Source organism: Acinonyx jubatus, chromosome A3, assembly GCF_027475565.1.
Source record: "Acinonyx jubatus isolate Ajub_Pintada_27869175 chromosome A3, VMU_Ajub_asm_v1.0, whole genome shotgun sequence".
In the NCBI taxonomy this organism is placed as follows: domain Eukaryota; kingdom Metazoa; phylum Chordata; class Mammalia; order Carnivora; family Felidae; genus Acinonyx; species Acinonyx jubatus.
The window spans coordinates 8,163,481-8,235,569 of NC_069388.1; positions in this window are offsets into that span (position 1 = coordinate 8,163,481).

Below are 72,089 nucleotides of genomic sequence, written 5' to 3' on the forward strand. Positions count from 1 at the left end.
AGATTCTGTGTCTCCCTCTCTCTCTCTGCCCCCCCCCTCACTCTCTGTCTCCCTCTCTTTCTCTCTGCCCCTCCCAAGCTTGTGCGTGTTCTCTTTCTCTCTCTCTCTCTCTCTCTCTCAAAAATAAATAAATAAACTTTAAAAAAAGGATGCCTCTGTAAGGCCTTAGCGAGAAGGCAACATTTGCGTACAGATGCAAAGTGAAGGAACCAGAAAGCCAAGAAGATATTTGAAGGGCAAAAACCATGTGAAGCCAAAGAAGGAGTAACGCAAAGGCCCTAAGCAGATACAGGACAGAGGTCAGCACATATTTTTCTGCAAAAGGCCACCTAGTAAATAATTCTGGATTTGTGGGCTACACAGTCTCTGTTACAACTACTCAACCTCTGCTACAGCCGCACAAAAGCAGCAGTGAATGGTTATGGCTGTGTTCAAATAAACCTTTATGTACAGACACTAAAATGTGTTCGAATAAACCTTTACATATAGATGCGAAAATTTTAATTTCACATAATTTCCAGATGACACAAAATATTATTCATTTTTTTGCAACCGTTCAAAAAACGTAAAAAGCATTTTTCAGCTCACTGGCTATGCAAACATAGGCAGCGGGCTAGCTCCGGCTCCCCGGTAGTGGCTAGCCAAACCTTACCTTCAGGGCTTGTGGCTTTCACTCTAAGATGGGAAGGAACAGCAGGCTGGAACAGAAGAGCAGCACAACCTGACTTGGACCAGGGCAGAGGGGCTCGGTCTTGCGTTGAGAGCAGGTGAGAAGGGGACAAGGTGGAAAGAAGAGACGGAAAGACAGAAACTTGTTGAGAGGGGTCGCACAGGAAGGTATTAACTATGCTTTAATGAAGGGTGTTGTGGTTGGAAATTCCCATTCGTGGTTCCAAACGTGTGTTTGCAATTTCCACTAATGGACAATGAGCCCTCATGCTTTCAACCCATTATTACAGTGTTTAAAATAAACACGTGCTATCAAGAAATCTATCTATAGATCACGCGAGCCACAGGGCAAAAATCCCATTTGTATTTCTGTTTCGCAGCATTGAGGAGGCGTTATCATTGAGAAAGGGAGCTTATCTCTTATTTTGCATGTGCTTCTTATCTCCGACTTCAAAGGCAATGCTCTTTGGTCATGTTTTTAATATCCTCGTGTCTGCATTTAACTCAAAATCAGAGCCGACAGGAAAGCTCTCGATTCATTGAAAATGCATCACCCAGCCACCTCCTCTCTCCCGAGCACCTTTCTGGTTCCGGATTTTGTATCAAAAACTAGGAGAGCGGTTACAAACATGGATGATATATAACTGAAGGATTTCAGTCTGAAAACGGAATTTACCACAGAGCTATAAAAACGGTGCTATTAGGGCAGGCTGTCAAGAAATGATTGATACTTGTAACCGGCTATCATTTCTTTAAGCCTTCACACACGAGTAGGCCATTAATCTGAAATTGCTACCACCGTCACAAGTGTCACTTGCTTTGTTTGTCCATAGGGACCAAGATGTCTTCTTCAGAAAGGGGAAATATGACCAGATCAAGGTTTGGGCTTAGAGATTTCTGTCTTAGTGTACAGGTAGAGAGAGAGAGAGAGAGAGAGAGAGTGTGTGTGTGTGTGTGTGTGTGTGTGCATGTACTGTTCCATGAGTGAGCATGGGGCTGTTTCTGGGCAAGTTAGTGATGTAACATTTTGTTAGTGCACTGGTGTGGTAAATGATTTATGTTTCTGTTCCACTGGACCAAGAATTGAAAAACGTCCATAAAAATTGAGCCTGGAGTCATGAACGTTATTTTTAAATCCACCATGAGTTAAGAAAAAAAAAGTTTATCTAAATATTTATGCTGACTTCCATGGAGAATTTTATGAATAAGGACTTCTATTAAAGACTTCATCCAAATATGAAATTAAGAAAAGCAGATGCAGGTTTTTTTTACATTTTTTGTACATTTTGTGTGTGTGTGTGTGTGTGGCACTCTCCTAGGAGTTACGAGCACACAACTATGATCACCACACTATTATGGAATGTCTCAGAGGTGTAATCCCCATAGCAGGCACCATGACAAGGAATAAATTGGCAAGGACATCCAGGCACCAAAAGAAAGGTCAAACTCACAATATTTCTAATCCAAATAAAAGAAAATTCATAAGGAAAAAATTTTCTAAGATAAACTCCTTTCCTAATTGGAATATAGTAAGAAAAATAACAAGGGGTACGTGGGTGGCTCAGTAAGTTACGACTCTTGATTTTGGCTCAGGTCACGATCTCAGAATTCATGTGATCGAGCCCTGTGTCAAGCTCTGCGCTGACAGTACGAAGCCTTTTTGGGATTCTCTCTCTCCTTCTCTCTCTGCTCGTTCCCGGCTCATGCGCTCTCTCTCTTGCTCTCTCTCTCTCTCAAAATAAAAAGGCATTAAAAAAACAGTAATAACAATACCATAACAAAATGAAATTACATATTTGCTTCTACCACTGTGAACTTTGACTTCTAAAAATGCAGTGCATTTCTATGACTTCTCAATGATGCAAAAATGAGTGATTATGTGATTCTGATCCAGGATATTTCCTGAAAAGAACCACATCTCAATCATCTCTGCCAGTAGAGCAGTAAGAATAATCTGATTCAAAGTGTGACAGAATGATCATTTAATTTTTTTTTTATTTTTTTTAACGTTTATTTATTTTTGAGACAGAGAGAGACAGAGCATGAATGGGGGAGGGGCAGAGAGAGAGGGAGACACAGAATCAGAAGCAGGTTCCAGGCTCCGAGCTGTCAGCACAGAGCCCAACGCAGGGCTCAAACTCACAAACCGCGAGATCATGATCTGAGCCAAAGTCGGACGCTCAACCGACTGAGCCACCCAGGCGCCCCTGAAATGATCATTTTAGAAGTTAGATCTTGGATTTCTTTTTGTAATAGTGTTTTGGGTACTTAATATGCTTAATAAAATATTCAAATGATCATGCTTTTCCTACGACAATCTGGCTAGTGGCACAGAGGAGATTCTAAAGAGGAGTTTGGTTACAAACATCCCAGAAGAAGACACTCAGTGTAGATAGCTCACCAGATGAGAATTCCGGCTCAAAATGGCATCTAACTCTGGTCATAATGGAGTACCTGGCACTGGAATTACCCATAAACTACAAAACAGAGAAAAATACATGAAACCACTGTTTCAGATGCTGTCAACAGCCAGGGAAGGACTGATTCCTAAACACAAAACACGAGCCCTGTTGTCACAACTCTATGCTTACAGGCCCACTCTAGACAGAAGCCCAAGGGGGACAATGCAGAGAAGGGCACAGTGATCTCACAGGGTTGAAGAAGATAGAGACTGCAGTTAAGGGGGCTGAGGGTACTGGAAGGTACCAGACAGAGCTCCAGAAAAGAGGCATCTAGGGAGAACAAGAACTCCAGATGTTTGCACAGCAGTTCCATTAGCCTCTTCGGAATAATAAGCCGGGCACAGGTCCAGCAAAACTCTGTAAGGCTGAGTGAAGAATGGCTAGGAGCTGTATGATGAATAATGCTCAACACCAACTCACGAGGCCCTAGACACCTCTGCTCTTTCTAGGAGCCCTGCCTCCATCAGGTGAACAAGCCTGGACCAGACTCCTGACAGATGAGAGATCCCATGGAAGAGAGCCCAACTGCTGTGGCCAAGGGTGTTTTGGATCAACGTACAGCCAACAAACCCCTGCACACCTGAAAGTGCCCGTATCGTCAGCAGAGCCACTGGCCTGTTCTGTAGCTGACGCAGCATCAAGCTCGGCTGAGATCAGCCAAATCCCACACGCTCAGCAGAACCACCAAGCTGACCCACAGACTCGTAATCAATCATGAATGCTCACTGACTCACTGCATTTGGGGGAGGGGACTTGTTACACAGCAGTAACTAACTGTACACACTCGTGTGCACGCACACATTGCATGACTGATAATATTGAATGCATTCTAATGAAGTGATTTAATAGGACATATTTACTTAAATCTGAAGTTTTCTTAACTCCTCAACAGTAATGAGAGAACACAGAACTGTTGGAATGGATCTTTCCAGTTATTTTCTTTTCAATGACATTTAATAACATTAACAGATGATGCTTGGAAATCACCTTGTGTTTTTCTCCCCACTGGCTATTATTATTGGCATAACATTATAAGCAATCTTCCCTGTGTCTGGGGATTAGTGTGACTGACGTGGGATAAATACTACAAAATCTTCCAAGTTTAGGCCGGAAACTTGGCATCTTGCATCACAAGCCACGCTTCCCAGACCAAGAGGGTTGGTTTTTTTTTGTTTTGTTTTTTTTTTTTTTTTGGTTTTTATTTATTTATTTTTTCTGAATAGCAACTCAGAGAAATGCTTTCTGACTTGGATCATGTTACTAAGACAACAGTCCCACATGGCTCTTTAGCTCAAGTTCATTCTTTTAATTAGCAGACTGAGATTCCTCCTCCTCCCCAACCTCTTCCCCTAGGAAAATTTTCCAAACATCTCTGGCTCTTCTCTTTCCGTTGGGTGTTCGCATGATGCCACGAGGAATTTGCTAATTAGAGTATCTTAGTGTTTGGTGATGGCTTTTGTGATTTTGAGAGGGCCTTTGCAGAATAGATTTTTCCTAAGGGGTATTTTTTTCCTGAAAGGGATAACCCCATGATATATATCTGTATAACAACTCTCATTTTGGCAAAAAGGGAATTAAGAGTGGGCTTCTGATAGGGAACCTGGAATTCGTATTGGCATGGTGGGGTTAAGAGCATGGGAGTATTCTAAGACTGGAATTCTTCCTTAACTCTGTATGACGTTTATTAATTCATCTAACAGATTTTTAAGAATATTTCAGATAGATCACCAGATATAATGGTGATGAATTTTTGTGAACTATGACAAGACAATGATGAACAAGGCTTTTTCTTGATCAAGCTTCAACTACAAACTATAGAATGTGATACTTACTAGGAAGACAATATACAGGAAAATTGGCTTACCTATCTGGATTCTTTGTGACCTCTAGAATGGCTATCATCTTACTACTACCATTTCTGCATTCTGTGAGGCTTCAGTGAGGAAATTCATGTAAATTTCAGTGGGGATTGCATCCAGCTATGAGTAACAGAAAGCCTAATCTGAAGTTTGTCAGCAGCAGGTAACAAAAGTCTGGAAGTAGACAGATTCCGGTATTATTCCAACAGCTCCACAGGGGAAGGCCTCTTGGTTTTTCCCTCAGGGTCCAACCAGAGCTGCTGTGGTTCCAGCTATTACATCTGTATTCACAGCAAGATGAAGTGGAGAACAGCCACAGTAAGCTGTCACTTTTATTAGTAAAGTAACGGCTATTGCAGAACGCACCTACACTTCAGATTAGGGCTTGTGGGCCAGACTGCATCACAGGGCCACAGATAGCTGTAGGAAAGGCTGTGGATGCGGGTACTTACTTAGCTTTCCCTGCCTCTACGGAGGACTGGGTTGGCATGGGTACTGGGTCCACCAAACTGGAGTGCTGGCCACAAACACTTAACTCAAGCACGGAATAATATGAGCCCTCCGTGCCTGGAAGCTGTTTCTTCATGTTCTGAAGTTCTGGACACAAAAGGGTTTTCTAAGTGAAGTGGGCTGATGCAGCCAGCCAGGAAATTGGATTTTCTCTGACCCAATCAATTTAGGACCAGCAAGCAATTTCCTGGGACCAAGCATAACTGCTCAGAGAATTTTAAATAAAAAGGCAACTATATCCAGGCATGTCAGAAAATGTTATTTATAAGAGAATTGCTCTTATAAATACTCTATCCTATACTATATACTATATACTATACTATAGGGCAACACTCTATAGAATGGTTACAGACTGAGGACTCTGTGGAAGCCTTAAGGATATACCGCAATGTTGAGAATTTTCCCAAGCAACCTTCTAGATTTCACGTTTTCGTTTAAATAGCGACGCCCTTTCTTCATTAATGTAGTTAGTATGTTCTGGATTATGTGGATGGTTTCTACATTCGCCGGATTAGAGTCAGTTCTACCGATACAACAAACGGCTCCCGAATCACAGCGATTAACACAATCAATGTTTATTTCTCAGCGCGGGACCATGAGCTGGCTCAGTGACAGAGGCTGCTTCAGCCCATGGACGTGTTGTCAAAACGTGTCCCCCGGTGACTGCAGTCAGGAAAGAGGATACGGAGTGGACTGGCTCTTACTGCTTCCACTCATATTTCACTGGCCAAAACAAGCCCAGCACCACACCCGGCTTCACGCACGGGGAACACATAATATACGGAAAGGGGCCAGAAGTGCAAATACGGTAGTGATGTGTGTACTCCTTACCATGCCTCTGAGTACTGTCGTTCCTCTGAGGTATGAAGATATGATTGAGTTGAGGCCAAGTTATCCCACGGTAGTTTAATCCCTCCTTTACAAAGACAAGAACAGGTCAAGTGGACCCGACATGTAAATGATTCGTTCGTACCAATGGATGGTATGACGTGGTTTAAGGTCATAGGTTGCATGGTGTGTAAAGCCTGAGCTCTGACACGAAAACCTGTGTTGAAATGTTGGCACAACCACTAATTAACTATGGAAACCGGAACAAGCTTTACAGCTTCTCGGAGCCGGATGTTCTCATTCCCAAACTGGGGGCATCAACGTAGTGCCGCGTCGGGATGAGGCAAAGATGACATGGGACGACACATGGCACACGTGAACACCACAGAAATGGCACCAACCGCTATTACTGTTGCTGTTGAGACTTACTGTGCAAGTCCCAGCGAGAGAGAAAGCCTCCCGATGAGCCTTTCCCCGGATGAATCGGAACAACAGCTCTCCAGTGGACGAATCCCATACCCTCACCCCCAGAACTACATCACCTAGATTTGCACCAAACAGATCAATTTGGCCCAAACCGAAGTGGAAATCTGGCAGTCTTCTGAGGTACTTAATTAAAGGACTCAAGTCAGATAATTAACAGGCAACATTCATAAGCAATAATCATTACAGGAGTGGAAATATGAGCCCTAGGAATTACACAGAAAGTGTAACAGCCGTTTTGATGTTTCTGAAAGTTGGGTTTTCAAATCAGGTCTCTGTAACACTATACACAATTTATTGCTGAGGAAAGCCAAGGTAGTTGAAGACTTCTGTTTTACTGCTTTCTTGAAATTTGCTTTGTCCACTTTTCCCTTCTGGAGGTTTTGCGGAGCTGGGAAGGGAAAATGCTAGAAAGTAAAAAGAGTTCAAAGGTACTGTTTTTTTGTTGTTGATGGTGGTGGGGATTTTTTGTTTTGTTCTGTTTTCTGTAAACATTCTTCTTTCTATATATCTACCTGATGGAGCCACTAAGAGACATAATTCCACCTAGGTATATAAATATTTATAACCCCATATGCAGAACACTGCAATAATAAAATGTCGGAACATTTTTTAAAACATCGATGACTTTAATTTGGTGTTGGCAATTAGAATTTTCAAAACACAGAGGCTATGAATATATGAGTGCCTAAATTGATCTCCAACGAACCATCTTTCATAAAACATATGCATCTTTTACGCTTTGCAAACACCAAAGGCCTAGAAAAGCAATTGCTCGACAAATAATTTTTTAATGCCACTTTCTCATTACAACAGCCCAAAGTCTTCAGGTAATAGACGACTAATGAATTTCTTCTTCAGGTTAAAATTTTAAATGAAACTTTCCACGTCAGGAATTTTCCTCACGACATTAAAATTCAAATAGTTTTATGCATAAGTACAGCCTTCTAAAAGTAATTGGTAATAAATGTAGCCAATGCCTTGCGTTATTCCCAACCTAATTTTCAAATTTGATTTTCCAGTGTAAAACTCAAGGCAAAACAATAACCAATCATGCAGCTAATTGCTGTGAAATACGAAGGCATCTTTCCACCAATTTATTTTGTAATCTGGTTCGGTTTTATTTACCTCTGACGCACTCAAAGCATTATGACTTGTTTATTTTTATGAAAATTAACGGTAAAGAGAGTCTTAATTTGAGAACTGGAGAGTCAGACTTCTTTTGGCTTGTTTACAAAATGATCGGTCTTCCTTTCCTGAGCAGCAAATAAAATGCTTCTTTATAGGCTGGACAAAAGCAGGTAATCGCTAACACAAAGAGACCTGTCCAACCCGGTGGAGACAGGGAGCCAGGTTTCAATTGTAATTGATCGTGAAGGGAAAGAAAGAGTAATATGGATTTGACTGGGTAGTTATAGTCCTCCCTTGAAATTTCATGAACTGAAATTGACCTTGAAATTGATGAAGCTTAACCAACTAGATATTCTAAGTTTATTGTGTCTAAAAATCTCTGTTTCCCTGGGTGACAGGGCAAAATTCTAAATCCTTTTCTTTTTCCTTTCTTGACTTCAATCAGGTTTCTTTTCTTTTTTTTTTTAAATCATTAACTTGGATCTAATGCTGACAATACTCAAAAGCCTGATTTTGTAGGGCTTCATAAATGCAAATGAGAGAAAAATTTCCCCTATTTTCTATCCAAAGTCATTTTATTTTTTTATGTTTATTTATTTATTTTGAGAGAGAGACAGAGAGAGAGACAGCGCATGAGCAGGGGACAGGAGCAGAGAGAGAGAGAGGGACAGAGAATCCCAAGCATCATGGAGCCCGACACAGGGCTGGATCCCACAAACCATGAGATCATGACCTGAGCTGAAGTCAAGAGTCAGCCGCTGAACCGACTGAGCCACCCAGGCGCCCCATCCAAAGTCATTTTAAAAAAGCAAATTCTTAATGAGTTCTGTCGAGAGACTGCCAATCAAGTAACTTTTCAGCATTTCCCAGTTATGAAGGCCATGTTTATATCTAGAGGCACAGACAACTTAAAAAGGTTATGAAACCACCAATCTAGGGCATGTTTCTATAAACTCATTCACTTCCATCCAAACGCTGGAAAACTACCCTTTAACCAGGTTCCTCTGTGTTGTCAGGTAACAAGGAGTTTGTTATGGCAATTATCACATTATATTCAAGATCGTGTGAATGCTGGGGGCCGGGGTGGTGATGGCAAGCCACAACGGTTTACGGAGCCTTCAGAGAGAGGACCATCCTTATTAAATATTTTGGTACCACAGGCTTCTCACTCAGAACCTGGCATAAAATGGATATGCATAAATAGCTTTGTGAATGAATGCGTCAACAATATTTACTGGGTGCCCACTGTGTGTTAGGTACTGGAGAGATAGTAATAAACTCAGGTCCTACATTCAAGTAGGGATGACAAACAACAGACAAATATTTACAGGAACAAGAAAAAAATATCAGATGGTGATAGGCGTCATGAAGAGAATTAAAATCAGATAACATGGTTGAGCAGTAGTTCTCATAGACTGATCTCCAGATCAGAAGCAGCTGGGAACTTCTTAGAAACACTAATTCTCGGTGGCTTAGTCAGTTGAGCATCCGCCTTCGACTCAGGTCATGATCTCGTGGTTTGCAAGTTCGAGCCCCACATCGGGCTCGCTGCTATCCGTGCAGAGCCTGCTTTGGATCCTCTGTCCCCCTCTCTCTGCCTCAAAAGTAAACATAAAAAAAAAAAGAAGTGCTAATTCTTGTGCTTCACCCCAGACCATACTGAATCAGAAACTCTGGGTTTAGGGTAGTCTCCAATGAGCTGTCAGGGTGATGTCGTGACGTATGATCAGGTTTGAGGACCACTGAGACAGAGTTCAAGGGCAGCTCCTTGAGAGAGACAAGCAAAGATCTCTCTAGGACCACCTGTCTCTCTAGGAGGTAAATATTTCAGGCAAGAGCTGGATTTAAAACAAAGGAGGCAGCCATTGAAAGATCAGGAGGGAGAGCATTATTGCAGGCAGAGGCACCAATGAGTGCAAAGTCTAAAACAAGAACAAGTTTGTTGAGTTTAAGGACAAGAAAACAGACCACTGTGGCTGGGGTCAGGCAAGTAAAAGTTAGAGTGGAACACAAGATTTGACAGACAAAGAGGAAAGAAACCCTCTTTTTTTTTTTAAGTTAATGTATTTATTTTGAGAGAGAGAGAGAGAGAGGCAGAGGGAGAGAGAGAATCCCAAGTAGGCTCCACGCTGTCAACTTGTCAGCACTGACCCTATGGGGGGCTTGAATTCACAAACTGCAAGATCATGATCTGAGTCGAAATCAAGAGTCAGATGCTTAACTGACTGAGCCACCCAGGCGCCCCAAGGGGGAAAACCTCTTATGTCTCAAAGGCCAGGATGGGGACTTTGGGTTTGATTCTAAAAGGGATACGATGTTAGGAAGGGTTTTGAGTTAGAGAAGAGCATGAGTCGCAGATAGCAGACAAAGGACTTACATCATCTAATGCACACAAAGTGCATACATGACATAGCACACAGGACAGATTACAGCCTATATCTATATATATCCATAGCGATGTATTTCTTAAGCTTCTTTTGTCAAAACGCTATTTTGCTTTTCCAAGGACAAAAACAGATTGATTTGTTACTTTGAGGTAATCAGGTTGGAAAATGCTCTGGGGCTAAACTTTCCATGACAAGTGAACCTGCTTTGAAGCAAGAAATTTTCAGTGAAAATTACCCCTGGGTCAGGTCACCATCCCCCAGCCGCTGCAAACTCTCATCAGCAGTGCCTGTCAAAGTGGGGCACCTGGGTGGCTCAGTCAGTTGAGCGTCCGACTTCGGCTCAGCGCATGATCTCACAGTCCGTGAGTTTGAGCCCCGCGTCGGGCTCTGTGCTGACAGCCCAGAGCCTGGATGGAGCCTGCTTTGGATTCTGTGTCTCCCTCTCTCTCGGCCCCTCCCCCACTTGTGCTCGTCTCTCTCTGCCTCTCAAAAATAAAATAAACGTAAAAAAATATTAAAAAAAAATACTGCCTGCCAAAGTACTTCTTCCTAAACGGACAGCAAACTCTAAAGTTGTCAATGGATAAAGGGTTGGTGATGCCAAACTGAGGAAGGACAGAGATGAGAAATGTCCCATTCACATGACATTATCTGACTGCCCAGAATGAATGCTGGATCTTCAGCTTCTGGGGGAAGGAAGGTCAGCAGATCCCGTTAATGAAAGAAAAAAACCTCTCTTATTAGCAAGTATCAAAACCACCAGCTAATTACTGCTGCAGTAGGGAAACTTCTTAAAATCACAAATAAATAGCCAATAGGTCCACCCCTCTATTAATGCCCAAATAACTAAACGTAGTTGGTTTGCTAAGAGCACATTTATAATAACACTCAGCGCCCTTATTTTTCTACCATCTGTAATTATATTTCATTAAAGTAGTTGCTATTCTTCCAAAATACAGCATCTCTCACGCTATAGAAAGACAGAAGCACGGACGATTTATGAACCTAGAAATTCTCATTTTATTCTGATAGTTGCACTAATGAATAATTTACATACTAATGTTCTCAAGTGGCAAGATTATTATTAACATAGTTCATCCTTAAGGACACTGGCCCATTACTTTGCAGTCCTAACCAGCGGTGGTCTTGAGAGGCCATCAAGTTTTACCTCTTGTCTCTTACCTAGATCTGTTATCTATTAAAAATAAATTCCACCATACATTTTGTTCCTCCACACATTTGCATGTAAATTCGAGCTCTCTTTTAGTAGTAGAAAATTTCTTTCTTTTTATTCTAAATTACTGGCCTGTTAATAGGTTTCTGCATATTTGTTTTGTGATTCACAGCTCCCCTCATTACAAATAAAATCCTTTGAGTGTTATTTGGTTACAGATAACTGGAGAGAAGTGTGTAGAAATAGTTGTAAGTTTTTAAAATATCTTTTATTTTGGTTGGAAAAAACACACGGAGGTATTATGGAACAGCCTTTTTTTAAAAAAAAATAAAAATTCAAGAATGAAAATTAAAACCTACCTATTGGCATTCAAATGGTTCAGTTATTGCTGTCACCACTTTTTCTGTAGATTTCCATTAATTTTATTAGCATTTTACAAGGTTTCATCCTAAAAAGAGTTTAGTGCACTAAAATCCATCCGTCAATCCTTATTTTCTAATGAATAAATGATGCCTGGCTTTCTCACTATGGTAAAAAATAATCCCTGCTTCCAAATTAGAAAGATGAGATACAAGCTAATTAGAAAGATGAGGGGCATCTGGGTGGCTCAGTTGGTTAGGCGTCCAACCTCAGCTCAGGTCATGATCTCACGGTCCATGAGTTCAAGCCCCACATCAGCTCTGTGTGGACAGAGCCTGGAGCCTGCTTCAGGTTCTTTGTCTCCCTCTCTCTCTCTCTGCCCCTCGCCTGCTCATGCTCTGTCTCTCTCAAAAATAAAGTTTAAAAAAATTTTTTTTAGAAAGAGGAGGTAATTTCTGAAAAGATGATGGATACTACAAAGGCACCTATGCTAAATGTCCAATAAACAAGGTCTCTCAGGTATTGATTTCTGAGCATAAGTGACCACTGCAATCAACTGACCTATGAAATCAACTGGAGACCTTCTAGAAGTACAGATTCCCAAGCAATGCCCAAGATCACCCTTTCCTAAGTCTCCTGAATCAAATTCTCTGAGGGGAAAGCCCAGGAAACCAATATGTTAAAGAGCTACCAGATCACCATGAGACATTCAGACTTGCTCCCATCCAGGAATAACTGCTCTGGAATTTCAGAGATGGCGGAACTTCATTTCCACCAGAAGGTGGTCAAGGAGGTCTTTGTAGCTGAGATTAGATCAAGGGAGGGTGACAGTGCATGTGGTGTGACCTGTCTAAGCAAAAGTAATGATGGCTGTAAGCACACAGGAGAAGGTCAGGGCCAAACAACTGGGCACCTCTCCTTCGGCCCAGATTATGGTATGGGCATGCCAGCAGGGGACTGGGTCTTGCCTTGAGTTTACAAATCCTTTAAGGGTAGATACTGTGTGTGAGAAGCTAGAAAATACCTGTGGAATGTTAAATTACATCTTCCCTACTCTGTAAGAACTTTTGTTTTATACCTTGACTCTTCTTCAGATTTCATTACTATGTCAATGGTCATCAAGCCCAACCGCCATTAAAAAAAATTCATGTACTTCCCTCAGTTAAAAACATTGTGATCATATTTCAATATATGTGTAATCACTTACTTATATTATTATACAACCTAGTGTATATTATATTATGTGTTATACCACCTGAATTAAAAATAGAACTTGGGGTGCCTCGGTGGCTAAGTCGGTTAAGCATCCGGCTTCAGCTCAGGTCATGATATCTCAGTTCATGGGTTCGAGCCCTGCATCTGGCTATGTGCTGACAGCTCAGAGCCTAGAGCATGGAGCCTGCTTTGGATTCTGTGACCCCACTCTCTCTCTGTCCCTACCCCCTTGCAGTCTGTCTGTCTCTCTCTCTCTCAAAAATAAATAAACATTAAAATAGAACTTTTTAATAAAAGTTTTTAAAAAACATTTAAAATAGAACTTTATGAATAGAACATTTGAAGACTGAAGTAACAACTATCTTAATAGTTGTAAATTTAATTTCATTATTCATGGTAAAACCCCTTTTTTGTTCCATAAAAACTATTATAAATATTTTATGGGGATAATATGATTAAATATGCTTTATTATTTTTTAAAATACATATTGAACTATGATTTAAAGTCATGGTTCTAAGCTTTATGTTGGCTTTTCATGGTTGCAAAGGCATCTCAAAAAGACACGTGGATCCAAATGGAAGAAGGACACTAGTGGCCATTTATCCTAAATTTTGACATTTATTTCAGGTGCAACTGCCAAGTTTGTAAGTTAAAAAAAAAAATCCTGCTTTTCTGATGTCAACTGATTAGTTTTGTACCTTAAATGGCAGATTCCTTTTTATTTTTAAGCAAACAGGTTCGTAAACCCAATAAAAATCTTCCTCAGAAATATTCTTCCCATGATAGAAATTCTGTCTCCATGTTTTTATTTTTATTTATTCTTTAAGTCCTACCCACCCCCCCACACATCCATTTATAAAACGGCCTTTGCCACAGGTTTCTCTTGTAACGTACATTGCTTCTCACTGTTAAAAACATCACCATTCCCTCAAACGGATACTTCCTTCACACTTCCTCACACCCAAGAAAGTTCATAGGGGGAGGGGGTAGGACACGTGCCATCAGATTTCCCTGAACTTTGAAATATGGCAGGAATTATAGATCCTAGAGGTAGGAGCGGTATAAGGCTGGCGTTTTCTTGCCGTGTGCCTAGGCTTACATAATTATTGCTATTTTCAATACGTATTTTCTTTGCAGGATTCTTATTCGGTCTTTTGCAATTTTGCGAGGTTTACTGAAAATCAAGTTGCATCGTCTGTGAATCACTCCACGGTGTGCGTGGAAATCTGCACTCTCTCAACAGTGACGCACGGAGCCCAGGTGCTGCTGTGGACACCCTACATTGAGGACTTCTGCCCCTCCCTCCCTCGCTGCCCCTTGCCACGCAAGGAGTGCTTGAGAAATGACTGCCAAGCCTAAGAACTGGGTGAGATGCCAAAGTCAATTTATATAATAATTATCGGTAAAGATCAATTTCCTTCCTGTGTGCGTAAACGTAAGTATAAATAAAAGTGGGACGATTTCCTTCTGCCACGCGCCCGGCTCTCCTGGGCCCCCATTTGGATGCAGGGCCCCTACTGTGGCGATCACTGAACCAGGCTGGTTTGCTGTCACTGCTCAGGGAAGGCATGTGACAGCAAGTGGAGAAAATAATCTCTTCCTTGCTTTGGAATCTCAAAAATGAAGTCCTTGGGAGAACTGTAAACACTCAGAGCCAAAGCCACAAACTTGGGGAAATAAATGATGAATAAAAGGACTGCCTCCCTACCCCGCAGAGTAGAAAATACTTCTCTAAGCTGGAGGAAGGGAGAAATTAAAGTGGAAGGAGAGGTGCCTGGGTGGCTCAGTCGGTTAAGCGTCAGACTCTTGATTCTGGCTCAGATCATGATCTCACGGTTGGGGGGTTTGAGCCCGAGCCCCAAGTTGGGCTGTGTGCTGACAGCAGGGAGCCTGCTTGGGATTCTCTCTCTCTCTCTCTCTCTCTCTCTCTCTCTCTCTGCCCCTTCCCCACTCGAGCTCTCTCTCTCTCTCTCTCAAAATAAACTTTTTTTAAAAAAGATTAAAAAATAAATAAAGTGGAACAAATGATTTCCACCTTAGCACAGACTTCAAAACAGGACCCCCGATTAAGATGTGAGTCCACTGTGTTGTGATACCTGCACATTTACAAAATGTCCTGAAACTTTAAGGATGAACTGGAATTTAACTCTTAGTCCTTTTCACATATGCCACACTGAATTCCGGGATCTACGAAGCCCTGAACTCGAACGACTGAAGACCACTCTACTAGGTGTTTGAAACATACCTGTTGAACTGCTGCCAGTCAAAAACTGTGTCTAACTTAGCATCTCGGGGCCTCCAAGATTCAGAACACGTGTGGCAGGGAAAACCCACAATAAGAATAGTTGGTGGGTGGAAGATGAAACGTTGAGGGAGGATTACTAACCTACGTTGGCTTGGGTTTTGTTTCTAACTTTACAATAAAAACACAAGGTAATAGGTGTGGGAATGAGGTCTTTGCCGTGGACTTCTCCTTTTGGCTATAAAAATAAAGAGATTACTCAGGTTTGGCCAATTAAAAGTCTGGACATGTGGTGCACCATCAGTACACTGGTTTCTTAGAAAACTCTGGCAATGCTATTTGCCTTGCGAGGCGATTTTCGTTTGCTAATCTATCCTCGTTGTGCCATTGACCACGGAGCTCAACTGCCTGCGGACATATGTAATCACGAGATTCACCTGTGCAAATTGCAGGTTAATCAGGCTCTGTTCCCCGCATGATCAGCTCCTCAAATAAGGAAGGATGTGGTTGCAAAATTCAATGCATCCTGTCTAAGAAAAAAAAAACATCAAGGATATAAACAAGAAATCCTTTGGACAAATGCATTCTGTACGACAAAGACAAATGGGATGGTGAGAAGTTTTTTAAATACCTTGCATCTTTGCTAGAAGGTAACTGCAATGACCTAGCTCCAAAGATGTTCTGTAATTGCTGCTCTAAGAAATCCAATAATACCCTCTCAAAGCACACCAGCGAGGGGAGATGCACACCATCTGGCCTGTTTTCCAAAAACAGTTGGTCATCACAGCTGAGGTTAATTCTAACATTCATTTCTTCCGAAGTGAGGTGGGGGCTGGATGCAGTGGTCTCCAGTGTGGTCCTGGAGCTCCAGCACTTAATCGTGGAAAGATCTTTTTCGGTTAGTGCTAACGGGTGTTTTGCTTCAACGTGGTAATAACTTTGGTGTTGTGCCCCATCACAAAGTACCCCGTGCTCATAATGAAAAAATCTTGGGTAGCAAAGGAAAACAAAGAAATGAGTAAAAATTACCCATAAGCCCCAACACTCAGGAAAATGACTAACATCGTTTTTTATGTGTAACTATAGGGTATGTTTATCTTTCTAATTCAAGTAAAAATAAAATTATATTTACTGTGCTTGACTTATTTTTACTTACTCCCAAATATCAGAGATATTTTTCATGTCAGTAAAATAACTATCAGCAATTGTTGTGGTTGTATAATTGGAATGTGTGGCTGGATCAGAATGCATCAGCCAATCTCATACTGATGAACTTCAGATTATTTTTAATATTTTGCCACATTAGTCATTCTTTTCTTTAAAAGATCAGCTTTCATGCGGTATAACTTACACGTCATAAAACCTACTGGTTTTAAGTGCAGAATTTAAGGAATTTTAAAGATACATGCAAGTATTTTTATATACAAAAAAATTGTGCATGTGGAAAGTTACTTCCTTAACATAAATTCCTAGAAATGGAATTATTAGTCTAAAGTGTGCATTTGTTTCAAGATTTAAATTTTTTTTAATGTTTGTTTATTTTTGAAAGAGAGAGTGCGAGAGAGTGGGGGAGGGATAGAGAGAGGGAGACAAAGAATCTGAAGCAGGCTCCAGGCTCAGAGCCCGACATGGGGCTCAAACCCACGAACCGCAAGATCATGAACTGAACCGAAGTCAGATGATCGACCGACCGAGCCACCCAGGCACCCCTTAGGATTTATTTTCTTTTTTATAAGACAAACTACTAAGATGCTATCTAGAAATACCGTGCTAGGAAATACCTCTGATTCCTATGTTACTCAAAATACTTTTTCAAAGACATACGCGTTAAATCAACTTTGGCCTGCACAACCTGGCCGCTGCAGACTGCTCCAGCCCAAGCATATACTTGCCCCCCTGTACACTCTGCTTCCCCGATATGATAGCTCTTTCCCATTCAGGATGTTTGCAGCCTCTTGACACAGTGCCTTTCACACTGCTCCGCTCCGGCAGCCAGCCTGGCGGATCATTACATCGTCCAGGCCTCAGCCTAAGGACCACCTCCTCATAGAGCCCTTCTGTAACCAACCCTCTTAAAATAAACCCACCCACTGTTCACTGTGCACGCACAATGTTTGTTTCCTCCAAGGAGAGCATCCAGCTTACACAGTTATCTGTTTGCTTTTCTTTTTTTCTTTTGTCTGGTCTAAGAGAATGTACCATAACGGTAGGGAAATTATATGTCTTGTTCACTTCTGCAACCCTAAACACCTACCATAAAAACTGTGTGACAGAGGTCATATATATATATATATATATATATATATATGTCAAAAATAAATAAATACAAGATAAATAAACACATGGAAGATATTTACTAGTGGGTTTCCTGCATGTATGAAATCAGCTGGACAAATTTTTCAAAATTAATTTAAATGAAAATCATATTGCTGATTTTGTTGGTTCTTATTTAATTATTTGATTATTAGTGTCTCAAGTCCATAAGTACCAAATATTACTGCTATAAGAAAGTCTAGGTAGGGGCGCCTGGGTGGCGCAGTCAGTTAAGTGTCCGACTTCAGCCAGGTCACGATCTCGCGGTCCGTGGGTTCGAGCCCCGTGTCGGGCTCTGGGCTGATGGCTCAGAGCCTGGAGCCTGTTTCCAATTCTGTGTCTCCCTCTCTCTCTGCCCCTCCCCCGTTCATGCTCTCTCTCTGTCCCAAAAATAAATAAAAAACGTTGAAAAAAAATTAAAAAAAAAAAAAAGTCTAGGTGATTACGACAAAAGAAGAATAGGAATTTCTAAGCAAATTTTCCTCACGTCTCATCTCGTCTTCAAACACTGCTGACCTGGGCTCCTGCCCGAAGATGCCACAGAAATTGCTTGATCAAGTTCACTGAAGATGTCCGTGTTGTTAAAGCTACTAGACCTTTCCTCTGACCTTCAGCAGCAGCTTCCATCCCTCCCAAGACATTCTTCTTTCTTCTCTTTTCTTGCTACCTCTCTAGTGTTTGTTCCTCAATTTCTTCCTGTCTGACCTCCAAACATGGCGTGCCTCGTATCATCAACCCTCTTTTCAGCTTTCTAACTAGAAAGGTCTTATCCGAGCCATATCCCTAAATATTGTCTATATGATACACCGTCAGATCCTAGTCTCCTACCCACATCCCTCCTCTGACCTTTGGACACATCTGTGTATCTTATTACTGTTTGACATCCAACTACTATCTGGCATTTGATATGTTTATTTATTTTTAATATTTTTAAGTTTATTTATTTATTTTGAGAGAGAGAGACAGAGAGAGGGGAGGGGAGCAGGGAAGAGGCAGAGAGAGAGAGGGAGAGAGGGAATCCCAAGCAGGCTCCGTGCTGTCAGAGTGGAGCCCGATGTGGGGCTTGGACTCACGAACCGTGAGATCATGACCTGAGCTGAAACCAAGAATTGGAGGTTTAACTGACTGAGCCACCAGGCGCCCCAACCACTTAGTGTATTTAATGCAGAGGTTTTGCTTTAGGTCCATACCCCTTCCTACATCACATGTAACACTCAAGATCGTTTCCTTCGCGGACTTCATCATCTTGTGAAATGAAACTTCTATTCACACACCAGCTCGAGCCTTACATTTAAGAGTCATTCTTGATTCCTTTCTATTATCCATCTTGTCGAGGTGGAAATGTATCTTTAAAATTCTGTTTTTCTCCATCTTCACCGTTACCCCCTAATTCAAACCATCATCGTTTCCCACCTCAATTGTGGTGATAGTCTTCTGACTTCTGAGTGCTCTCACTCTTGCTTACTTGTGTGCAAGAATGAGAGAGACCTCTACAAACTGTAACTCACTCCACACAGTTCCTCTGCCCGTGAGTATAAATTCCCTTCATTCTTTGGAAGATATCTATGATTTTTATGGGTGGGGACAAAACAACTATAGTAGATGTTTTCCACTAAAAAACAGTACAGGGGTGCCTGGGGGCTCAGTCGGTTAAGCATCGGACTTCAGCTCAGGTCACCATCTCGCGGTTGGTGAGTTTGAGCCCCACATCAGGCTCTGTGCTGACAGCTCAGAGCCTGAAGCCTGCTTCCGATTCTGTCTCCTTCTGTCTCTGCCCCTCCCTAGCTCACACTCTGTCTCTGTCTCTCTCAAAAATAAATAAGTGTTAAGAAACTTTTTAATAAAAAAAAACAAAAAAACACGAAGAACACAGATCAGTTACTAATCCAGGACAATTCTAACATCCAGAGGATCTTGTGGGGCAGGCTCCTCGCTCAGCAGACAGGGGATGCCCTTGATTAGAACCCACTTATGCTCCCTGGTTGTGGTTCCCTCATGCACAGTTCCCTTCCCCTTCTGCTGAGTCACTCTCTCCTAAACACTTCTAGATCATTCTTGGTTCTCGCCATGGCACTTGAAATATTTTGTCACGAAAAATACACATATGTGAACGAAACTGCCTCGTGAGCACGGACGCTAATTTTCTCTTGTATTTCCTACCCAATATGGAATATAGAAACTCTACTGAGGCAGATACCCAACGTCTATTTGGTGAGTGACTATTTTTACAGTTGACAAATATTACCCAAAAAAATGCTATATGTGACCTGGAAGACCCGTGCCAGGCTGTGCATTAAACCTTTAGAAGAGGCAGGTGGAAAACATCAGTTTCAGGTTTTCACACATAAATCAAGAAAACATTTCTCTATCCACAAATTTTTTAAACTGCTATTTTAGAGCAGAGTCTTACTTCCTTAACTTCAGAGAAGAGCTCTCTGAAGAATGGATATTTTACAATTAAGAGCCTAAAACTTAGTTTTATGCTACTGGCCAACATATAGATATACACAATTTGACTATGTTCTGTTGTAGGCATCATTTACAACAGACCCCACCATCTTTCTCTGTTTGATGGGAGGTGTTCTCATTAGGCCTCTGTGTGGTTACCAAACAATAACAACCGAGACCTATAATAGTAAAAATAATAATAAACATTTGCGTAGATTTTCTATATGTTAATGGACTGAAAGTGCCCACCTCCCCCAAATTCACAGTGAAGCCTGTCTCATCTGTTTAGGCCGCTATATGAGAATATCAAAGACTGGGTAGCTTATAACCAACAGAAATAATGGCTCACGTTTCTGGATTCTGGAAGTCTATGATCAAGCTGCCAGCACGGTCATAATCTCTGCTGAAGGCCCTCTTCCTGGTTCACAGTTGGCACATTCTCACTGTGTCCTCACTTGGTGGGAGAGGCTAGGGTGCTCTGTGGGGTCTCTTTTATAAGGACACGAATCCCACTCATGAGGGCTCCACCCTCATGAACTAATCAATTCCCAAACCACCTACTAATACCATCACCTTTGGGGGTTAGGATTTCAAGAGGAATTTGGGGGGAGATACAATCAATTTAGAACATAGCAAAGCCCTAATCCCCAACGTAAGATATTTGGAGTTGGGGCCTTCGGTGGGGTAATCAGAGTTAGCTGAGGTCATGAGGGTGGGGTCCTCATGATGGAATTAGTGCTCTTGGAAGAAGAGATACCCCAGAGGGGCACCTGGGTGGCTCAGTTGGTTAAGTGTCAGACTTCCACTCAGGTCATGATCTCACGGTTGGTGAGTTCGAGCCCCGCGTCAGGCTCTGTGCTGGCAGAGAGCAACTGTGTTTCTCTCTCTCAAAAATAAACATTAAAAAAAGTAATAAAAAGAGATACCAGAGAGGTTGCCGTCTCCGTCTCTTTCTCTCCAAGTGCACACACCTTGACAAGGCTAAGTGAGCACACAGCAAGAAGGCAGCCATAGACAAGCCAGAAGGAGAGTGCTCACCAGCATCCAGCCATGTTTGCATTCTGATTTCAGCCTTCCAGCCTCCAGAACGGTGAGAAAATTAATTTCTGTTACTTCAGCCACTCAGTCTTAGGATACTGTTACGGAAGCCCAAGCTGATTCATACACAGTATGTTATTATTTGACCTGAAATTAGCTATGTGAATAGGTGTTCCTATTGGCATCTCAGGTATATATAATAAATTCAGGACCAAAAGGACCCACGAGGAAGGACACCTCTGTGTTGTATGTGGGCCATCGTGTGCACTAGAGGATGTTTAGTGCCATCCCTGGCCTAGACTCCAGTGGTCCACCTTCCCCAGGTTGTGATCAGCAAAAAAATGTCTCCAGACATTGCCACATCTCTGGATGGGAAAAACTGTACTAGGTTGAGAACAATGGGTCTAACCTCTTTCCTGGCACCAATCCCTTTGGGAAACACCAGTGTAGTTAATGTCCTCTTACAGCTAACTTGTGCTCTCTGATGTTTCAATCTGTAAGAATGGCAAGTGCCTTAAAAAAAAAAAAAAAAAAAAGGCAGAAGGACTCAACACCCTGACAAGTTTTAGGCCCATTTCAATTTTAAGCACCATTTTAAGCACCCATTGTAGGCACCATTTCAATGGAAGGTGCAACTTGCAAACAACGTTCTGTAGAATTCAATTTTTTTCCAATCTGATGCACCAGCAGCAAATCCACAGGCCGCCCTATCGTTGCTGATGGCAGCCTTCCAAACTCAAAGAAATCCATATGTGGCACCATGCCTTGTCACTAGTGCCCTTAAGCGAAAGAAAATTTAGACTGGTGGCATTTTATGATAGTCTCTCGAATGTCTGATTTCGCATCTTTAAAAAAACAGTTCGGTCACAGTGAACTCACAGTTGGCAAATAATTATATGCTAACTGCTGGTACTCCCGAAAAGCATGACAACTTCCATTATACAGATCATCTTTGGCTATCTGAGAACTATCCATGACCGGACTGCAGCTATTTTCATTAATTTCATATTTAGAAAAAGTCAAATATAAAGCCCAGGTGTGCCACTGGACATCACAGAGTTCCCTGAAATTGTAAAACTCGCCTCTTTATCAAATGCCTATCTTCTTGGCATGGCAGGACTGGCTAGGATACCTGATCAGATTAGAAGGGGAGCAGATCTTTGGCACAATCATCTTTTTCTAGTCACCCTGCATTGATCCATCGATGTGCTGGCACTGGGGCCCCCATGAATCCCTGGAGGACTGAACGTGTAGACCGGGAGGCACAAATACTTCTGAAAAAGTGCAGTTTCATTTCACATGGCCCCCAACAGACGCTAGAAGGGCAATTACTAGGTTTGAGAGCAGGGCCAAGTTCCTGAAAGTACTTTGTCTCCTGCCTCACTTCTGACTGCTGCCAGGTGAAGAGTTATTAGAATTTGCTCCGCTGAAGGACTAGGCTCTAACTGCAAATCAACAGCACCCAATTTTGTTCTCAGTAGCCACAGAGGCGGGGAAGGTTTTGGATCGAATCTAGAGATAAAAGATTGCGCTTCCCCCAACATTTGACATTTGGCCACAGTAAACCAAATTCTGAAGCAAGCCTTGACCGTGACCCTTCTGAACCCAGATGCCTGCTTTGTGGGGCATGGTTTTGTTTAGGGCTTCGTTAAAATGTCTACATAAGCTCGAGAAGGGGAGTGTTTTCCTCTTCTGAGTATTTCCCCTTCTCCTTTTATTAAAAAAAAAAAACAAAACCATCAAAGGGCAATGAGGGGAATGCCCAGGGGTGCTGGGGAGAGAACAGCCAAAACTAACCAAGTTAAAACCTGAAACTTCCCCTTCACACCCCAACTGCCATTTCCCTTCTCAGAGCAAACTACTCTTCCAATTTGATGTATTCAAAAAATTTTTAAATGAAAAGAGCAAGCTTGTGTGTGTGTGTCTGTATATGTGTATGTATATGTACACATGCGTGTATGTGTATGTGTGTGTGTATATATGCATTTTTGTAACTCAGGAATTTTACCGCCCCACTGCTGTTCATTTTGATGTTTTCGTGCAACTATGTGACATAGAAATACTCTTAGAGCGCACTCTCATTATTTTATTAGGCAAGTGTGCTGTAATTTTTTTTAAATGATTACCCTCCTGACAGACAGTAGGTACTTCATAAGCCTCGCTGTCTCTACCTACAGATATATCCAGTTCTGACCGTTTCTCACCACCTCCTGCTCCCCTAGCCTGGTCCCGGCTGCTATTGTGTCTCTGCCGGAGGTTCACAATGGCCTCCTCACTGGTCTCCCAGCTCTGGCCCTCGCCTCCATGCGGTGCAAAATCCCCACTCGGCAGCCAGAGCGATCTGATTAAAACACAAGGCATGTCATACCACCCGTCTGCTCAGAACCCTCCTGGCTTTCCCACCTTACTCCAAGTGAAAGCCAAGGTCACCGCCCACCAGTCACTGCACTCTGCTCCTGCTCCCACCTATCACTTCTGTGACTGCACCTCCTTCCTCACTTTTCCCTGGTGCTCTCTGTTCCTGCCACACAAGCTTCCGTGCTGTTCCTCCAACACGCCAGGTACCTCCCTACCTTAGGGCCTTTGCATTTGCTGTTCTCTCTGCCCAGATCACTGATCCCCAGATGGCCACACGAGTCCCTTCCTCACCCCTCTGGTCTTTACTCAGATGCCGCTTCTCAGCGAGGCCTTTCCTGCAACCATATTTACAATCACACATAACCCCCCTGCACATTTCCCATTCCCCTCTCGCAATTTAACATTATTTATTCCGCACACGGTCTTCCTTCCCCAAGGAGAGCATAAGCCCTAAGAGGGAAAGAAAAACAAATTTAAGTTTTTTGTTTAAAACTGATTCTCTGGGGCACCTGGGTGGCGCAGTCGGTTGAGCGTCCGACTTCAGCCAGGTCACGATCTCGCGGTCCTTGAGTTCGAGCCCCGCGTCAGGCTCCGGGCTGATGGCTCAGAGCCTGGAGCCTGTTTCCGATTCTGTGTCTCCCTCTCTCTCTGCCCCTCCCCCGTTCATGCTCTGTCTCTCTCTGTCCCAAAAATAAATAAAAACGTTGAAAAAATAAAATAAAACAAAACTGATTCTCTAAGACTTTGAACACAGTACTTTAAAAAAAAATGCATGAAATGAACAAATGAGTCACAAATAATGATGGAATGGACATCACCATAGTCTCTCCTATTATGCTACTTGGGCAAAAAATGAAAATGAGTAGAATAAATTCTTAGAAAAGGAATTGGTATCTCAAAGGGTGGACAGTTGTATATTTGCAGAATGTGGAGTCTCCAAAGAATCAATATCAGAGATATGTAAAATATTTTAGAACCAGGGTGAGCCTGGAAAAAGTGTTTCACATTAGGACATGGAAGGAAAGGTGGTTGGTGAGGGCCCAAGCTGTGCTCAGCGCAGACAATCGCACGAAATGAGGCAGGAAAATCCTCGTCATGCTGAGGACACGGGTGGATTTAACAACCGGGATCAGTTCTGATGTTCGTTTCCTCGATTCACCCATCATCAGATGACTGGGCCAAAAAATAAATCCGGGAAAAAAAATCAAATGGTACAAAAGTGTGAGCAATGAAGGAAACCAGGGTGGGCACAGTCCTGAGTCCAACAGCGTCATGTGATTTTTGCCCCGTGGGCATTCGGGGGGTTCCCGCTGGGAAGGGCGATTCCCTTCCCACAGAAGGTCTTCGGGGCTGTGACTGGGTCCATGATCATCAGTCCCTGTTGACATCTCAGTCCTGGCAAGCCTGCAAGACACATTCGACCCTTCACGACACCCATTTCAAGCCAGACTCAGTGTCAAATCCAGGCGGTGCGATTAAATATAACCAGGAGGAGCTCAGCCCCAAGTCATGCCTGTTGACTCCAAGGTCAGCCTCGTCAAATGCCACTGTACTCATCAGTGTGACTGCCGATGAAGACTGCCTCAGGTCTGTGACCAAGGTACATGCCTGAGGCACACACACACATTCACACACACACACACTCACGGCATATGGACACACGTGGACACACGCGCTCTCACACACACACTCACACATGGGAACATATACTCAGCACACAGATATGTACACACAGATGCATGCACACGGGCACACACATACATACACACAGGTGCCTACCTTCTCACGTGGGCACATACACACGCCCTCACGCACACACCGGCTACACACTCTTCCTAGTCTTACTAGGCAGCCTACAGATTTGTCACTCTCTCTCGAGGGCCCCTTCCAGTGCACACTTGAAGGTTGCGACACTAAAAGCACCCAGGCAATGCGACCGGAGTGCACAGACTTCTCAGGACATCACTCCTGTCTTCTGTGAGAACCAGTTCTTGGTGGAAACACAGACATGCTTTTTGCTATCTCTCCAAGGGCGATTTCCCGAGCGTGAGATGCAACATTTATGTTACTTGAATAACCTAATGCAGCCACCGGAGACCTGAGAAACCCTTCTTGTGATGTCAGCACTAGTGGAAGTGTAATAAATGGCAAAATCAGCCTAAAGCGTAGATCACTGAAGATGCAGCGTAGGAGGGCTTTCTTCCTTCCACAGCTGGGTATTGTGTCCTTATGCATGCAGACACTCTTCCGGGACGAGGGTCACCAAGTGGGCTTGGGAACTCGACCCAGTCTGACTCCTCACTGCTTGTGGGAATTGAGGCAACTCGCTTCATCTCTTTCTGACACAGTTTTCTCATGTCTAAATGTTCTTGTCTTTAAAGATCTCCCCTCCACACGGTTTTTTTCAGGCCTATTCCCAACAGAATTACCTCCCCCCTTCTGGAAGCACACACGTTCCTCACTGAGCTGAGTGTCTTGGAGACTTTATTCTTTATTCTGAGTTCTCACCGCAACCTCATGGGGCAGATATTATCACGGTTCCCATTTGACAGATTAAAACATAAGCTGCAGAAAAGAAAAAGAAGTTGCCCAGACTCACGCAGCTCCTAGGTGACAGGGCTGGAGAATGGCTCCAGACCCTACGCTCCTCATCCTTCCTCCCGCATCGTTTAACACAGTGTCCCTGCTTAATAAACAAGAGATATTGTTCTTAGTGTCATTATTCCCCAGAATTTCTTTTCTCTGCCTACCTTGCCGGCTGTTTTACCATCGATCGAAAGAATTCTGTCTAAATGCAATGGGCTCTTCCTGTTTTTAGTGGATTCTGGGTTACTTAGGACCTTTGTCACTAGTCAGTGCATTCAAGTATTTTTTAAATTTTTTTTAATGTTTATTTTATTTTTGAGAGGGGGGCGGGGATCCGGAGCAGGCTCCAGGCTCCGAGCTGTCAGCACAGAGCCCGACGCGGGGCTCAAACCCACGAACCGTGAGATCATGACCTGAGCCGAAGTCAGACGCTCAACGGACTGAGCCCCCCAGGCTCGAATATTTTTAAATGACTCATTAAAAACACTCCAGAGCAGGATGTCTGCTCAGGGCCACTTTCATGCGGCTGCGCCTCTCAGCCCCGCCGTGCTGCCAGCTGGGAAGAGTTAACAGGCTCAGGCTCCCTGAAATGATCTCGTTCCCCGGTTCCCACAGGCAAATCGAGCCACTCGGCTGAACCCTTTCCCAAACTCCGAAAATCATTTTATAAATCGTTTACCCTCAAGAAACGTTGACTCTGACAGAGTCTAAAAAAAGTCACACAGTTTTTAAAACCAAAACCCGAAAGCAGGGTTTCTCACTGTGGACGCTATTGATCGTTCTCTGCTGTGGGCTGCCCGGTGCCCTGCAGGATGCTCGGCAACGTCCCTGGCCCCTACCCACCAGAAGCCACAGCGCACTCCGTTGCCCCCCCCCCCCCACTTGTGACAACCAAAAATGACTCCAGATGCTGCTGAAGGTTCCTTGGGGTTGGGGCGGGGGCAACACTGTCCACTGATCCAGAGTGTCGTCTTGGAGTAATTCTCCATAACGCAGTCTATGTGATGTGCTATCAACTATTGCCCTGATGTTTTCACCGCTGCTGGGTGGGGCTGGGGAGGAGGGACAGGGACTTACTGACAGTTTAGTGTTGTGCCACATTCGTATTCTGAACCCAATGCCTGTATTTATAAATCAGTAGAGAGAATGTACATTGTATAGCGTCCTGATTTATACTACTCTACTAGGGATTTATTCTATTTGGACTCATTTGATACAAAGTTTATAGTCAGAACATTAATAGTTATTGAATGTTTACTCTATGCCAGGTGCTATGCAAAGGGTTTTTGTTTTTGTTTTGCTTTGTTTTACATATATTGTCTTAACCAATCTTTGCACTGAATGTCTTAGCGACCATTTTCTCCACTGTAGAAATGAGGAGGGTGAGGGTTAGACTCGGTTACTTACACGAAGCCATACAGATGGGACAGGGCTGACCCTGGACTTAACCCTCAAGGCGCTCTGACTCCAAGGCTAGGGTTAACTCTTGCGCCATACCACTTAGCCATGACAAAACTTAGCCATGAATACAAGTCCATGCATGCAGAGGACACATATGCATACAGCGTTTGAAGCCAACCATTCTCCTAGGCCTGGGAAGTGCACGGGGACAACACACACACAGATGCTCACGTTACGGTACAGAATCTGCTTTTACATTATCCATCCTGTCTGCATTGTTCCCCAATTCTGCCTCAAGTTTGCAAAGCACCGATTATTCCCATAAGCATGAAGACATGACTATATATGTATATGTCACCTTAATTCTCATCACCGTTAGGATCCTGAAAATGCATATTATCATTTAATTTAATGACTGTACAAGAGGCTAAAGAAAACCTTGCCCAAGAAGCATCCTGTAAACCTTAGAAAGTGGTCCTCCTTGACCTTAAGTACAAGCTTTGAGCAATTCTTTAGACTGTACTCCACAAGATGTTTTTTTTTCTTTCATGTTAAATCTCCAAGCTTCAGCTTTATATGGAAATGTCGCTGCACTTCTAAATGTTGATGGATGTATGGAGCTTTTTTTCCCCCTGAGATTCACTCGGGCACAGAAGTCTGGAGAAAATCAGAACATTTCATACATAAAGAACAGAACCTCATTCTTCTGCAGGCAAAACTCCTTTGATGTCAATAATAGGCTTAGAACAAAGAGTTAAACTGTGGGTAACAAATTTCAAGTAATTACTTAGCCAATGACATAGAATGAGATTGACTAAATTGTGGTGCTTAATGTGCCAATGACTGAATGAATGTTGTCCATCCAGTGGCAAAACTGCAAAGAAACCAGAAAGGGGGAAAGGGAGGTGGGGGAGAGAGAGCGAGTGAGCACTCCATCTGAGTTTCCTGGGAATATGGTTAACAGATTGCTAGCATACAAAAGAAAAAGTCAGCTAGATGGCTTTAAAATGCTTTGTCAACAGATTCAAACCTGTTTAGGGACTCTGAGGTTGTAAAAGGGGGAAAATGATGTCCTAGCCATATTTGGAGAAAATGTGTATTTGCATATTTATTGCCGCAGGAATTCAAATTTCTTTTTATGGTAGTTCCTAACATTTACAGACAGAGCAGAAGTGTGAACAGTGGGGTGGCAATGTGTTTCTCCTTCATAGGCTGCAACTCAATTTGGGGGCGGGTGGGGGGGGGAACTGCTTTCAAGAGGAACTAGATTAAATTCACAACAGCTGCTCTGGGCAAGTTGGATTATCTGTTGTGATCACTTCCTGTGCCACTTGGCAAGTAGCTGGTGACACAGCTATGCCATCACTTCTTTACCATTTTTTGTGAATAACCCTAACCTCATATTGGGGTCCTTTTGTCGAGTAAATTAGAAAATTCTGCTATACGAATTTGCCTCTGGAAAGTCACAATGCATGACAGTATGTTCAAGGCTCTGAAAAGTCCTGCAAAGAAGGACTTTTGCTTGACTTTTGTCAAGAGTTTCCTAATTCTGTCTGAACATAAAACACGTTCCTGATGACCCATTTTGTTACATCTTATGGTGGAGTGTGCTCCAGCAGCATTTTAGGAAACTGTCGGTTATAGGATTTGCTCTGCTTTCTGGTCACAACTGTTGTATTCATATAAACCAAACAGATTAAACCAACCAGAAATCGTTAATCTGCTTTAAGTGTATTACAAAGTATTTGCTCCAGGGAATAGAAATGAGTCAGTCATGTAAATATGGTAGTCATCAAATCATAATGGTTACAATTTATTGAGGGCTCACTATGTGCAGTAAATAGACACCTCAAGCATCTCATCTGATCCTAAGGATAACAGTTAAGAAATAGACGTTTTCACCCTATTTTTGTAGGTGAAGAAACTAAGGCTCTGTGAATTTAAGTAACTTGGCTGTAGTCACATGGCTAGAATATGGCAGATTTCACATTCGAATTCAGGTCTCGGTTCAAATCACGTGCCTGCAACACGCCTCTCCTCTGCCTCTCATGGCCACTCAAACAAATACGTCATGGAGATGAGATGTACAGTATAGAGAATAGAGTTGATAATATTGTAGCAATACTGTATCTTGACAGATGGTGACTACGTTTATCCTGGTGGGCACAGAGTAATGCATGAAACTCTCAAATCACTACATTGCACACCTGAAACTAATATAACATTGTATATTAACTATACTTCAATTAAAAAAGAATTTAAAAATTTCTAATTTTTTTAATGTTTATTTATTTTTGAGACAGAGAGAGACAGAGCACAAGCAGGGGAGGGGCAGAGAGAGAGAGAGAGAGAGAGAGAGAGAGAGAGAGAGAGAAAATCTGAGCAGGCTCCAGGCTCTGAGCTGTCTGCACAGAGCCCAGTGCGTGGCCCAAATCCATGGACAGCGAGAGCATGACCTGAGCCGAAGTCGCACGCTCAACCAACTGAGTCACCCAGGAGCCCCGAATTAAAAAATAATTTCAAAAAGGAGCACGAATGAAAAGTCACTTAGATTTGTTGAATGTTGCCCACACATTCTCCACCAGAAGGTTTGCACACTACAGTTTGCATTTGGAATGTACTTCGTGCCTGGAAAGACACCCAGTTTGACCATGAGGATACACAGGTGTGCCAGACTGCAGGAGCTCACATGGTTTCCACTACATTATAAAATCTCAACCAAAGCCACTGTTGGAGGATATGATTACAATCTAGACCTAAACTTCAACATTTTAATTTTCTGTTTTAATTAGGTAAAAATAAAATAGTAACTTCATAACCACAGCCCAAATCCATGCAACATGCTCCTGGAGTGAATGAAATCAAGTGTTTGGGCCATAATGATACGTACCTTTGAATAACTGAATTCTAAACTTTAAGAGTAGTGTTTCTAAAAATTTTGCATTATAAAGATATGAGCACAAACTTTCCCTGGATCTGTAAATATATGGATGAAAGGAAGAGATTTCAAGAGTCTACTCCCCCCCACCCCGACACTGATGAAGGTATTGGACAGATTTTTCAAGGACCTGAAAAATGAAGTCAGTCAGGTGTGGCCAACACAGTGATCACTTCCTTAAAAGGGGTGACTAACTTACAACCTACAGAAGGGACCCAAGTGACAAGAACGAAGAAAGCCATCCAGACAAAATGTAATGGAATTTATTTTGCCTTATCACTCTAGACACCTATCAATCATCCATCACCTTGGATGCCATCCAAGAAAACCAAAAATCCAACCACGTTTTGTGGGAGGTGACAATATACAAAAGATATTCCTGCAGAACACTGCCCCTGGTCAGACAACTTTTACATTGTGGAATAAACAAACAAATCAACGATCATCCAAGAGAAATCTTGTTATTTTTACTACTTAGGGGCCCCTTCTTCCGGTAAAAGCACATTGGGTCTGCCCTACAGCGAACACTTTTGCTGATGAAGCGTGTCCTGCCTTTCCTGGTTCAGGGATGCATGCAGGAGCCAAAGTAAGCTTATTACACACTCTCCCCTTTGAGTATCAAATCCTAAAGGAAATCGTTCAGAAAAAATAAAAAAGAAAGAACAAGTATAGGCTGATCAATTTCATCGGTGGCATCCTAATGTAAACGCCCATCAGTTCCGGCTGTGACTCCCCTCTCCCCATGAACTTGGTTGCCTTCTTGTTTTTTTACTCACCTGCTTCTAGAGCCTTCCCTTGGAAACTGTTAGGTCCCTTCTTTCCTTTCAGTGAATTACTTTTCTGCCTAAGACGATAAGGTATACTTTCTGTTGCTTACTTTCTGCTGCCTATAACCAAAGAAATTCCAGACAAGGAACTTCATGAAAGTCTAAGAATGAACTTGATGAAACAGCACAGAGTGAAACGAAACAAAGATGACTCTAATCATTCTAGCAAACATCACAGTCCACCTGCAGTTAAACAAGCAGGCAAGTATATCAGCTGAATGAGGAAAAGTTAAGTCGTAAGTTCCACCTTCTTCCCCTTGGAGACATCGAGAGATTACTTCATGTGTGGCAAAATTCCGAGAAGGGAATGTGTTGAAGGAAGGCAGCAGAGGGATACAGGATGGTGAGGAAGGACCCCAGTCTTCTTTTGGTAATACGGTAAAACCTTGGTTTGCGAGCATAATTCGTGCTGAAAACACGCTTGTAATCCAAAGCACTTGTATATCAAAGCAAATTTCCCCATAAGAAATAATGGAAACTCAGATGATTCATGCCACAACCCAGAAATACTCCAATAATTAGAATACTGTAATATAATGCAAAATAATAAAGAAAATAAAAAATATGAAGAAAAATAAACAAATTAACCTGCACTTACCTTTGAAAACCTTCACGGCGGGCGTGAGGGAGACAAGAGAGGAGGGTTACTGTGCGGGACGACTTTCACGATCACTAACGGAGTCACTGCTACTGGCTCAATGGAGTCCTTTTCTTTTCAGTGCAACTTCAACAAGGAACTTATCCAATGACCTAGAATGAAGCAAAGCATCCAAGCTCACTCCTGTCTGGAAAAGCAAAGGACTGTCCCACAGGTGCTTGGAAGTGACAACAAATACACCAGTGGCAGTTGTGGGCATCTTCCAATGTCCTGAAAAGTCACTGATTTCTGCCAAACACCACAACCTGAGGCCAAGCATCTGAGCATGGGAGGTGATCACCCACAATCCCACAGAGAGAGAGAACCACTGGCTCAGTTGGGATCACGTGACATTCAGCACCACATGCTACTTGTATTGCAAGATGTCGTTTGTTTATCAAGTTAAAACGTATTAGAAATGTTTGCTCATCTTGCAGAACCCTCACAGAACAAGTTACTCACCATCAAGGTTTTACTGTATTTCCATTTCTTGATGTGTAAATAGAAGTGCACATTGTAAAAATATTAAAACAGAAACCTTTAAAATAAGCAAAAGTCTGCCCCTCTTTTTAACTACTCCCTGGCTTTAGTTTTCGAGGGCTGCCATCGCAAGGGATCACAGACGAGGGGGGCTTCAGCAACAGAAATGTATTTGCTCACAGGTATGGAGAAGCAGAAGTCTGAGATTCAGGGCCATGAGAGAAGAATCTCCTAAGGGCCTCTTTCCTTGGCTTGGAGACGGTCACCTTCTCATTGCCTTCTCTCTTCTTCATCATACGTGGTGTGCCCAAATCTCTTTTTTTTTTTTTAATTGAAAATTTTTTAAATTAAAAATTCTTTTTGCTTTATTTTTTTAAATGTTTATTTTTGAGAGACAGAGAGACACAGCACGAGTGGAGGAGGGGCAGAGAGAGAGGGAGACATAGAAGCAGAAGCAGGCTACAGGCTCCCAGCTGTCGGCACAGAGCCCGATGTGGGACTCGAACTCAAAGATTGCAAGATCGTGACCTGAGCAGAAGTCGTACGCTTAACCAACTGAGCCACCCAGGCGCCTCCCAAATCTCTGATTCTTGAAAGGACACCAGTCATATCAGACTGTGGACCACTTGAATGATCTCTTTTTAACTTAATTACCTCCACAAAGACCCCTCTCCAAACACGGTCACATTCTGAGGTAGGACTTCATAATTCGAGAAAGAGAGAGAATGAGAGAGAGAGCATGAGCATGGGAGGGGCAGAGAGAGGGGGAGACACAGAATCCGAAGCAGGCTCCAGGCTCCGAGCTGTCAACACAGAGCTCGATGTGGGGCTCGAACTCACAAGCTGTGAGATCATGACCTGAGCCGAAGTCAGACACTCAACTGACTGAGCCCCACAGGCGTCCCTTGAGGTAGGACTTCAGCAGGTCGTGGGGAAAGGAGGACACAATTCAACCCATAACCCACCTGTTGCCCAACTGCCCATCCATGTTCTCCAAAGGTCACCCTTGTCCTGCAGTTTGTTTCTTCCTATTTAATAATTGTATGTGTGCCTGTGCCCACAAATATACATATATGTGTGGTATTTTTTAAGAAAGTATACAAATAGGATCATACTATACACATTTTATGCACCTTTGTTTTTTCACCCAAAGCTCTATTTTGGAGATTTTTTTTTTCATCTAAATACACACAGACTCACGTTACCCTTTTTGAAGCTTCCACCCTTGACATTACAACTATGGAAACGTCCTGCTCTGACACACATCCTTTTTTGTTCTCTCTCCATTGGAAAAAGGAGTTATACCACCAAGGTTTCTTTGAGTGCAAGTAACAGGAAATTACTCTAGCAACCTAAGCAAAAGAAAAGGACTTTGGGACAAAATTCCCAAAGACTGAGGAAGCTCTGGCAGGTCAGGAAGCAGGGCTTTCTGTAAAGACCCTGCAGAAGGTCCTATTTGCTCAGGGAGCTGCTGCTGAAATGAGTGAACTTGAATCCTACGCTCTCCGACACAATGAAATCCAACGCATGGCGACCAAGTGCTGAAATATGGCTGGTCCAAAAACAGATGCACTGCAAGTATACAACATACACCGAATCTCCAAGACATCACACAAGGAAAATAATGTAAAATACTTCATGACTAATTTGTATAATTGCACGTTGATGATATTTTGGATATATGGGGTCAAATAAGATAGATAATTAAAATCAGCTAAATCTGTTTTTTCTTATTTTGGTAGCTATTATAAAAAATTGGTGGGGCGCCTGGGTGGCTCAGTCGGTTGAGTGTCCAACTTCGGCTCAGGTCATGATCTCACTGTTCACGAGTTCGAGCCCCGCGTCGGGCTCTGTGCTGACGGCTCGGAGCCCGGAGCCTGCTTCGGATTCTGTGTCTCCCTCTCTCTCTGCCCCTCCCCAGCTCATGCTCGCTCTCTCTCTCTCTCTCTCTCTCTCTCTCTGTCAAAAATAAACATTAAAAAAAATTTTTTTTTAATTTGTTTGGGCAGCCATTTTTTTTTATTTAAAATTATACATGTAGTTTGCAGTGGTGACTTGAATTATATTCTATTGAGCCACTAGCCATTTCTTCTTTCCTGGCTGAAAAGCCAAAACCCTAGTGTGAAGAGGCTAGTTGGCCAAGCTCAGGTCACATGCCTGGTCTCCTGGCAGGACCCATGTGGTCCTGGCATGTGGGTTCACTGCCCCTGCAGGGTTGCCCACAGCTGGGAGCAGTAGTACCTGAGAGGAAATTAAGATGATCAGAAAGAAGAAACTGATGCGGGGGTGGGGGTGGGGGGGCCAGAAATGCTACGTGCCCAACGTGAGAGATTAAAGCCCGGCACACGTGAGGCAATTAAAATGTATCTGTTGAAATGAATGAATACATGGACGAGTGAACAAACATGGTGTAGTCAGGATTACGTTCTCCTCACTGTGACCTCGTTCATCAGGTTCCCACTTCCGCCCTTGGACCCACATTTCAAATCGTAAGTAACTCTGTATTGTTGCTTTCGCGAATTACACGTCCACTGCTATTTACCCGAGTTACCACTGTGTGGAGAAGGGCACTAACTAACTTCTGTTATGACTCATCCGCTTTGTTTATCCATCCCACTTTCACTGAGCGAGTCACAAAGTCACTTCTGAGACCTCTTCTTTCTCTGTCTACACTCACACCTATAAGTGATCTCATCCAGTCTCACAGCTTAAATACCAAATGATATTTAGATTTAAATATCAAACATGTCGATAACTTCCAAATTTGTACCTCTGGGCCAGACCTCTCTCTCAAATGCGAGACTCTGCCAGAGACCCAACTACCTACTTGGCATCTCCAGCAGGATGACTAACAGACACCTCCAACTCCACTTGTCCAAAAAGGAAATGAAATCACTTCCTCCTGCAGCCTTTCCCATTTAGAGAAATGACAGCTTCGTCTTTCATTTGGTCAGGCCAACTGGAGCTCTCCCTGGCTCCTCCCTTCTCTCACAGTACACAAAGAATATGCAGGAAATATTGTTGGCTCTAGGGTCAAATATATCTGGAGTCTGACCACCTCCCACCATCTCCAATGCTGTACTTGATCCGAGTGCCATAGCCATAGCTGCCTTACTGGTCTTTCTGCTTCAGCAACTGTCTGCTAACAGTGTATCTTCAACCAGTTTCCAGAGAGTTCTTTCTCTTTCCAGGTTATGGATACACAACTGTCACATAACATTGTATTTATTTTAGGTGTATACAACACAATGACTTGATACATGTATATATTATGAAATGGTCACCATAATAAATTTAGTTGAACATCCATCATGTCACATAGTTACAATTTTTCTTGTGATGAGAACTTTCAAGATCTACTCTCTTAGCAACTTTTTTTTTAATGTTTATTTTTCAGAGGGAGAGACAGAGCAAGCAAGAGCAGAGGAGGGGCAGAGAGAGAGGGAGACACAGAATCAGAAGCAGGATCCAGGCTCCGAGCTGTCAGCATAGAACCCAATGCAGGGCTCAAACCCACAAACTGGGAGATCATGACCTGAGCCTACGTCAGACGCTTAACCGACTGAGCCACCCAGGCACCCCTCTTAGCAACTTTCAAACATACAATACAGTTTTGTTAGCGGTAGTCACCACACTGTGCATTAAGTCTCCAAGACTTATTTACCTTACAATTTCAACTCTGAACTCTTGAACATCTTCACCCATTTCCTCACCCCTAACCCTCCACCTCTGGAAAATACCACTCCGTTCTACTTCATGAGTTTGGCTTCTAGATTCCATATGTAAGTGAGATCATACGGTACCTGTCTTTCTCTGTGCGACTTATTTCACTTAGCATAATGTCCTCAAGATCCATCTAGGTTGTCTCAAATGGCAGGATTTCCTCCTTTTCTGCGGGCGAATAATATGTAATATATATATCACATCATCTTTATCCACTCATCCATTGATGGACACTCAGGTTATTGTCATGTCTTAGCTATTGTGAATAATGTTGCAGTGACATGTGGAAGCAAATATCTTTTTCAGACAGTTCTTTTTAAGTCATAAATTATGACATGTCATTTGTCCACTTAAAATCCTGCAAGGCGCTCCATTTCACTCCAGTAATAGCCAAAACCCTGGCAGTGACCTTCAGTGCCCTAAATGATCCAGCACCCCCTACCCCTTCGCTCTCTGCTTTCCTTCCCATCTCTCGGGCTTCCTCACATCTCTACAGCCATACAGAGCCCGACGTGGGGCTTGAACTCACAAACTGTGAGATCACGACCTGAGCTGAAGTCAGACACTTCAGTAACTGACTGAGCCACCCAGGCGCTCCCCGCCCCATTTTCTTAATCGATACAGCCTAACTGTCTACAGAAATGCCCTGCACAGAGTAGGTGTTCACTGATTACTTGGTGAATAAATGAGTGAACGGCCCTGAAATCAAAGACCAAGAATCTACCCTCAAGAAGCTGCAATCCAATATATTTGCCTTCCTAGAAACCAACCCTGTTATTAAAATTACCCTTTGCTAATAATGAATTTCCATGTTCATCTAGGGTGAACTATTCCTTACCCATAGAAAGGAAGGAACTAGCCAAGGTCATTTGAAGGAGAAGATAGGAAATTTATATTTATTCTATCAAAAGGAGGTCTGTCGGCTGTTCTCAGCCCTCTTCCAGCCAGCAGGTGCCTCAGCCCCTTCTCCATTTATACTGCATGTTAAAGTACCTGATGTTCGTAGAAACTGGATAATGGCCTATAACGTTGTCGGACTACAACTGCCACATCTCTAACGTGGAGAAAACGTATTTGCATTTTATGGTGCTGAATGCTCACCCACTTGGTGACCTTACCATCTGTTCCCATCTGTGGAATATTCCAAACGACCAAATAACATTAAAATCACCTAAAAGAGTTTCTTTATTAGTTATAAACTTTTACAATTCAATTTAAAAAGTTTATAGTCCTGAACGCTGCGAGAACTACCATTTTCCGAAGCATCATCCTGCTCTTTATCACTGGGGTCTGACAGCAGCTCTGACCTTTTCTAATATCTTTCACCGAAAGGAGAAGATTTGAAAAGCAGGTAATAAATGACCAAGGCTTTATGGATATTATGATGTGTAATATTTAAAACAGGTTATGGTTATTAGACCATGGGAGATGATGCCTTATTACAAAATTATCCGTTCTCTGTAGGCCAGCTTCTTTTACTGATAAAACATCTTTTATGAGTTTTAAAACTTGCAGAGCCAATAAAACTGTGCGACAGCAAGAAGGATTGCACGCCGCTCAACCCATCATCAGAACTGTCAGCCAATTTCAAAGGCGAGACCGCTTAGGGCTGCTGCTGCTATGCGAGAAGGGGGGGTGAGGCCAGGTGCGCTAGCTCCCCCATAGGGGAAAAAATAAATCTGTGATCCCATGGAAGATTCATTTTCTACTGATTGCCATAAAGGGAGCCTTAGTCGAAGGATCTGTCCAAGGACACCCTCTTTGTTTACCATCAAGAATCATAACTAATGGAGGACAAAGGGTGTCTTTTCCCTACCCCTCCCAATTCACAGCGCATCTACTTGGGATCAACACCACTTCCAGCATCGACAAGCTTAGGTTTCTCTGATTCATCCGGGAATGAATGGCATGGATAGGGGGAAAGCGAACGGACACCTCAACTGTTCCACTGCCTCTGAGTATTTCCTGCTCTGTCCTTGTCCTCAAACCCTCATGTAATCTTCCTACTACTTATAGCACCCAAGGCATAAATCAGATGCAAGAACTATTTTTGGGAAATGTGACCATTAAAGCTATTAGTTTTAGCCATTTAAATACTCTACCTTGTAACAGATATTGATATCAGGGAAGGGAAACGCTTCCCTGCTTATTCTTTGCCAGATTGTTTTAGGCCTTTTTTATTCTTCCAAGTGAATTTTACAACACGTTTTAGGCTCACTGAAAAGCTGTGTTCAGGGTGACTCCAACTAACATGTCAACTTACAGATTCACTTGGGGGAATTAGCAGTTTTACAATATTGAGCCTTCTCATTTACAAGCGTGATCTCTCTCCATGAAATTCAGGTGGATGTAGGTATCAACCATCTCGCTACATCTAACGATTAAATCCTGTTGTCACAAATCATAGCAAACGTTATTCTGAAGTGTGCATATTCAATGCAATAATAAAGTCAATCCAGGAATTGTTAAAAGCATTTTTTGCTACATGTATACCTTATGCTAATAAATTTCTGAGTGAGATGGGGACCTGAATTGTTATAATTTAACTCCCCTTAAGCAAAAGGCGGGCTGATTACACAAGACAGCTAGACCTCTTCAGCAGTAAACATGGGTATAAACATAGATAAATATGGTATTTGGCAAATCACTGCTTTAAAATAAAAGAGGCACACCTGGGTGGCTCAGTCGGTTAAGTGTCAGACTCCTGATTTTGGCTCAGGTCATGATCTGGTGGCTCTTGAGTTCAAGCTCCGTGTCGGGCTCCAAGCTGACAGTGAGGAGCCTGCTTGGGATTCTCTCTCTTTTTCTCTCTGCCCCTCCCCTCATCTGCTCACGTTATCGTTCTCTCTTTCGAAGTAAGTAAACATTAAAAAATGTTCTTAAAGAAAAGAAAATGTGTGCTAGAGGATAATGGTTTTATAATATTTATCTGAAAATTGGGGCACCTGGGTGGCTCAGTCAGTTAAGCGTCCGACTTTGGCTCAGGTCGGGATCTCGCAGTTCCTGAGTTCAAGTCCCTCATTGGGCTCTGTGCTGACGGCTCGGAGCCTGGAGCCTGCTTCGGATTCTGTGTCTCCCTCGCTCTCTGCCCCTCCCCCACTTGTGCTCGCTCTCTCTCTCTCTCTCTCTCTCTCTCTCTCAAAAATAAACATTAAAGGGGCGTCTGTGTGGCTCAGTCGGTTGAGTGACCGACTTTGGCTCAGGTCATGGTCTTGCGGTTCGTGGATTCGAGCCCCACATCGGGCTCTGTGCTGACAGCTCGGAGCCTGGAGCCTGCTTCGGATTCTGTGTCTCCCTCTCTCTCTCTCTGCCCATCGCCCACTCACTCTCTGTCTCTCTCCAAAATAAATAAACATTAAAAAAAAATTTAGGGGCACCTGGGTGGCTCAGTTGGTTGGGCATCCGACTTCAGCTCAGGTCACGATCTCACAGTCCATGAGGTCGAGCCCCACGTCAGGCTCTGTGCTGACAGCTCAGAGGCTGGAGCTGCTTCAGATCCTGTGTCTCCCTCTCTCTCTGCCCCTCCCCTGCTCGCACTCTGTCTCTCAAAAATGAATAAACGTCAAAAAAAATGATTCTAGATTCTACAAATGGCAAGGTTCTTACGTTGTTCTGTTTATTTTTTACAAGATCACTGTAAACTCATTTGATAATCTTATTGACTATTAGAATATCTTTTTAATTTTTTTTAAAGACCAGCCTGTTTATTTCTTGGAGCAGTAAATGTTTTGAATCTGTGCTGCAGAAAAATTTACATATAGCATCTCCAGGAAAAGTTTATTGGGGCAAATAATCTCTGAACTAGATCTCCAGTTCAGAATCTCACAGGGGCTGAGATTTATATCTGTAGTTCAATAAGCAATGGCATTTTATGTTTGTTTATTAGCCTTGTTCACCAAAAAAGAAGAAAATATAAAATTAAAATCTGGATGAGCCAAAAAGTTTTAATAAATAAAAAACTGAAAGCCGTATGATCACCAATTATGGGGAAATATGCAAGATGAAGTAATGCGTTGAATAAATGCACAGCTGCGTTCACAGTTTAGCATTTTATTATATTGCATTATAAAAATCTGCAACATGAACACCCTGGTTTAAAAACTAACTTGCCTTTTGCTTTTCTGAATTTCGCAAAAACAACGCTAGCTGTTCTATTACAAGTGATGAGCGACAGATATTAGATGGGAAGATGCATAAATATACATCTAAAGGGGGAGAGGGAGAGAGAGAAGGAGAGGGAGAGAGACAGAGAGAGAATAGGATATCCCCAAATAGCATTTGGGAAATATCTTACTCGAAACTGATCGGAGTAGAAATATATCCTTTTGGTTCTATTTCTCTGCAGAATGCTGACTGGTACAGGGACTGAAGAAAAACAGGTTGTCCTGGGAGCTTTAGTAGAAAGAAGAGTCAAGTGCAGATGTGCATACGGCACACAAGGCCCCTCCTCATTTACAGAAATATTGCAACAGGCACAGGATATTCCCATAACACAGAATGACGGTGTGCCGCACGGGAGCCCATCGGACCGTATCTTAAGCGACCAAGTGACTTCCATTATTTCTGGGTTATACCTATTTGCATTTACATTTTTGGAATACATTAATCTTTTATCTCCTTCCACTACTCCTAAATTATGCACGATGGCGGCAGAGGACAGCATTTTTACAGGGTTTTTCTCTATCCAATTTGCTTATACCTCAAACCCTTGAGGAAGTGATCTCATCAACCTCGTCCAGAGCAGGACTTAAAAGTGGCTTTTCCATCCCATGAAAACAACACTTGTATTTGAACTGTTGACATTAATAAATACTTTATCCCCCATTCCTTTGTTTGTTCCCTGATATAATTTATATACATCTGTCTTCTCAATTCTATTGCCTCTCCTTTGAATAGGACCGGTAGGGTTCGTTTTTGTATCTCTTCCCTCAACTTTGTTCACTGTTTTGTAAAGCACCTGAGCAACATTTATTAAACCGACTCACTATACCCACGAGCATATTTCGCTGCAGACATTCTGTCCACGACCCTGAATGACAGATGCCCAGATTTTCCAAACTCGTTTCCACTTTAATACCTTCACTCTGGTTGCCTGTGCTTATAAGAATCTTCCCTCCGTGTGACCCACTGGGCCTTCCTATCACATCATGAGGTCTCTGCTACAAGCCAAGTCTTTCAAGAGGTCTTCCCTCCCTCACCCCTGAATCCAGAGGACTTCCCCAGCCCCGCCCAGGCCCACTCTACCCCAGGTAAGCTATCTTATTTTCCTCCCTTTCATATATAACTGCTTGAACTTATGTGAGTTACTCATTTGCATACTTGTTTTATTGTCTTCCCCCACCACAGTGAGGAAAGCTCTAGAAGGTCAGGGATCTAATCTGATTATCCAGGTGGGGCGTAACAGGCAAGCAACCAACATGTGCTGAATAAAGATAAGATAAAGGTTTTATTTGCCTGGCCTCTCTGGACAGACTGTGAATCTTCAAGCAACACCCACATACTGAATGCCTACTATGTCAGGCACAGAACCAGGGGCTTTACATATTTATGTGCATAGTTTTTTTTTTTTTAAGTTTTATTTATTTTCGAGAGAGAGAGAGACAGACAGAATCTGAAGCAGGCTCCAGGCTCTGAGCTATCAGCAGAGAGCCTGACGCGGGGCTCGAACTCATGAACTGTGAGATGGTCACCTGAGCTGAAGTTGGACGCTTAACTGACTGAGCCACCCAGGAGCCCCTTTATGTGCACATTTTTAATGTTCACGACAACCCCACGAGGTAGACATATTAGTTACATTTCATAGCTGAGAAAACTCAGGCCAAAAGGAGAGGCAGCTAGTAAATAGCAAGGCTGGGATGTGAAGCCGAATCCCACTGGCTCTGCCTCTGCCTCTGCATTCTTTCAATTCACAAACCTACTTGTCCTACAAAGCTGATTCTCCCCCCTAGAAGCAAGTCCCTAAGAGAAATACCAAAATAATTTTGAACAAACCTTGCATTGTTAAAACAAGGGTGACTGCCTAGCTTGTGAGGGCCCATGCAAAAGGAAAATACGATCCCTTGTTAAAAAATGATTAAAAATTTGAAGATGGTGACAAGGTACTACACTAAGCATTCAGTAGTGTTCCAGGCCCTTCTAAGAATGAGAGCATGTGACTATCCACGCTGCAGTCCCATGAAGATAGCCCTGGAAGTACACATATATCCTTTCACGGTGATTAATTTAGAAGGATGATGGTCTGATTGATTAGTTTGGGAATGTGCATCAAAAACTCAGCAAGCATCCACCTAATAACGCTCTGCACTGTGTTTTCTCCTTAGCACCGTGGCCGTGTTGGCAAAACTTAGGAGTGATTTCAGGCACAGCCTTCGCGTGGTAATCAGGCTTCTGCAAATTCCATTTGGTTTCCAGTTCGTAAGAGGAAGCAGGAAAATTTGATTATGGACTCCTCAGGCCTGAACAGGTGTCAAGATAATTTTTCCAAACCAGGAGGTAAGGCTTCCTGACAAGCCGACTCTCTTGGCTTCTGTGCTAACACTCTTGGTTATTGAGTTGATCTCCTCCTGGGAATACAGGGGCTAGAGGCCCTTGGCACCGAAAGAAGGAATGTGAGTACGTGGATTTATCTCTGCCCGTGGGCTCTCTTTCTCTCTTTACTCCCGTGTGGTTGCTGCTTGCAGCACAGATGGGGGCTGCCATCTTCAGCCCCCCTCCTAGAACTTTCTGCAGCTTCCTCATGTGCAGTCTCGCATACCTCGGCCATCATCCATATGCTGTAGGTACCCGCGGTACAGCTCGAAACTTGATTTCTCAGCATTTGAAGACCTCCACCTGAATGTCCCCCAGGAACTGTGAAGCAAAAATGTATACCCAGCTCGCTCCTAACCTCAGTACACGATAGGTTCTGCATAGATGTTTGCGGAATAGATGTGAAACCCAAAATGCCTACCTCCACTGATTTTCCCACTCATCCGCTCAACAGATAACTTGTCAAACTCCAGCGTGCAACTGTAGTGGGCTGAATCATGGCCCCCTCAAAGACAGGTCTACCCCAAACCTGGAAACGTGACCCTATTTGGAAAAGGGATCTTTGCAGATGTGACTCAGTTAAAGATCTCAAGAGAAGATCACCCTGGATTAGGGTGGGCCGTAAGTCCAGTGACAGGTGTCCTTGTAAGAGACAGAGAAGAAAAAGATACACAGATACACTGGGAAGGAGGCCGTGTGACGACTGGGGCAGAGGCCGCAGACGTGTGACCACAGACCATGGAATGCCAGGAGCCACCAAAGGCTGTAAGAGACAAGGGAAGGCTCCCCCCTGAGAGCCTTCACATAGAGCACGGCTCTGCTCGTCTCAGACTTCTGGCCTCCACAACTGTGAGAGAACAAATTTCCGTTGTCTCAAAGCACCAGGTTTGCAGGAATCGGTCACGACCGCCCGATCAAACTGATACGGCCATGCTCTCTTAGGGTGAAGCCAACAATAAAATAAATAACAGATAAATGTATTATAAACATCCTGATGCCCCGTTAGGAACACGGCTGCCAGGTGAAGCTGAGGATAGTCAGTTAAATGTGAGTATCAGATAAACGACAAGTTGCATAGGACACAGACTGACCGAAAAATTGTTTGTTCTCTGTCTGGCATGTGGGGTTCAGTGTATTTTTATTTGCTGTATCTATTCATCTTAGTCACGGAGAAAGATGGGCAGAGGTCAAGTTCTGGGTAGGCCTGAGTGGGGGAGGTGCTCTTAATTAGAATAGTTATGAGGGACATTGGAACAGAGACCTGCATGAAGTAAGAAAGTGAGTCATGCAACCATTAGGACAACAGTCTTCCAGGCCCCGGAAACAGGAAAGGCAAAGGCACGCGGGGCGGGGGTTGTGCTGGCTACAGTTAGCTTTATTCAATAATACAGACAGCAAGATAGCAAATCTCATTCTCTCCTGAAATCCAAAATGTTCCCAAACTAAAAACGGGAAACCTGTGCTAAAGTATTCACCAAGCTATTGATCTCAGCTGCTAATGAGCTGGACTCCCATTATTTAGATGTCAAGCAGGTCTGGTATCCAAGTTTTACGGTCCTCTTAAATAACCATAGGCAACCCGGCAAGTCATAAAACAACACGAGGCAGCACAGAGTTGCCATAGTAGGAAATGTAGGCATATAATTAAAACAGAGGCCAATATTTATGTGATTTTTCTCCGCAACAGATTCATTAACAATATCTTAAGTTATTTTACAGACTTAAATTTCTGGTGCTACTGGCATGCATTCAGAAAAGGAGGTTTCATTTCATTTTTAAAGGGTTCGCCAAATTACAGAATGCATGCACATACAAACGCTTGCCTAGAAATGTTCGCAGCAGCATGACTCCTGATAGCCTGAAAGTGGAAACTCCAAATGTAAACGTGCTAAGTTTAGTAAATAAAAACATAAAATGTGTGGTTACGTTTGAATTTCAGATAAACGAGGAACTTTTTTAGTAGAAGTATATCCCAAATTATTTGGGACAAATTAAGTTGGGCATCCTGCATTTAATCTGGCAACCCTACCCAAATGCCCATCAAATGCTGAAGGGAAAAACAAAATTTGTTTATCCATACAGCAGAATACCCTTTGGCCATGAAAAGGAATAACGTATCGACACCTGCCACAACATGGATGAACCTGAAAAAAACATTCCGCGAAACGACAGAAGCCAAACATAAACGGCCACACAGTGTGAGATCCTATTTATATGAAATGTCAGGAAAAGGCAAATCTGGAGAGACAGGCCGTAGATTAGCGGTTGCTTGGGGCTGAGGGTGGGAGTAGGAATGCACTGTCTTCAGGCACAAGGCTTTTTACTGGGGTGATAAAATGTCTTTGAACTGGATTATGATGAGCATAGCATAGTTTCATAAATTTACTAAAAATTTTTCGCCTGTAGACTTCAATGGTTGAGTTTTATGGTAAATTATATCTGAATAATATTAAAAATATATGTGCTCATTGCAACAAGTCACATAATACAGACACGTGTAAAGGCATTAAACATCTTTGTCTTCCTCCTCTTTGACGCAACCAATGTTATTCCGCAGTTTGGCGTCTCTCCTTCCATACATTTTTAGCTCGTACAGAGAGGAGCCAATATATATGCATGTCCTACACATAACTACTCTGCAACTTGCATCTGTCACTGACAATGTGATGGACACACCTTCGGGTGAATCTAAGAGCTCCATATCACTCTTTTTTTTTAATTTTTAAAACTGAACTTTTAATTTATTCATTTTGAGAGAGAGAGAGAGACAAAGCATGAGCAGAGATGGGGGGGAGAGAGAGGGAGACACAGAATCCGAAGCAGGCTCCAGACTCTGAGCTGTCAGCACAGGGCCCGACGTGGGGCTCGAACCCAAGAGCCGTGAGATCATGACCTGAGCCGAAGTCAGATGCTCAACCGACTGAGCCACCCAGGCGCCCCATACATCACTCTTTTAAATACTTGCATGATATTCCATATAAAGATACCTTACGATTTATTCAAAGATTGTTTCACTTATTGATGAAGATTTAGATTTTTCTTTCCTCCCTTCCTTCATTCCTTCCTTCTTCCCTCCTTACCTCCTTCCACTTTTTCTTTTTTTCTTTCTTCCTTCTCTTCCTTCCTTTCTTCCTTCCTCCCTCCCTCCATTTTTTCCTTCTTCTTTCTTTCTTTTTCTTTCTTTCCTTCCTTCCTTCTTTCTTCTTGCTCTTTCAAACTGTGCTTCAACAAGCCCTCTTGAACATATATCAGAGGGAGCCACTTAAAATTAGCAAAAGGTTCCAGAATGAATAAAGAATGTCAAGATATTGAAGCATCATTAAAGGTCAAACAGTTTACCTCATGTTGATATTGTGCTCTTAGATTAATTTAGACTTCATATCAAATGATGAAAAGGTTACATTATGCATCCACCATCACAAACATTTGTTCTTTATTTTAAAGACACACATATGCATTTGTGGCCTAGACACCAGATGAGGCACATTTCTCGAGTTTAACTGCCACGTACTGAGCCAAGACCGAAGTTCTACAACACATCGCTGGTGGGATTCTAATTCTTTCACCAAGGGCTCAGTACAGAGATAAATACAAGATTTTTTTTTAAGTATGCAATTGTTTGTCATATCTCCAGGCACAGATCCCTACACACGTGGGAGAAAGCGAATGATCTCTGAATGATGGTAGAATTTATCATGAACTAGACCACTTATGGGCATCATTACATAATTTGAATAGACAAGAAGTAAATACTACTGTTGCCTCCGTTTCCCAGATGAGGGATCTCAGACCTGTGGTGCCTTGCTCAATAGCACAAGAACAGGATTAGAACACAGGCTCCGAGTGTCAAGCCCTCAGTGACTATACACGGTTCTCCACGGAAGAAATATTTTGGCTAAATGTTTCTTTTTTTAAGTTTGTCTGCTTGTTTGCTTGTTTGTTTGTTTGTTTGAGAGAGTCAGAGACAGCACAAATGAGGGGGGAGCAGAGAGACAGGGAGAGAGAGAGAGAATCCCAAGCAGGCTCCATGCTGTCAGCACAGAGTCCGACGTGGGGCTCGAACTCACGACACCGTGAGATCGTGACCTGAGCCAAAACCAAGAGTTGGACGCATTGCCGACTGAGCCACCCAGGTGTCCCTTGGCTAAATATTTCTAATAATCTGCTTTGCCCACAGATGTAATGGGTATCTTGGGACACCAAGTTAAATAGACCATCATTCCTATCCTCAAGGAACACAGCCTAGTGAGAAAAACAGGCACAAAAACAGAAAATCCCAGCCAGTATGGTAAGGCAGTGGTGAGAATTGAGTGCTCAGGGTAGGAGTACCCTAACCTGGATCGTGAAAGGCTCCTACGGTGAGTTGAGTTTTTAAAGCCCCCAGCCAAGTGCACGGAGAGGAAAGAGGGGAGAATTCCAGGCAGAGGAAACCACACGGAAAGAGACTCAGAAACCAGAAACATACTACAGAGCAAGAGGAATGACAAGCAGATGAGCTTCTGGAGTGTAAACCACGAGGGAAGAAGAGACAGGAGATGAGTGAATCATTTTGGGATGCTTTTGGCTGCAAGTAAGAGGAAAAAATCTAATGAAATAAGGAGCACACATAAGGAATTTATTATTTCACTAAACAAGAAGTCTGAAAGTAGGGCAGTTCCCTGAATGGTTAATTTGAAGTTCCAATACCGTCGTTAAAGACTCTGTTTCTTACTCTCTTTCTGCAGTGCCGTCCTCAGGAGACTGGTCCTAAAGCCTTAGACTTTGGGGTCTCATGATCACTGCCAGTTTCAGGCATTTCTTCCTTTCATATCTATATCCAGGGGAAAGTAGGAGACCTTCTCTCAATTGGTAAGAACTACTCAAGCAGACTAACCGTGCATCCATCGGACAGAATGGCTCCCGTGCTACTGCTTAAACTAGTCATCCAGCAAGAGGAGCCCTCACTCCATCACATCACAATTGGCTTCGAAGAGTCATGCTTCGCTTAGCTTCCCCTCATGGGCCTGGTCAGTTGGCGGAAGGAAAAGGTGGGCTTCTGTTACTGAGGAGAAAGGTGGGGAGTGGCGTTGGCACAGTGAAGTTAGGGATACAGCCAATGGCTAAAAACGAAGGAGCTTGGACATTCCCATATGGTTCAGTTTTCCTTACTGTCAATGTATGAACACTATCTTTGCAGCTTTTTGCTATATTTATACACTACTAGATTATAGTTTACCTCCTTTATAACTCTGGCCATACCTCTGAACTGTATGCGTTGCAGCCACTCTGGAACACAGTGTGGAGGTTCCTCAAAAAAGTAAAAAAAAAAAAGATCTACCCTATGACCCGGCAATAGCACTACTAGGAATATACCCAAGGGATATAGGAGTGCTGACGCATAGGGGCACTTGTACCCCAATGTTTATAGCAGCACTTTCAACAATAGCCGAATTATGGAAGGAGCCTAAATGTCCATCAACTGATGAATGGATAAAGAAACTGTGGTTTATATACACAATGGAATACTACGTGGCAATGAGAAAGAATGAAATATGGCCCTTTGGAGCAACGTGGATGGAACTGGAGTGTTATGCTAAGTGAAATAAGTCATACAGAGAAAGACAGATAGCATATGTTTTCACTCTTATGTGGATCCTGAGAAACTTAACAGAAAACCATGGGGGAGGGAAGGGGGAAAAAAGTTACAGAGAGGGAAGGAGGCAAACCATAAGAGACTCTTAAAAACTGAGAATAAACTGAGGGTTGATCGGGGGTGGGAGGGAGGGGAAAGTGGGTGATGGGCATTGAGGAAGGCACTTGTTGGGATCAGCACTGGGTGTTGTATGGAAACCAGTTTGACAATAAATTTCATATTTAAAAAAATATGTATATATAAAGAAGTAGGGTGTGGGCCAGCTCAGATGGAATTTGTGGACCCTGAATCAAGATTACCAGTTGACATCTCATGAAAATAATCAATTTGAATCATTAAAAAAAAAAAAAACTGTATGCATAACATTGTAACATATCTAAACTCTATCTGTAACACTGCTTATTTGAAAATTCTTTTTAAATTATTATATTTTGGGGCACCTGGGTGGCTCAGGTGGTTAAATGTCTGACTTCGGCTCAGGTCACAATCTCACTGTTCGTGGGTTCGAGCCCCACATCAGGTTCTGGGCTGACAGCTCACAGCCTGGAGCCTGCTTCAGATTCTGTGTCTCCCTCTCTCTCTGCCCCTCCCATGCTCACACTCTGTCTGTCTGTCTCTCTCAAAAATAAATAAACATTAAAAAAATTTTAATAAAATAAAATTATCATGTTTTATACAAAAATAGGTTTGAAAAGAAAATTATATGTTATTCTCCAAATGAAAGTCCATAAATAAAAGGCAAATATATATATTTATACTATGAATAATTTATATTTGTTCATATTGATATTTATACCTATATTTCTATTTATTAATATAGTAATATAAATAAATATATAATGTAATAATTACATATTTTAACATATAATATGAAATCAATATAAAATATAATATATATGTATACATAAATTGGATTGTGGTAATCTCAAAGAAAACTTAGTAGAGCATGACCATAAATATACATTGCGGATCTATTATATTTGGGTGCTTTATTTCTTCTGTGCACATTTCTATAAAACAATGGTTTCTGCTTTATCCCCAGGGCATGAAAAAAATATTAATCACTATTAGGCCAGGGCATAAAATATGTATCATCTTCATTCCCCTTTTATATAGAATCTAAATCTTAATCAGGAAGTAAAGGGGTTCTCTGAGCACAGATTTGGTCCTTTCAGGCAGAAGGAAAATGTTGCAAATGGCTGAATTCCACAGAAACTTTTCCCTACGTGTATCTACTTGCATGAAGTGGAGAATTCATTTACATTTTTTAAATATCTTATTTATTTTTGAGAGATCGTGACCAGAGCCGAAGTTGGACGCTTAACCCACTGAGCCACCCAGGTGCCCCAAGAATTCATTTAATATCTCTAGTTTTGAACTTTCTCGAGACCCTGATCAGTCTAGCCATCTTCTTGGAATATATTTTTATCTCTATATTTTCTGATACTTTAAGTTCAGTGGGTTCAAAACCATTAATAATTATTCTCACAAAAGAGTCCTTCATTTCCTGCTGACATGACTTCTCATTTGATAACAACAATTATGATCCTACTTGATGATATGTAATAATAATATGTGATTACCTATTCTGTGCAAGATTCTGTAACAAATGTTTGACACACCTCATCTCAATTAATCATAATAGACTCATTGTGAAGCCTACCCTCTGATAGAAAACTGATGCTTAGAAAAACTTGTAAAAAAGAAACTTACCCAACCAAGACCACGCACATTGTAAGCAGCGGGATCTCTGACGCAAAGCTGGAATCTAATGAAATTTGTCATATTCTTTTAGCTTCGGTTCCTCTGTTCTGCGAATATTCCCTACCTTATGAGCCAGAGCTTTCTTCTCATTATAGAAACTGAAAAATGCCAAATGCTTAACTTTCTCAGGTTCTGTTGCAGCTAAGACATACTAGAACATCTGCTCTAAGCTCTACCATTCGGGCACATCCACCCCAGATTTTGAATCAGGACAGTGGCAAAAGGAAAGCCTTAGGAAGGCCAGTGAGCTAAAGGGGTAGTAACACCCAGCCTCCAGGGGGCAGCAAATAGCGGATTTAGCAGCAGCATCCTAGGGCCACCACTGAAGACACTGGTGGTACAAACTTCTGCCCAAGTGGCTATGACAGCTATGTCTCCGAAAAAAACTAGTTTGAGGGGCTTTGTTTCTGGATGCATAGTCTCCGTCTCTGTTGCTCTGACCCTCCCAGGAAATCTGTGAGCTACCCAGTATCTCCCAGTAAATCCCCTTCTGTGAAAACAAGTAAGTGATGACTTCTATTGTTTACAACTTAACACCCGGAGTGATAACAGCTCTTAATACTCGTTCGGTATCGTTTGAGGGTTACTTCTTTATCTCTTCCCAATCTCTTACCTTATTACTTAATATAAGGCACACTTTTATGGAAAAAGGAAGAGAAATGGTCAATATTTAGGTAAATATAACGATTCTTTTCCTCTAAGGCTCTTTAAAGTATGTCTGAATGATGAGAGGAATAATTATAACATTGTGTAATGAGGTTTTCAATGTTGGTAAATGTTAAACATCAGGCACCTAAAACATAAAATGGGGAGGACCCAGGAACCTATCTACACAGATCTACACAGATCTACATTCCATGTGAAGCGGTAAAAATTTATTTTAAGTAGATTGTTATCATTTATACATGTATATTGCAATTTCTGGAACAACCACTAAGAAATGATCCAAAGAATTTTGTCCACATTTGGGCTCTGCTTATTGGGTTTTATTTTCTTTTATGATAATTTAGCACAAAAAAAAAAAAAAAGAAAGAAAAGAAAAAAGAAATGTAAGCACTCAGACTTTTTTGTTGTATGTGTTACAAGGGTGAACTTAATTTTATGCTCCTTATCATTCAAATATATTTCTTTCCTCAGCAGCTGGTTAAAGGAATTAAACCATCTGCTAACGGAGGGGAGGAAAAGAAAATCAGTGGAAATAGTTTTCAATAGTTTGGTGATGAATTCATCCTTATTACTACACATTTTCTTGCCTCTCTTACTAATATTTCTGATAACATACAGAAATATTCCCTGAATCATGATCCATAACAATTCCTTTAAAAATGTAAGTATGACTCGAATCAAAACAAGTGCCAAGCTGTTGGGTGTTTTCTAATGCCTTGCGCCTACATTCTAAACTTAAGCTAATTGAATGGTAGGAGGTATGATTTGTGCCAAAGGAGAAGATTCAAAATCAAAAAAGTTGATGGCATCATGACTAGCCCAAAATAACTACATCAGGAAGCTTCCATATCAAACTACTTCCAGACTCATAAAGTAATTAGTACAAGGGAGAGGACTTTAGGATAAAACAAACACAGTCACTAGAGTTAGGCTGCATGAGCTCTACTAGGAAAACACACTCCCTTCATTTGACACTTGAAAATGATCTGATCTACAGTTTGGCAGTATATTCCCAAAACTGTGAAAATGGACATGCCCTTTCAATTTTACTTTACTGAGCAGGTCGAAGGAAATACGCAATTTTCCTTGTATGTGCCCAGCTCTAGTTGATGGATATAGCAGGAAACAAGCAGACTAGTGCCCTGCATAATTGGCTCCTTTTGGCATGTAACGTCAAAGACTTGATCCTAAAGAAAATTTTATAAATATTAGGCTATGAGGACAGACACCATGACAGTATATTTAATAATGAAAAAATGGGGAAAACCTCAGAGTCCCAAAACATCATCCAAGACCAATAAATAAAATAAAATAATGTACACCCATAAAAAGAAGTATTAGGAGACGTGAAATTGCAGTACCAAAGAATATTAAATGACACAGAAAGAGGATATAAATATCTTAACCGAAAGACATAAGCTATAAAACAGTACACCCTAATATCTCATTTTTTAAAAATTTTTTTAATGTTTATTTATTTTTGACAGAGAGAGAGAGACAGAGCATGAGTGGGGGAGGGGCAGAGAGAGAGGGAGACACAGAATCCGAAGCGGGCTCCAGGCTCCGAGCTGTCAGCACAGAGCCCGATGCAGGGCTCGAACTCATGAACTGTGAGATCATGACCTCAACCGAAGTCGGACGCTCAACCAACTGAGCCAGCCAGGCGCCCCTGTAACACCTCATTTTAAAAATCTATATGTATAGATAAATACCTAGGGCTAGTATAACAAACTGCTACAAACTGAGTGCTTAAGACTACAGAAATTCATTCTTTCACAGTTCCAAGGGCTAGAAGTACAAAGTCAAGGTAGCAACAGGGTTGACTCCCTTGGCAAGCTCTGAGGGGAAGTCTGGTTGTTGCCTCTGTCCTAGCTTCTGGTGGGGCTGGCGGTCCCTGGTATGGAGACTCACGGTCTAACCTATGCCTCCGTCTTCACAGAGCATTCTCTCTGTGTGCCTTCTGTCACTCTTATAAGGACACCAGTCACTGAACTTAGGGCTGACCATAACCAAGGACGACCGCACCTTAACTAGTTAAGTCACCTGAGAAGGCTATTTCCAAAGAAGATCACAACGGGAGGTTCCAGTGAACATGAATTTTGGAGCAACACCCAACCCACTAGAGATAGATAGAAAGAAGACGGAAAACAATAATTGGAAGGGCACACTCTAAAATGTTAACTCTGATTATTTTGTGATTATTTTAAGTACCTAATTTTGATTTCCTCTTCCACCTTTCTAATTTCCCAATTGTTAATACAAGAAACATATTCAACAATATTGCAGGGTGGAAGGTGTATTAGTCTGGGTTCTCTAGAGGCATAGAACCAGTAGGAGATCTATCTATCAATCATAACAAAAAATATGTAATATTACATATGTAATATGTAAAATATGTCTCACATATAATATTATATATACTAAAGAATTGGCTCACACACTTATGGAGGCTTGGAAGCCCCAAGATCTGCAGTCAGCAACAAGACGGAGATGCCAGAGCCCAATGGTACAGTTCCAGCCCAAGTTCAAGGCCAGGAGAATGGATGGTGTACATTCCAGTCTGAGCCAGAGTCCAAAGGCAAGAGAAAATTGATATCGTAGCCTGAAGATAAGCAGAGAGAGATGATTCTCTTCTGCCTTTTGTTCTGTTTAGACCTTTCACAGATTGGCGAGGTCCGTCCACATTGAGCAGGGCCACCTGTTCCACTCGGCCTAGAGAGTCAAATGTTACTCTCATCCTAAAACACACTCACAGGAACACTCAGGATAACTTCTGGCCAAATACCTGGGCACCCTGTGGTCCAGTCAAGTTCACACACAGACTTCACCCGCACAGAAAGTCAGAGTCATTTTAAATGACTATTGACTCATTTGTGAGAGAAATTTTGAATTAATACCATAAAGGGAAAACAAGGGCCTTTAGTCATAAATAGAAGTCTTTTTTAAAAAGGGGCACCTGGGTGGCTCATGGCTCAGTCAGTGAAGCGTCCAACTCTTGATTTCAGCTTAGGTCATGATCTCATGGTTTGTGGGTTCAAGCCCCATGTGGGGCTCTGTACTGACAGCGTGGAGCCTACTTGGGATTCTCTCTCTCCCCCTCTTTCTGCCCCTCCCGTGCTCACCGTGTTCTCTCGCGTGCGCACGCAAAATAAATAAATATTTTTTTTAAAAAAGGAAGTTTTAAAAAAAACTAAAATTAGACACTCCACCTAAAAACTCATTTTGTAAACCATCCTTGATATATTTACTAACCTATGACATAGGAAGTGCTATTATTCCACTTTACAGGTGTTCATGAAAGTCCTAGAAAGGCGAAATTAAATCCCCAAGGTCACATATCTAAACTAAAGATAATCTTGACACTGAGAACTTGCATTACACCCAAGGCCTGGATTGCTGCCTAATCAGAGCAGTGTTTGGGGAAATAAACTAAGCAGTAAAACATGAATCAGATGGGAAGAGAGAGAGAGAAATAGGCAGCAGAAAGCAATGAGCTTAAGATGGGATAGTAGGATAAAAATAGAGGAAAAAAATCTAGAGACCTAGGTGTTGTAGGCTGAATTGTGTCTCCCTCCATCCCCCCGCCCACCACCAAACCCATACTCTAAAGCCCTAAATCCCAGTACCTTAGGATGGGACAGTGTTTGAAGACAGTCTGTAGAGAGGTAATCAAGGTCGTTAGGGTGGGCTCTAATCCAATACAGCTGCTGTCCTCGTAAGAAGGGGAGAGTAGGACAAAGACACACACAGAGAGTTGACCACTGAGACTGAGGACACAGGGAGAAGATGGCTGTCTACACACCAAGGAGAGACTCTCAGGAGAAACCAACCCCACTGACACCTTCATGTCAGACTTCCAGCCTCCAGAACTGGGACAAAACCAAGTTCTGTTGTTTAAGCCCCCCAGCCTGTGGCAGCCCAGCAAACTAATCCTGAGGAACGACCAGACTTGGTAATGCACCTACAGGCAGGACGGTGCAGCGGAGGCAAGAAGTCGGGGTGGGGGTGGGGTCACTCTGAGACGTACACACTTCTGCCACTGCACAGGACTTGTAGAGACACATAGGAGACACGAGATATTTGCGAGCTGCCAGCTGCTCTTTTTTATGATTGCTCCTAATTTCTAATCCCTGCTGGGCCAGAAATTATTTTTATGGCTAATGTAAAATTCAATAGCTTATAGAACATTCTTTCATGTTACGATGATAATTATTAAGTTTGGGGGTGAACGGTCTACTTTCCAGAAGTTCTGAAATGATAACGTGTCCTCCAACATTCACAAAATTCTGCAAATTGCTGGGTTTTTTAAGAAAAAAGTCTTAACTCTAAAAACAGTAAGCGTTCAGGAAATACTCTGGTAACCATATACACGTGACCAAGATTTAATAGTAGTTCATGTATTGTTACATTTTCTTTACATTTATTTTTATGTTTCTCTTACAAAGAAAAGAATGGATAGAGGCGCCAGCGTGTCTCAGTCGCTTAAGCGTCCACCTTCGGCTCAGGTCATGATCTCATGGTTCATGGGTTCGAGCCCCCACATCAGGCTCTGTGCTGACAGCTCAGAGCCTGGATGGAGCCTGCTTCGGATTCTGTATCTCCCTCTCTGTCTGCCCATTCCCTGCTTATACTCTGTCTCTCTCTCTCTCAAACATAAATAAATAAATATTTCTATAAAAAGAAATAAAGAATAGATTTGTCTTGTCTTCTTTCTTATTTCTTTTCCCTCTTTCCTTCCCCAGGGATAATTACTGTGCATATTTTTAGACTCTGATACACACACACACACACACACACACACTCATTTATATAATTTATATGTATTTTTATATATGTATATATAAACACATACACCTTTATATACTTTATATGTGTGTGTGTGTGTGTGTGTGTGTGTGTGTGTGTGTGTATCCATATCTTTAGGAACATATAATACGGTTTCCTGTACTTTAAAAATACAGATAAATGGGGCGCCTGGGTGGCGCAGTCAGTTAAGCGTCCGACTTCAGCCAGGTCACGATCTCACGGTCCGGGAGTTCGAGCCCCGCGTCGGGCTCTGGGCTGATGGCTCAGAGCCTGGAGCCTGTTTCCGATTCTGTGTCTCCCTCTCTCTCTGCCCCTTCCCCGTTCATGCTCTGTCTCTCTCTGTCCCAAAAATAAATAAAAAAAAACGTTGAAAAAAAAAATACAGATAAATGGAAAAGTAGATGAATGGTAAACTTTCTTCTTGCTCAATGTTATGCTGTTGAGATTTATCCTTGTTGTAAATGCAGAACTGACATACATCTGCTGAGGCACAATCCACTACATGAACCGACTGTGGTTTACTCAACAGTTCCTGTTGACAGAAAATGAAGATGTTTCCCCCAAAAGGCGGCAGTGAACATCTCTGCATCCGCCCCCTTGTGCACGAGCAACTTTCTCCTTTTAACTCTCCTCCACTCTGTTCACAAATTTCCCCTTTGGCCTTTCCTGCCAGGACCTCAGCCTCCCCCTTAGGCAGCGTCAACTCTGTGATGAATTTGCTGATAGGAGTTAAATAGAGACAATTGTCTTTGTAACTCCAGCTCGGATTTGAATCCAAATCTCCAGATGTTGGGTGGCATGCATCATTTAGTAGAAAATCATATTAAAATGGCACTGAGTCCTTGGGTAAATGGGTTGATAATATGAGAAGGCAGTTAAACATTCCATTAATCATTACAGTGCTTGAGGGAGAAAATATTAAACTTTTCTTCCTTACCTATTCTCAAAAGGAGTCACAGATCCTGACTCCATTAGCAAAGGAAAACTGACTCTAAGGAAAGAATCTGAGCCGCAAAATATAGTAAGATTTCCTATCAAATTCACCAAAGTTGCAATCATCTTTTGTTAAAGAAGGTGCTTTATGGGGATAAGACTTACGTCTTTAAATTATTGTGTATTATAACAATTCAAGTTTTAAAAAAATCTTTGTGTTAAAATTCAAGGCTTTCACTTTGAAAGAAGGCAATAGCACAGAAGCTATTTCCTTCCCACCTCAAGCGAAGTGGGACCAGGACAATTCCATGGCTAATTTAATCAGGCTCATTCAAGCATAGGTTGAGAATTTATTATAATGATAGATGTTTATGATTTTATTGAGTGCTTATGATATGATGGATACAATGATGTTCACTTCACATACACTAACTTTTTGAATATTCAAAGCCATCTGACAAGATAGAACTATTATCCCCATTGTACAGATGAGGACATTGAAGGACAGAGAAGTCCAGCAACTCACCAAAGTTCACACAGCAGAACTGAAATGGAATCCAGGTCTGCCTGAATCAGGACCCTACATACACGCTTACCTCTTCCTTGTGGCTATCCTCTATGTTTTAGAGATACGAAGATGATCCAGACGCAGACCCTATCTTTAATAAGCTCAGTGGCATGAAAGATGACTTCGTGAGAACAGAGGCCTATTCTGTTTTCCCACCCTGTCCTCCACACTTGGAGGTACACGGACTATAATAGGTGCTCATGAATGAATGAATGATGAATGAATCAGTCAGCCAGTGAACACAAGCATCGCAGGGGCTTCACTGAAGCAGTGAAACGTACGTCAATGATCGCAAAAATGATCATGTGTCTGCAAAAAGCCTTCCTGGCAGGGGACATGGCTGCTAGAAGGCACAGCGTAACAGGGAGCAAGGAGACAGAAGTCACACTGACGGGAGCAAACTAAAAGACAACTGAGCTACAAGGCTGGAAAAGGAAGTGGGTTCAGACTGAGAAGGATCTCTTGGGCCCTGCTAAAAAATATGAAAGTGCAGAAGGCATTTTTACCCTATGGGGGCAAAAACTCTATCTACAGTGCAGACATAGGGCAACACCTGTTTTTCCTGCCAGCCCAGCACTGTTTCCTCTTCTGATCTTGACACCCTGATTTTTCTTGACAAACGAGCTTTTCTCACACTAAGTGACTCAAGCACTATTGGTGCACCACTGCCCAGCTCACGGGCAGACCACAGACCCAGGCCTGGTCCATCAGCACATTCCATTCTCCTCACCTTGAGGATCCATTAAGGGATTAGTGCACGACCCAATCCAGCATCTCAGAGCGAATATCGCAACCTCTGTGTGAGCTATTAAGAAAGGAAAGTTCTCTTTTTTCCCCTCCCACTGGAATTACTAAGCTCAGACCATATAAACATGGAGCAGTTACTTAAGGAGAACTTTCCTGAAAATAAAGCCAAAGCAGATGGAGAAAGAGATGTAGTTCTAATCACATCCTCTGAGCCCTGGATCCAGCCATACCTAAAGCTAGAGCTACCCCACTGACTATCCAAATATATGATTCAATAAATTCTCTTTTGAAATATTTGGAGTCAATATAGCATAGCAGTTCAAAGTCTAGCCTCTGGAGTCAGACAAACTGATTTCAAGTCCTCTCACCCTGCCATTACCAGCTGGAATGACATGACATTTATACAGCGTCAGAGGAGTGCCCGCCCTATAACTAACCTTCTCTGCATGTAAGCCATTATATGAAACTAGTTTTATCAGCTGTCTTGTAACTTACAAGTGAAAGATCCTGTAGTGGCCAGTTTTACGTGTCAATGTGGCCATGCTATAGTTCCCAGTTATCGAGCGAAACTGGAGAGCTTCCAGCGAAACTCTGAGAGTTGCTATAATGGTATTTTGGATATGTGCTTAGCACTTCCAATTAGTTGACTTCAGGTAAAAACCATTATCTTTGATAATCTGGGTGGACCTCATCCAATCAGCTGAATGGTCTAAGAGCAAAACTGAGGTTTCCCAGCAAAAGAAGAAATTCTGCCTCAAGATCCAAGACATCATTTGGAGAATTTCCAGACTGCTGGCCTACTATGCAAATTTCAGACTTGCTGGCCCTCATAATCATGTAAGTCACTTGTTTAAAATAAGTATCCGTCCATCCATCCATCCATCCATCCATCATCTCTCCGTAATCTCCTCCCAACGGTTTTGTTTCTCTGGGAAACCCTGACTGATACAGATCCTTACTAATACTATTTTCTAAAAGACAGAAAAGAAACACAAATTAATTTTGAGCCCAAATGGCCTACACTGATAAGCTAGGGTGTTCCAAATAAAGACTGTTAGCAAACTATCTTGATCAAGCCTACCTCTTTTCTGCCCCTAGATTTAGCAAGAAATGATTCAGAAGGTAAGAAGCATGGAAAGCAAATACGATCTGAAAAAAAATTATTGTTAGGGTTTAAGTTGACATACTGTATGTTAGCAGGAGTTAGAAGGCACATTGTGTTTTTCTGGGCCCTTGATGATTTTCTTAGTTCCAGAAAACTGTTCATGTTTTTTAAACACTGTAAAGTATCTCCCTTCTCCCTTCAGCACATGGGGAATGTCATCGCATAAATGATCTAACTACATATAACTACACCAGAGAGATTGGGATTTATATTCATGGGGAACACACAGACACACAATTCACGAACGATGCTGACATAAGTGAGTAATCAAAAGGCCTCAGTGGACTATAGATCAATTCTAAATCTTCGATATATTTAGTACATCGTTGAGTTATACAGCTCTTCATCTTGAAAATTGTCATTGAGTAGATTGCACTCTGGGCTTGTAACTGCTGAAGTATGGGGGCTCCTTTTTATGCACATGCATGTGGCTTGTGTTTCGGCGTATTCAAATGCCATGCTTTACCAATAATTCTGTACTGACCTCACTACTTGAGGCCTAGTGTTGATTTATTGGGCATTCCAGATTCCAGAAGGAAACGTCCCAATTCCAGAAGGATTTGACTGAACAGACACATTCTTTTGCTGCCAGCATAAGTGGACATAAGTCTTTTCCTTCTTGCGTGGAAGCTTATTAAGCTAGTTACTGCCCCCATAGCTTCAATGTTGCCAAGTGTTTTGAGAGAAAATAAGCAGGTACGTAATTTATGTTGATTATCACTGAGAAGACAGGGCCTTCCATCTCACCGCTATGTGTAGGGCCATTGAAGGAGCTGAGGACAACAGCCACATCTAGGCAAACCTCTTTATTCATAAATTGTTAAATCCACCCAAACTTAAATCGTGACTTTGAAGGACGATCACTCATTCGCTCCCTGCTCATTCCACCACCCTTGCAGACTTTGTTCTCTGCCCCTGAGGCCCTAATAAGATACCTAGAATAATAATTTAATGTAGATTCTCAATGGTTTTCTTAATTAAAAATCAATCAGTGAAAAATACTATAAATCTCAGCAAGCATACACAGGAGGAGACGACTGCTACTTGTGTCTAATTATCTAACCATTAGGCAATAAATGAGAATTGCTTTCTGATTATTCAATAAAATTAGTAAGAGGTGTCTTTTTGTTATTGGAGGAGGTAACTAGTTAGACAGTTCCAAATTAGATTTTGAACATAAGATCGGCATTTTAATATGTACGCTAATTGATGTCAGACATTTCACAGGCGTATACCATTATTTCCTGCAATAATGTCCAAGTAAGACTTTGCACTAAGGGCATGCGGTTCGAGCTAAGTGGGTTGGACAGCTTGAGTTTGAAATCACCTTTTGGAGCATCTGGATGGTACATGTCACATCTTACACGTCTGAAAAGAGGCACATCACCGTAGGAGTAAGTCACTGTCCCATGGTTATACTAAAAGACCCTGACCTTCTAGCAATAATGGATTTGCCCAGGAATGGCCCCCTCACCAAAGCTGTGCTAATCAGAATCTCCTCCCTAAGGATCTAGAGTGGGACATTGGAATGTTGCTCAATTTCAGGGCAAGAGCTGGAGTAAAAGCAGAGAAAACTGGAAAGAGAGGAAAGAAAATGAGGCAGAAATGCACAGGTATCAGATGCTTCAGAAGGAGAGCCAGAAAAATCAGAACAAGCATCCTCCCTGCTTCTTGATGGTTTTTCTTATTCTTATTCTTCAAGAGACATGGTTTTCTTTGCCTTTCCCTTGAAGTCTGAGACAGCTGGGTATACTTAAAACAAATTAATTTCCCCCCCAAGTTATTTGGAAAAGATTTCTGTTACTTTCAAACAAACAAGACCAAATCAAAAGCAGAGAAGGAGAGGGAAGACTTTTGTGCCGATCGGAAAGAAGCCACTGGATATGTAGAGAAAAAAATAAAAATCACACTTTTATTTAAAGCCATCAAGCCATGTGGATACCAAGAAATCTAGAAGTAAGAATCCAGAGGGGTAAGCTCCTCCTAGGTAAGCAAAGGTCAGCAGATGTTTTCATACCAGGGGCCAGTTGTTAAGGTTAAGAGCAGGGCAGGTAGAAGAATAGTCATGCTGGAAATGGGCTAGTGTTGCTTGAACAAATAGAAAACAGCCAAACTTTTGAAGAACGTGTGGGCCAACAATTAAATTTGAATCTGGAGAAGGCACAAATGCAAAGATGATTCTCTCACCCAAGTAATGCTCTTGGAAACTTTGATGAATCAACACAGGCAAAGGGTAGAGCTGTACTCAAAAAGAAATCTCATGTTCTTGCACTGGAACCTCTTGCCATCTTGAAATCCGAGTATTTCTAGGGTCATGAGCTTGCCGTGTGGTGGTCTCCTGGTCTCACGCTCCCACAACCTTGCTGTCTAGCCAACTGGTGGCCCTATTGTCCTACTGTCCACAGTCTCCTGGTCTCCCTGTCTGGCCATCTGCCAGTGTTTCTGACTCCTGATCTTGTCATCAGAATGTCTAGTATTTTCAAGATCCACCAGATCTGAGATCTAGAATTCTTGTAGGGTTTGGTCTGTGCTCTACTTAAAGGAGGGGTCTAAACTCGGCTTCGAAGTATTTGAACCCTGAGGTAAACTGAGTCTTACTGAACTTCTGATAAGATCAAAGACATCAGGGTGCCTGGGTGGCTCAGTCAGTTAGGCTGAGGTCATGATCTCCCAGTTCACGAGTTCAAGCCTTGGCTAGGGCGCCATGCTGACGTGCACAACCTGCTTGGGACTCGCTCTCTCCCTCTCTCTCTTCCTCTCCTCTGTTCATGTGTGCTCTCTCTCTCTCAAAATAAATAAATAAACTCAAAAAAAAAAAAAAGATCAAAGATATCACCACTCTGGCTACCCAACAAGTTGAGTGCAAGGTCAAGAGCAAAGGAGCCATCTCACACCCATTAGGACGGCCACTATGAAACCAGACAATGACAACAGGCAGAAAATAGAAATGGCAAACACCGGGAAGGATGTGGAGCAGTTAAAATCCTTGTGCACTGGGGGTGGGAATGAAAAATGGTGTAGCCGCTGTGCAGTAGGATTTTTCCTCAAAAAAACTACAAACAGAATTGCCACAGAATGGCTATCCTCAAAAAGACAAGAAATAACAAGTGTTGCCAAGGATGTGGAGAAAAGGGAACCCTTGGGCGCTGTTAATGGGAATGTAAATCGGTACAGCCACTATGGCAAACACTACAGAGTTTCCCCAAGGCATCAGAAACAGAACTGCCTTATGATCCGGCAAATCTCCTTCTAGGTATTATCTAAAGAAAACAAAAAGTGCTAACTCAAACAACCAAACAACAAAAAAACCAAAAAACCACACACGCGTCCAATGTTCACTGCAGCCTTATTTAGAATAGCCATGATCTGGAAGCAACCTAAGGGCCCACTGACAGATGAATGGGTCAAGAAAATGTATCTGTATATACGGAGGAATATGATTCGACCATAGAAAAGGAGGAAATGTCATTTGTGACAACATGGATGGACCTGCGGGGCATCAGAGAAAAACAAATACTGAATGATCTCACTTTTATCTGGAATCTGAAAACAAAACAGAACAAAACACAAAAACCCAAGTTCACAGATACAGAGAACAGGTTGGTGGTTGCCAGAGGCAGCAAGGGGGCGGCGGGTGGGCATGATGTGTAAAACAGGTTAAAAAGGATAAATTTCCAGGGGCAGCGGGGTGGCTCAGTTGGTTGAGCGTCCGACTTCAGCTCAGGTCATGATCTCACAGTTCCTGGGTTCAGGGCCCACGTCCGGCTCTGTGCTGCCAGCTCAGAGCCTGGAGCTGCTTCAGATTCTCTCTCTCTCTCTCTCTCTCTGCCCCTCTCCAACTCACATGCACACTCTCTCTCTCTAAAATAAGTAAACATTAAAAGAAATTTTTTTTGTTAAGTAGAAACTTCCAGCTGTAAAATAAGTCATCCCAGGGATGACATGGTGACTATAGTTAAAAACACTGTACTGTATATTTGAAAGCTGCTGAGACCGTAGATCTTGAAAGTTCTTATCACAAGAAAAAACAGCCTTGCAACTACGTGTGGTGATGGATATTAGCCGGACTTACTGTGCTCATTTTGCAATATACACTAATAGCAAATCGTTATGTTGTGCAACAGAAACTAATAAGATGTTACGTGTCAATTATGTCTCAATTTAAAAAATCAAATTACCAGATGATCCACAATTCCCTTCTGGATGAATATCCTAAGGAAGCCAAAGCAGGACTTGAGATATCTGTGCACCTGCTTTCATAGAAGCATCATTCACAACAGCCTGAAGGCGGAAGGAACCCAAGTGGCCACTGACAGACGAACGGATAAACAAAATTCTCTTTACATGCAGTGGAAAAGTATTCAGTCTTAGAAAGGGAGGAAATTGTGACACGTGCTCCAATACAGACAAACCCTGAGGACACTGTGCTACATGAATAAAGCAGTCACGACAAGATAGATACTATAGGCTCCCCTCCGTGCGGTCCCTAGAGTCGTCAGAATCACAGAGGCAGAGAGTAGAGTGTTGGCTTCCAGGGGTTGGGGGGAGCGGGGAGAGGGGCATTCGTGTCTCGTGGGTATGAAGTTTCAGTTCTGCAAGATGAAATGAGTTCTGGAGATTTGCACAACAATGTGAATGTCCCTAATACTACGGAACCGAATACTGAAGATGTTACGATGGTGAATGTTCTAGTTTACCACGTTAAAAAAAAAAAAAAAGGCCAAGGTTACTTCCATTCCAGGTACTTTTGCTGCCAGATGATTAAAGTCACAAACATTCCCCAACCCCTGATTTGACCCCGCTGGTGACCACCTTACATTAGCTGGCTAAGAAAGGAAGGAGCATTTCAGCCTCCACTGTTCTTCTAGGTCCGATATCGTAACCACAATTTTCTTTTATTTCTTTTTATGTTTTTAGGTTTATTTTTACTTACTTTGAGAGAGAGATAGAGAGGGAGCAGGGGAGGGGCAGAGAGAGAGAATCTCAAGTGGGCTCCACGCTGTCAGCGCAGAGCCCCCCGGGGGGAGGGCTTGAACTCACTAACCGTGGGATCACGACCTGAGCAGAAATCAAGAGTTGGACGCTTAACCCACTGGGCCACCCAAGCGCCCCCTAAACACAATTTTATGTTTTTAATGTATTTATTGTTTAATTTATAGCCAAGTTAGTTAGCATATGGTGCAACAATGATTTCAGGAGTAGACTCCTTAGTGCCCCTTACCCGTTTTAAAAACTACAATATGTGCAAAGAAGTAAGAAGTGACACGTAGGCGAGACAAAACTCAGTAGGAAGAGACCCACAACCCTCAGCCGGAAGCAAACATCCTACAGGTTCTGGGAACTTCCCCTCTTAGAAATGACAGGAGCCATATCTTCTGTGTCTATAAACAACCAACTCTGACCTGACAGCTGTATTTTTTTAGTTGTGTGTGTTTATTTTTTTGTCAGAATTACCCCGAATTGCAACCACATCCGTGAGTATGAGTATAAAGACACTGCAGATAGTCTAAGGAGAGCTGTTGTCCGTTAGGAAATGAATGAACCTTTGAAAAGGAGGAACCCATTCAAACTCCGGTTGGTAAGAATACTAAATCATGGCCTTCAATTGCTTTTTGTTCCCTAACCTTCTAAAAAATATATTGGAAAATCTCTATATACCCTGACACATTGACACCTACACTTTCTCATCGTAAGTTGAAAAGGAAGTAATTTCTGCAGTATTGAATGTGCTGACTCCAAAAAAGCTACATCACTCTTTTATATTTATTTGAAGGAATATAAATATCATTCCAATTTGACACCCACCATCATCCATTTCAAATACGGAAGAAAAAGAGCGCTCCTTCAGGAGTCAGAAATTGTAAATGTCTTACTGCCTTTTCCCTTGAAATTTGCTCTGCTGTTTTATATCCGCCACAGAATCTTGCTCAAAAAGAAGATACTCTGAGGCTCCAAAACAGTCTACTGATCAACCTACTTCTCTGCAACAAAAATGTGTAAGGCCAACTAAAATGTTAATGCTTTGTTTAAATTTCTTGGGACCATAGCCCCTTGGCATTAAAATGTTTCACCCAGTTCATTTGTAATAACAATTATTATTAGCACGTGACCAGGCAAAATGGCATACATGTCTGGCAAACGTTAGCAGGAAATTTATTCCACACGCATTTCTTTAATGGGATCGACGGCTGAGCGCATGGTGGAGATAGTTTGCTCTGAACTTGATTAAAGGTGGCTACCCTTATACCAATTTTCCATTTATTTTCTTTGTTCCTTTTGTTTGCTTTGTTTCAGAATTCTGGCATTTTTTTCTCAGAGCAATACACAAGAGGAAGATTCTGGATGAGGTAGGCCTTTCTTTGGTAAGAGGGTGATTTATAAAAGAGACAAGAAAGAACAAGCATGATGCTTTAATCAAGGCACTTTCTCAGTTGTAGGAAAGAGAACAAATCAAAGTTGAGGTCCTTGAAAAAGATTCCCTTCAAAGTAGCCAGGCATACAGACTCCTTGTGAAGTCCCTTCTGGTGACTCTTTCTTTAAATGGCCTCATTCTTTTGCAAGACTTCTCGATACAATCTGCCCAATAAGAACCACCGGGAGAAATGAAAGTACTGTTGTCGGACCTCCACCAGTACCAAGGACTATAACTGATGGATCAGGAGTGAGGCCCAAGTTTTGGTATTATAAAAAAATCTCCCAGGGGCACCTGGGTGGCTCAGTCAGTTAAGCATCAGACTTCAGCTCAGGTCATGATCTCACATGTCCTGAGTTCCAGCCCCATGTCGGACTCTGTGCTCCAGCTCAGAAGCTGGAGGCTGCTTCAGATTCTGTATCTCCCTCTCTCTCTCTCTGCCCCTATCCCACTCATGCACATTCTCTCTTTCTCTCTCTTCTCTCTCTCTCTCTTTCAAAATGAATAAACATTAAAAAAATTTTTAATCTCCCAGATGAATCTAATATGAATCCAGAGAACCACTGCATAAGGCCTTCCTTCCTCTGAAACCAAGTTAGATCCCAAAGTCTTCAGATACACTATCCAAAATGGCAGCCACTAGCCACACATGGCTATTGAGCAGTAGAAATGTGGCTAATCTAACTTGAGATGGGTTGTGGACTCTAAAGGGCTTAGTGTGGAAAAAAAAAAACCAATGTTAACTATCTCGTTAACATTTTTATATTCGTTAGTTTTTGAAACTGTATTACTTTGACTATATTGAGTTAATTCAAATAGATCATTAGAATTTCACTTATTTGTTTTTACTTTTTTTGATGTGTCTACTAGAAGATTTAAAATTACATAGATGGCTTGCATTACATTTCTTTTGGATAGTAGTGATCCAGAGCACAGAAAAAATAACCCTAAGTTATCCATGAAATCACCCATAAGAGGTGTACCTGGGGGGCTCAGTCCATTAAGCAGCCAACTCTTGATCTCAGCTCAGGTCTTGATCTCAGGGTCAGCCCACATTGGGCTCCATGGAGCCTACTTAAAAAGAAAATCACCCATAAGATACAGCATTTTTCTTATATAGGAATTCTTATGATCAAAGAACAAGAATAAATGTTACAGACATCTAGGTATTTACACCATTCTGCATTTAAGGTAACTATAAAATCCCTTGGGTAAATAAGGAAGGGAAAATTATGAAGGGTCTTCTTGTCAACCAGGTTGGCACATCTGGCTCAATATTAAGCTGAATATATATGTATATATGGGGGGGAGCATGAGCGGAGGAGAGAGACAGAGAGAGGGGGGCAGAGAGAGAGAGAGAGAGAGAGAGAGAGGGAGGGAAGGAGGGAGCTAGAAAGAAAGGGAGGGAGGGGAGAGAGAATCTTAAGCAGTCTCCATGCTCAATGCAGAGCCCAACGCGGGGCTCAATCCCAAGACCCTCGGATCACGACCTGAGCCAAAATCAAGAGTAGGACTCTCAACCGACTGAGCCACCCAGGCACCCCTTAAGGTGAATATATATTAATAGTTCATAAAACTATTTTTGTAAAGACTAAATGAGCATTGTAAGGAGCTGAGGCAACACCAAGTAAGTAGGCATATAAGACGGCTCTTCTCACAGCACAGAGCCCAAGGTATGGTCTCGCGTGCCTGATCCCATTTAATGGTCCTGACAAATCTGGGAGACAAGAAGGCACTGCCCTGAAAAGGTATACACCGCAAACATTTTTCTCCCCTAGCAACCCCCACACGTCGTCACCATCTTCTTTCCCCTGGGCTAATGCAGGAATATCGTTCCACCTACTGCTGGGCTGAACTCATCCCTGCTGGATTCCCTAGTACCCACTTTTCACCTGGCATCCTCAGTGACCCCTTCAAGACCTAAATCAGATTATGTCACGTCTCTGCTCAAAGTCCTCCAGGGGCTTCTCACATCCCTCATAAAACAGTTCAAAATCCTCATGGTGAAACAGAAAAGAGCCCTCAGGATCTCGCCTTCATTTCCCTTTGCTACTTCCGCTCCCATCACCCGTTCAATTCAAGTCATGCTGTGGTCCTTCTGTTCCTCAAACACATCAAGGACACTCCTGCCACAGGAGTTTGCACCTACTGTCCATTTGCCTTCAGTACTCTTCCCCCAGTTTTCTGCATGGCCCCATGCCTTCCTTTCCTCAGATCCCTGCTCTCAACAGGGCAGCCTGACTGGAAATTGCACTTCCTGTGACGCTGCTAATCTTACCTCCTAGCATCACCACCATCCATTATGTAGCATGTCTGTCTTTATTTTCTGGGTCCCCCACGAAAACGTAAAGGCCGTAAGAGAGGAGACCTTGTCTCACTCAGACATCTCTGCTTCCTCTGCTTCTGGAACAGGAGGCCCGGGGCACCAGTAAATATTTGTGGGATGCCTGTAAGTGAATGGACATCACATATGAGAACACCGACGTGGAAAACTTTAAATGATTTGTCCAAGATTGTTCAATTTGAAACAAAGTCTTATGACTCTAGGTTTAATTAATCTAATATAAGGTAAACTAGAGAATTTATTACAGCAGCAAATAGAAAGATTAATGGTCCACGAATAACTGTATCTTTGGATTATACCCACACCTAGCAGCTCCATGTACAGAATACACAAATTCCCTGCAGATAATTCAACAAACCTCATGTTAAATGCTTCAGAAAATATATTTCCGAATGTTAAATGCAGGGAAAGTTTTAGACAGTCCAGTAACAAACAACAATGTTGAGAATTAGACTGTAGCAGTCATCTGCCATCTCCCTAGAAAATTGAATGGCTTCTTGGAGGCTCACCAATTGAGAATGCAGAAAAGTACTCATTTGCCAAAGCATTCCAGAGAAAACTAGAGTGATTGTTTCTGTTTTATTCTCTCTGTCAGAATTAGATACTTGTTTTTTTCTGAGCCAGCACACTGATTATTTATAACCAGTAATTGCTTCTATTACATCTAGCATTGGTGCATTTCAAGGTCAATTAAAAGCTTATCTGATGGTAACCAGTTTACTCATAACACTTAGATACCATATTTCCTCTAGGATTGATTGATTGATTGATTACCAATGTCATCATCCTCCTAAGAATTGGCCTATGCCTTATAACTAATTTCGCAAGAAACTTGTGATAGCCAGCCTCCAAGATGGTCCTCAGTGATGCCTGCCTTCTAATTATGTCACACCCTCTCACACTGAATAGGGGGCTGACCAGGATACTGTAGAAAAGGCAGAGTGGGATTTCCAAAGCTAGGCCATAAGAAACACTGTGTATACCATTTTACTTTCTTGGACCACTGGCTCTGGGGAAAGCCAGCTATACCACAAGAGTACTTAAGCGGCCTGTGGAGAGATCTTTGTGTTGAGGAACACAGGCTGCCTGTCAACAACCAGCCACACGGGAGTATGCCATCTTGGAAGTGTATCCTCTGGCCTAGCTGAAGCCTTCAGAGGATGCAGCCCCAGCTGAATCTTAAGTGCAATCTCGAGAGACACCAGAAGCATCCAGTTGAGCTGCTCCTGCATTCCAGACTCAAGAAACTATGTGAGATAAGAAATGTTTGTTGTTGTTTGAAGGCACTGTTTTTGCAGTAGTCTGTTAGGTAGCCAAAGATAACTGATACACTGTAAGCATCTCAGAAGAGAGGCACACGCCCTCACTCCCTATTTGACAGGAGCCAAATTCTTACTACTAACTCTACAGTAGCTATAATCCCTACAATCCTTAAGAATGTTTTCTTCCAGGCATTTCAAGACAGTCAAACCAAAAACTATAGACTCAACTGATACTGTAAAGTTAGACTCGGATTGGCTGTTATGTTGCTTCTCAAGCACAGTTTGAGCAAAATAAATAATTCTCTAGGCTGACTTAATAATCTATAAAAACCTGGGAGTGAGAAGTCAATATTTCACTAAGCCTAAGTATTAACCCACAGCCCACTTTTCGTTTACACACACGAATCAGCTCTCTCTTTCCTAGATAATTTTGACCTTCCTGGCAAGTTCTATTACTGGATCTTGAAAGGAATGATTTGCTTTGGTGTGATTTCTTTTTTAAGTCTTCACGTTGAAAGACATTGAAATTATACTCCATTGGAAGAACAAGTATGGTTAATACCTGATTACATTTGTCCTTTGTGAGCTGTGAACAAAGGATAAATGCTAATTTGTCATAGTAGATCCATACTGAGTGGATGTATACATTTTCTCTTGGAGGAAAAAAATGTCCTACAGAACTAGAAACTAATTGAGTGAATATGTTCTCATTGTCAAAACTTTTTAAACCGAAGAATAACTGACATACACTGTTGTATTAGTTTCAGGTGTATAACACAGTGACTCAGTATTTATATGATTACGGAATGGTGACCACAATAAGCCTAGTTACCATGTGTCACCACACAAGTTTACTACAATATTGTTGACTATATTCTCTATGCTATATATTACCTCCCCATGTCTTATTTATTTTATAACTAAATATTATACCTCTTAACCCCCTTCACCTGTTTCATCCATTCCCTCCCCCCTTCCCTCTGGCAACCACCAGTTTGCTAATTGTATCTATCATTCTGTTTCTGTTTTGTTTTCTTTGTTCATTTCTTTTGTTTTGTTCTTTTAGATTCCACACGTAAACAAAATCATGCGGTATTTGGCTTTCTTTATCTGGTTTATTTCACATTGCGTGGTCCATGCATGTTGCCCCAAGTGGCACGATTTCATTCTTCTTTATGGCTGAATAATTATATATCCATTTACTTATATATATAAAATCATATATATATATATGTATATATATTATGTGTATATATATATTTATATATGATACATATATACCTATATCACATCGTTGTCCATCTAAATGGACAAATGGAGGTTTAGGTTGCTTCCATATCTTGGCTGTTGTAAATGATGCTGCCACGAACATAGGAGTACATATGTCTTTTATTTATTTATTTATTTATTTATTTTGAGAGGGGAGGTGCAGAGAGAGAAAGAGAGAGAGAGAATCCCAAGTAGACTCCATACTGTCAGTGCAGATCCCAACCTGGGGCTCAAACTCAGTAAGCGTGAGATCATAACTTGAGCTAAAATCAAGAGTTGGATGCTGGGGCACCTGGGTACCCAACTTCAGCTCAGATCATGATCTCATGGCTCATGAGTTCGAACCTCCCGTAGGGCTCTGTGCTGACAGCTCAGAGTCTGGAGCCTGCTTCGGATTCTGTGTCTCTCTTTCTGTCCCTCCTCCACTCACACTCTCTGTCTCTCTAAATAAATAAATAAATAAATAAATAAATAAACATTAAAAAAAATAATAAAGAGTTGGACGCTTAACCTAATGAGCCACCCAGGTGCCCACATATGTCTTTCTGAATTAGTGTTGTTTTTTTTTTTCCTTCAAGTCAATGCCAGGAAGTGGAGTTGCTGGATCATAAGTTAACTATTTTTAATTTTCTGAGGAACCATACTGTTTTCTAAAGTGGCTGCACCAATTTACATTCCGCCCAACAGCACACGAGGGTTCCCTTGTCTCCACATCCTCACCAGCACTTGTTGTTTCCTGTCTTGTTGATGCTTGCCATTCCGACTGGCATTCGGTGATATCTCACGGTGGTGACAAAACACGTATGTCTGTCTAAACAGGTGCCAAGAAAAAGAATCAACGGATGCAATCTATTCTTAGCCATCCTCATAGGGAAATCTAGTAAAACTTGTGTTTATAAAGTTGACTTTCTGTAAGTTAAAATGAGTTTTGCGTCCCATCAGACCAACCACCATTATGGAGTTAAAAGTGTCCACAAACAGGAGAGAGAATACAATTCAGATATTTCAATTCTCAAAGTTCACTTTTACCTGAAATACCTTTTAAAAACATTATATTTGATTTCAGCTTACAGAGCCAAGATCTACTTTAATCCAACATATTTCTGCTCTCGAATTCCCTCTGCTCTTCTTCCTTTTCAAATCCCTTGTTTAGGCTTGGATTGAAAATATTATTCCCAAATATTAAATTGCAAAACTTTGTCTCATATCCTCTTTAAGTTTTTCAACAAAGTGTAGCCCCTCTTCAAAACCTTTTAATAAGTATTATTGTCCAAACCAACTTATCCTAATACTCATAAAAGCTGTAATTCTGAAAAAAACTTCATTTGTTCACAGCAGTGTCCCTACCCTCAGAACAATGCCTGGCCCATTAGGCAAGGAAGGGGGGAAAAAAAGGCATCCAGATTGGATAAGAAGAAATAAAACTGTCCCTATTTGCAGACGATATGATTTTATATATAGAATAGCCTTAAAACTCCACCAAAAAAAAAAAACTGTTAGAACTAATTAAGAAACTCAGTTAAGTCGCAAGATATAAAATCACTATACAGAAATCAGTTGTATTTCTATACACTAACAACAAAATATCTGAAAAAGATAGAAAACAATTCCACTTACAGTAGCCTTAAAACCAATAAAATACTTAGGAAAAAAATTAATCAAGGAGGTAAAAGATCTTATGCTGAAATCTGTAAGAGTCTGATTAAAGAAACAGAAGAAAACACAAATAAATGGAAAGATATCTTGTGTTCACAGATAGGAAGAATTAAAAGCTTCATGCTACCCAGAGTTGTCTGTAGATTTAATGCAATTCTTACCAATATTCCAATGGCATTTTTCACAGAAATAGAAAAAACAATCCTGAAATTCCTATGAAACCACAAAAGAGCCTGAATAGCCAAAGCAATCCATAGAGAGAACAAA